We start from the raw sequence: 72,089 nt of genomic DNA, 5'->3' as shown, positions 1-72,089 counted from the left end.
GTCAGCCCTACTACTAGCTTTCAGCTATGCGGTGACTCCCATGCTTATTGAACCCCATCCGCCTACCAACCTAGTCTCCAAATGTTAGGAGATTGGTGAGCGTTATCATTCATAGTTCACATATGGGGAAACTGAAGCTTATCAAGATGGATAACTCACTTGGCCAAAGGGCTGCACTTCGTGGAGGCAGAACTTTAGATCTGTTAGACTAACTCACAGGGTACCTGCTCTGCCTTTAAGCTGCTGTGCTCATCACCACGGTAAGAGCTCAGTATCACCAAACTTTACAATTGTCAGAGAGCTTTTCTCTCACTGAGACGCTCTTCCAGTGAGGGTTCTGTTCTGGGTTGTAGCCCGTGAATTTCCAGATCTGCTCCTCTGTGGGAGAAAGAGAACAGGTTGCTTCCCTTACCCTTCTTATAAGGTACGGAACTGCAATTGTCCCAGAATTCTTAGCTACATCTCTGAATACCATCGCATTGGCAGTTAGATATCAACATGTGAGATCTGGAGGGAGTGACATTTGCTGCTCCGCAAAAAGCTGTCCTGCAGTCTCGGAGTTTGCTTCTTTAAAGCCAGGAGGACCTCTCACTTCAGTCTGCTCTGTGTAAGGTGGCATTGTCACTCCGGAATTGAAGGGGGCCCACACCAAGGCTGAACTCATCAGGGATCATAGTAAATCCCGCTTCCTTTGGGAGTCCAGTTTAGAGAGAATACATGCCTGTACAGGCATGGGCTCAGAGAGTATCCTTTATCTTGGGTCTTAAGCCTGGACCCACATTAGAACTGCCCAAGGGACATTAAACAAGTGGTTCCACCCTCACAGAGCCTAATTCCTTGAGTCGGGGTTTGACCTGAGTATCAGCTCTTACGAAATATCTTCCTGCTATAGCGAGGGAAGCTGGGCTGCTCTGGGGAAGGATTTTAATCCCAGCTACTCAAGAGGCTGAAGCAGGAGGATCACAAATGTTTTGCAAGCCTGGGCTATACACTGAGTTCAAAGAAAACCTGGGCAACTTAGTGACACCTCCTTTTAAAACAAAAGGCTAAACATTGCTGGGGATGTGGCCTTGTGAGGGGGTACTTGTTAATTTATGGCACCCTGGCTTTAATACTAGGGAGTACTGAAAACAGATATAAAATACAAACACAGGTGAATGTAGGTAGGCTGGGAAACACTGATCTCTTGCAAAGGCTTTATTTCACAGGCTTCAGAGGACTCAAGGCCTCTGAAATTGTGTAATTGTGTCTTTTTGACACCCACATTTAGGGGACACTGCCTTGGTTTCCTGGCTGTGCCATGCATTCCCAGAACTGAGAAGAATATATCTGTCAAAGTTGTCATGTGATCCCTGAAGAGTAAGGAGTCTTCAAAGTAAAGGCAGATTTAGCCAAAGGCAAGGGAAACCTTTCTGTTGTGCAGTTTGGTGCTGACATGATGTCCCGGAATGGGCTGTTCACTGTCTCTAGCTTTAAGAAAGGGAAAATAAAAGTAAATAAAACACGTTTGTGAAGTCGAAAGAAGAATAATCTCTGCTGCTTGGGAGAAAGTTTTTCCCACTGTGACTTTGGACATGGAGAATTCGATGTTCCGTGGGAGGCTACTCATCATGTGATGTGGGTAGAATAGCTACGTGGGCTGTCGCTAAGGAAGGTGGGTGGATGTGTGTTTGCAGCGAAATATCTTAAACCTGCAAGTCCTGACGATACTCCCTGAGAGCTAATGGATTCTGATCTGATGATTGGTGGGTAAGACACATCTCTGGTTTTGTCCATGCCTCCTTCCTCAGGCCCCAGACACCTGCTCGGCCTGTGCTGTCATTTAGCATGAATACTTCCTGTGTTCAGGAGAAAAGTGCGGGTCATCAAAGACAGATTCTTAGAGATGCCACACTCTACGGCTGTCACCAGAGTTAGGAAGCCTGGGTCCTGTATTCACCTATATCCTGGACACAAGCCTTTCCTGGCTTGAAACTTGGTCAGGAACAATCTGGAAAAGCTGTTCCTTCTTGAACACTGAGGTCTTCCTTTGCTGTCCCAAACAAAGATGACGGAATTCCCTAGTACAGGGCAAAGTTGACAGAGCCCAGCAACAGAGAAAGACTGGCCCCACGTGCTTGGTGCTCCTTTAGCAGGCTGCCAGCCGTGGTGGTCATGACCTAGAGAGTGGCTGTACAAGGCTTCCCAGATGGTACAGTGAAACTGGTTGTCCCCAAAATTTCCCACACATGAGCTCATGAACATGGTCACGTGTGCTTGAGATGAACACAACCACATGAGTTTAGCCCAGAGCAAGAGCGAATCCATGGCCTCTTTTGGACTGGGAACTCTTACAGCTCAGTTGAAATATGTTTGCAATTTCCAGAGAGTCCTAAGCATACAATTAAACAGCAGGTGACCATGACAATCACTGCGGAAAGTGGTGTGAGTTCCCAGGAGCCCAAAGGCCATAGTAATTCTGCTCCTGCTGTTTATTCAGGGATTTTTCTCAATATGGCAATTTTCTCTCCTCTTCATTAAAATAGTTACCAGTCACTGAGAAAAGAAATGCAGCCTAACTCTGGAGAGAGGCGTGAGTCAGAGAAAGCCGTTTATATAAGCGGCTCTCAGGCCTGCTGCAGGGCAGCGGAACCTGGTGGTTGAGAGCCGTCTCTCAGAAGACTGGGCAAGGTGCAACCGCTGCTGTATTTTCCCTCCCTTCAGAATTACAGAGTGAAAACATGGACCATCGAGAGAGATTTCTATCCTTTTTCATTCAGCTTGGGGCAGATGAATTTGTCTTAGCAGTGGCAAGTTTATTCAGACTCGTTGCTATGATAAGAAGGGTCATCCATAACCTTCTGTTGTAAATGGACGATTAATAAAATTAGCAAGGAAACCACAGGCAGGGGCTGGTAAGGTGGCTCAGCCGTTGAAGGCACATGCTGCCAAGCCTGATGACCTGAGTCCAAACCCTTGAACTCACATGGTGGGAAGAGACATCAGATTTCTGCAACTTGTCCTTTGACCTCTGTACTATGGCTGTTAATGTGCCCTCTGTGTGTGTGTGTGTGTGTGTGTGTGTGTGTGTGTGCATGCACATGCCATCTGTGTGTGTACGAGCACACATGCACCATGCCCTCTGTGTGTTTGTGTCTGTGTGTGTGCACCCTCCACGTGTGTCACACACACAGACACATGCACACACATACAGGCTCTCTTCTCTTTCCCATACACAAAATAAATAATTATAATAAAATTTGCATACAGTCCACTTAGTGCGGCATTTAGGTAATGAAGGCTTGATAAAACTGAGTCATTACGGATGTGACAATGGCAATGAGGACAGTGTTAATGACAATGATTTTTTTACATTTGGGGATCTGTGTCATAAGCATTTAAGATTTTTTTTTAACATTCTAAACCCCTACAGAACAAATTTCACTATTACCATTTGACAAGGAAGCATAAGGCAAAGGAAATGTAGTGGACCGAACCCCACAGGATCGGGGGGAGAGGTGAGCTGTTAGAAAATGGATTCACCATTTAGGCCAGAGTTGGAAGAAAACAAACTTATTGAAATGACTACAAGAGGCAGTGGATGACCAGCAACCTGTAGTTTTACCAATGTTGCACTGGCTGGCATCTTCGCCAGCCTAGAGGCTACATTGTTACCTAGATTTCATCTTCCCAGCTTCATGCAATGGCCTCTTGGGGCTATCTTGCAAGGATCGGACGCTGTCACACATTGGCTAAGCCACAGAAACTTTCTGGAACCTTGGCACGAATATCTATGACGCCAGTGCCTTTGAGTTTTCATCGTGCACCACCAGGACCATGTGGACATTGCTGACAGCCCTGATTCCAGCTCCAGATGAAGCCTTGCCCCTCTTGGACCACAGTAACAATGGCTGCTGTGTAGCTGCTAGGCTGAATCTGAGAAGATGCTTACCTGAATAACTATTGTGTAGCTGGAACCCTTCAGATCACTTCCTTCAAATGAATTTGCTTTTTCGCAAGGCAGCGCTGGTGATGGGTGGGATCCTGCCCTCAGAGTGTTTGCCAGCTGTCCCAGAAGAAAGGGTGAACTTTCTCTTTCTGTTGGTAACAAATGCTCTGTCTGCAGCTTCCTTGTCTGGAACTCTACACTTGCTTGTATTCCTTTCTTTGCCAAGTTTCTTTTCTTTTTTCTTCTTTTTTTTTTCTGGTCTATTTGTTGCTCTTTCTCGTTGTAGATCAGAGTAAGAGCAGTGAGCAGTAAATGTGCCATAGAATGAACCCTGTGCTGCCGGGTCCTCTTCCCCCAAATTAGTCTATTGTCTTTGAATTTAGCTTCACTGAAATTCTCAGTACAGAGACTTAACGTAGCTTCATTTTTTGCTACAGTGTGACACGAATGGTCTCTAGCTCAATTCCTAATATAATTTGTTACTCTCTGAAACCTCCTGAGTATGTACTCTCTGTGTTTGTCTTCCTCTGGTCTTTCAAGCTGCTACCAAAATAGTCCACTGAACATTTCTTACAATATTCTAGGGCTTCTCCAGGTCACAGCCCCAAAACATTTTTCATTCTTCCTATAAACCGGTTCCCAAGGCTTATCAGCCACATTGCCAGACTTGCTACAGCATTGGCTCCACTCCTTGGTATTATTTTTCTGTGCGGTTACTTTTCCCAGCGGGGCAACAAGATATCTGATTTGAGGGAGGATGGAAGAGTTTAGTTTGGGTCACAGGCTGAGAGCATACAGTCTGTCATTGTGGGGAAAATGAAGTGACAGAGTGGGAGATGGTTGGTCACATGGTCTCTGAGGTTAGGTAGCTCAGAGAATGAATGGATGCTGGCCCTTGGCTTGCTTTCTCATGTTTAATCAGATGAGCACTTGGGCCCATACAATGGTCTGCTCAGAGTCAGGCTGCGTCTTCCAGCTCCTTCAACCGCCCTGGCCTTGTCCTTCCAGACACACCAGAAAGTGTGCTGGTACTCAAGAATAACCATCAGGTGTGAGTGGTAGGCAGTTGAAGCCATCCAGTCAGTAAGTGGTAGGCACCAAATTTACAGTTATGTCTCCTTGATGGTATTTACATCTTTGGTCATTCCCTATAAGTTCATTTTCCAAAGCTATTTCAGTTACTGAAATTTTCCACTTTCAATTCAGCACTTTCTTTCTCTTCTCTCCAATATCAATAACAACTCCAGACTTATTTGTTTCTCCTGTTTCTTTACACTTCACCAATACTGATGCGACAACTTCCAGCCTCACACGCCGCTCCTCTGAAGGGGCTGGGTAGTCTATGGAGATGTCCTTAAGGTTTCCTGGCACTGAACTCTAAGAGAAACTATCTTTCTTTAGGACAGATTGTACCTCCTCAGAGATGGATCTGAATCACCGTCTCATGCAGCCTTGTGTCTTGCTGTGAATCTCTGCACTGTGTAACTCTACTGGGTGTCCCTGCTATACCTCATTTCCACTTGGAATGCAGCAGCAGAGAACCAGAGAAGGGAAGGAGATGAGGTTCTCTAGAGGTCTGCCAGCCTCAAGGCTTGAAAGTCTGTGATTGCCTCCTTCCCAGAGATCTAGAAGATCCTCAACAACACCAGTTATGTTCTTGAAAGAAGGAGCATCAGGATTGTCCTGTATTCTATGCTGAAGAAAAGTTGGGAATCCTTCCCAGATAACCTCAATCCCCCATCTTCTGCAGCAGCTTAGGTGGCTCCAAATCTCATCTCTCACTTTTTTTCATCTTTGTATTATTCTTCTTTTCCATGTGATTTTATCTGTTTTTCAACCTTACTTACATTTTCATGTTATGTATTTATTTCTTTATTTTTAAGATTATAATATAATTACATTACTCCCCTTTTCCCTTTACTTCTTCAAACCCTTTTATGGGTCTCTCTGAGCTCTTTCAAATTCATGTTCTCCCTTTTTCATTAATCACTATTACATGCATATATGTATATGCATATAAACACAAACACACAGACATATAAAAAACATATACCTATACATAATACACATATATGTTCCTAAATAGAATCAGCTCAGTTTTTATTATGTTACTTGCATGTTCGTTTTCAGGGCTGATCATTTGGTACTGGGTAGTCAACTGGTGTGCTCTTCCCAGGAGAAGAATATTTTTCTCACTTTTAGCATTCTTTAGTTGCCTGTAGTTCTTTGTGTAGGATGGAGGTCTTCTGGGCTTTCCCCTGCCCACTTTGACCTGTCTATTGATGCGGTGCTTGTACAGCTCATGCTTAGGTGGTCATGTCGGAGAGACTTTATAGGTGCAGCTTCCGATTACTAGGAGACAGAGGCTCACAGCAAATGCCCTGAACTTGGAATCTTTAAACTTCTCATCCATCCACAACTCTCCATGTTGACTGACTGAGGTTTTCTATAACGGTGTCTACCTGTTGCAAAGAGAAGTCCCCTTGATGAGAGGTGGGGGCTTGATGTATCTGAGAATTTAAGGTTAAATATTTAGAATATAGTTGGTGATGATGCTGGTTCAGTCGATTGGCGGTGATATTCTCTTCTCTACTACCCATGCTTTCACCCCCACCCCATGTAGTTAACTAGGTTTCCATTACCGGGTGTGATTCCTGCTTGATCATCAGTTAAGTCCTCTTAGAGTGCTGTTGGTTACTACCAAGGTATGCAGGCTCTTACTGCACCCTGAGGGTCATCATGCCATGCTGGTCATTGTAGTGGTTCCAAGACATCATAGCTGGGTACGATTGGTGGTTGCTTCCCTCCTTTGGAAGTCTGTATGGCACCCAATGGTACCACGAAAGCCAGTGCTCAGGGAGAAGGTATTTAGTTTAGTTCTAGCTTCGGGGCCACTAGGCCTTGGGTCTGAAGTACATGGTGTTTTCAGCAGTGGGAATTTAATTTCCACCTCAGCAAGGCAACCAAGGGCAATAGCAGTAGTCTATAATGTTTCTCTCAGCAAGCTCTGACCAGCTCAAAAGGGGATTTCTCACGCCCAGTGTTAGAGTTGTTTTGTGGTCTTTGGCTTTCAGAGGAAGTATTCTCAGACTGGATGAGAAAAATTTCATTTTATATATATTTGTATACAGACTTGTGTATATTAAGGTTTTTAATAAGGTAGATAGTTAATAGTATGATTCCTTATGACTTTCAGAAATCCTAGCTGCTATTTTACCCTCTTTCCTCCTCCTCCTTCTGTATTTATCTCCCTACCACTTCCTAACTAAATCTCCCCTCCTCATTTTCTTCATCTTCCTGGTCAGATCACTGGTACCCTGATATTCTCCTTGTTATGGTTTTCTCCAGCCCCAGAAATGGTCCCTCATTGCTTTCCTGGTTTCTGTAGCTACTCTAGGATTTGTACTATCTAAAGATTTGAAATTAGAACCTCTCATGAGAGAGAACATGCCACATTTGTCTTTCTGGGTCCAGGTTATCCCATTCAATATAGTCTTTCCCAGTTCAATCCATTTACCTGCAAAATTGGTGTTTTAATTTTTACAGCTGAACAATGTTCCATGGTGTATACACACCACGTGGAATTCCTCACACCCTTCATTCATCTGTCACTTAATAAATAATAATTGAATGGCTCTTACTTGCCACATACATACTGCTGAAGAAACTGAGATGAAGGACATGGCTCCGAATCAAGAGCCCATGCTCTAATAATTGTGGGACAAGTGTGGGAACAGGAAGAAAAGATTGCGGGCCCAGAGAGAAATGGACTCAGGAAGCTTTGGGGGAAGGAGTGTTTGAATGCTGTTGACCTGAGATCCGTCCTCACTTCATCTTTTCTTCCACAAGGTGGCATGGGAATGCAGGTTCAGTGAGGCAGAGGATAGCCTGCTTGGATACCCTCGCAGCTCTTAGAGGACAAAGGGACTGTTATCTGCTTTGAAAGTACAGAAGAAAAGGCCAAAGCTTGGCAAGGCATAAGGTCATTGGGAATTGGAACCTGTACATAAGGAAAGAACAAGGACCCCTCTTTGCCAGAGGTGTGAAGAAGTGACTGGATCGGAACCCAGAAAGCTGAGTCCTGTTTCTGCCATCTGTTGTCAAGTCTTTGGACAGTATCCTTAAATATACTCAAATACAAATACATCTTGGAATCTAAGGAAGGAATATAAACAGTGGAAGAGAATCTGTGTGACACATGAAATACAATCTCAGTGAAGAGGATACAAAGATAGGGGCTCTGATCTGAGTGTCTCTGGAAATGATGGATTCTGTAAAATGGAAGGCCAAATGCATCAAAGGTGAACACTACTCTAACGGGGAACACCTCCATCCTCCCCTCTCAGGGCCTTGTGGAGGTCAAACAAGTGCTCTACCACTGAGCTGCCCTCCACCAGCCACGTATGTATAATTTTTGGCATGTGTTTCTCATGAGGGAATGCTGTCATTCATTCAATCTACACAGAAATGAAAGTACCAACTGAACAGATAGCAGACATCAAGGTTCAGTGTTCTGGAGGATGCAGAAGGAGTTTGCAGATAACAGTGGCAAAGCTGTGATTGGTGTGGTATTAGAGATGATGGTCATCAGAGTAAGTTCTGCTTGACTTGGTATCCAGATGCTCACAAATGAACCATTGTTTGCAGGTATGTATATGACATGGACACACGAGCTGTTTGCAGGCATGTATATGATATGGACACATGGACTGTTTGTTTGTAGGCATGTATATGAGACAGACACAAGGACTGTTTGTATGTATGTATATGACATGGACACAGATTGTTTGCAGGCATGTATATGACATGTTTTGTTCTTTTTAAAAAATATGATGATGAAATGTCCCGGGCAGCTTGCAGAGCAGCTGCAAGTGGCAGCGCCATGCGGCGGGGGTGCCAGGGTCCCTGGGCGAGCGGCAGAGTCAATCGGCTGGATGCGGTGAACAGCAAAGTAAATGGACATAAGGCTATACATAAAGCTAGACATTTATTACTTAAAGAAAGGGAGATATAGACAAACATAAAACAAAGACATACACACGCACACGCGCGCGCGCGCGCGCGCGCTCGCGCACACACACACACACACACACACACACACATACGCGAGAGAGAGAGAGAGAGAGAGAGAGAGAAGATGGCGGCGAGGAGGGCCGAAGTGGCTGAGGTGGGAGTGGTTAGTTCTTAAAGTGATAACAAAGAATAACATTCCCGGATCCTTTTTATAATAAAAAGTAGAAGGTTAGACATTACAGGTTGAAGGAATTGGGGCGGTGAATTCTCAAGACTGCTTCCAGCTGATTTGTGGGCGTCGTCTTTGGGGGGGGTGTGGGGGTGAGAAAGATCCGAGAGAAGCTGGGTGCTGGTCACATCTTGGCATAGCTGGTCTCTGTTTCCGACAGGACAGGTGTCTGCGGCATGGAAATGTCTGGTGTCTCTTGTACCTGGTTAGGGTGTTGGCAGAACAGATAACAAAGTTAAATTGAGGAAAAATTTTTTAGGACCAGGGAATTGAGGGGTTTGTATCTGACCTGTTTACGGTGGGTTTTTTAATTTGGCTCCCTGGGACTTTTAAGAAAAACAGAAGTTTTAGACATATATATTGTATTAAGAACTCCTTGGGTTTGTAAAAGCAGAAATTATAATGAAAAGTATTTTTATTTGGTGAGACAACCTGGCAAAACCTCTTAGCTATCAGACTGTCAGAGATCTTTGAGAAGGATAAGATTTTACTTGAGTTACTGATTAAAAAATGACAGAGAACTTACTTGGTTGGCACCCAGAGCTACTCTTTGGTCCTCCCTGGTTGCTGAAGGTTGCATTTGACCTTTGTTGTTTAATGTAGAGCTGCCAGGCTCTTGAAGACCCTGTGGACTAAGAAACCTTTAGGAAGACAAGTCTACCTTACCTGCGCAGCTAGACTGTCGATTCCAGTGATCCTGTCCACGTTTGGAGGTCTCCAGTTTAGGTGATAGGCAGTTTTTGCCCAGTGGTCAGCGCTAGGCAGTCGAAGCAAACTGCAGATGGATGTTGGTCAGTGATGTGACCGTCTGTCTCTTGTCTTCTTGGAGGAAACAGAGTGCTTGCTAGGAGCCAACCTGTCTCTTTTGGTTATGAAAAGTTTTTTAAATAATTAAACATTCAAATATCGCATTCCCCAGATCTCTGAGCAGTTGAGGGCTGATTATTAGGTGTAGCTGCAGTATAGAATCTATCTGGAAGATTGGGTTTGAGTTTGACTATAATAGGTAAGATCCACATTTGTAAAAAGACAGACAGAAAGAAAAAAAACTGTTTGTAACATTAAGATTAAAAGTACATACCAGTTTATGATTTTGTAGTCTGAAACGAGATGAAATGAACAATCATTATATATAGAACAGGAATTAGGCAAAGTGTATGTTTCTGATGGGCCCTATCAGAAAGCACGTCACTATGCAAAACACCTGTAATTACAGCTAAGGAGAGATTTCAGTGAACACTGAGGAGGGGGAGGGGAAAGCGGGACATACATAACAGTGGGAGGGCCTTGTCGCGTGATCTGGCTCTCAGTGAATCTAGCGATAAAGTCACCTGACCCCAATGAACATGGCGGCGGCCACGTGTTGCAAGGGAAAAGTTACAGTTTGTTGTTGAGTTGCCATGCCAAACCATAAGCTGCAGAAGGGAGCAAAAGTCTGGAACCGAGAAAAAAAAAACTGCACCAGGTCACGGCTGGGATGGAAAAGCCCGCGACTGTCTGCCATGGACGATTGTTATCCAGAGTCTGAATCGTGAAAACCCGCGCAACGAACGCGCCCAAGAAAGACCACATGAATGAGCGTCCTCAAGTCACGGGTGGGGAGCTATGGGCCTAGCTGGATAAACCAGAGACCGGGGCCACTCCTGGAGCGGCGGTACGACGAGAGAAAAGAAAAGGAAAGAAAAGAAGTGAAAATGAAAAAAGATAGAGAAACTGAGGACCCGGTCCCCAGACGAATGTCGAATGCATAGCACGGGAATGCAGTGCTAACGCAGGCGGACCAACCCCCGGGGTCGTCCAAACACGATTCCAGCAAAGGAAAGCAACCTTCTGTAACAGAACGAGGAGCAACTCACCAAGTGAAGCCGGTGTTGTTTGTAACAGGTGGGTCAGTGTTGAGACCTCGGTTCCGATTCAGTCCTGGAAGTTGGAGCTCAGAATCCCGGAAGATATGTGAAGCCGGGACTGGCCCTTGGTGGGTGAATCTCTCGAGTCAGTGGCACCAAATTTTGTTCTTTTAAAAAGAATATGATATAATGGCCCGGGCGGCCTGCAAGCCAGGCAGAAGCTGCCGCTGGAGCAGTACAGGGTCCCTGGGCGAGCAGCAGAGTCAGGCGGCTGGATACGGTGAGCGGCAGAGTAAATGGACATAAGGCTATACATAAAGCTAGACATTTATTACTTAAAAAAGGGAGATATAGACAAACATAAAACAAAGACATACACACACACATACACACACGCGCATGCACCCCCCCACACACACACGAGAGAAGAGGGAAGATGGCGGCGGAGGGAGGTCCAAAGTGGCTGGGATGGACGTGGTTAGTTCTTAAAGTGTCCCAGTGGAAGACACACAGATTGTTTGCAGGCATGTATATGACATGGACATATGAACTGTTTGCAGGTATGTGTATGCACATGGGTTACTATACGCATAAATGATTTTGCTTTAATCACTGAAAGAACTCAAATCCTAGATAGCAACCAAATTTCTCTGTACCTAGCTCCAGTTTCTAGCGTCATTCTCCAAGGAAAAGAACCAGGGCAACCTGGAAAAAGGACTTAGATAGCTGGGGAGAAAATACGCAAGATGAGCCTGGGTTACTGTGCAGCACCAGACACCAATCAGGTGCTGTTCAAAAGCGGAAGGACGGAGGCCTCCGGGGGAGCCCCCAGTAGCTAACGCTAGACAGCCTGAGACAAAGGAAAATAACTTACAAAATAGATATTCTGTGTCTGTGCTTGACATAAACGTTTGAGCAAGTTAGTAAACTGAGAGGGTCGCAGTTTTACTCTTATGTGTCCCCAAAGTCTCACATGTTGAATGCTGCGTCACCCACTGGTGGCACTGCATGCAAGCAGTAGATATTCAGACATGGGGATGCAGGCAGTTCTTGGAAACTGGGATGCTGGAGTGTAAAATGGTACCCTAGTCATTTCCTGTCTCTCTGCTTCCTCACCACAATGCTGTCTCTCCCTCAGCATGGCTCAGAAACAGCAAAGCCGAGGGTCCAATGGCGCTGAGGAACCATGGGCCAAAATGTCTGTAACCACGGATTAAATAAGGACTTCCTCCCTTGAGTCTCAGGGTCTTCTCACAGCAATGGAAAGCTGAGCAAACGTGGGAGAAGGGATGGTCTCCTGGTGGAATTCTAGGTAACTGTGTAGATGTTCCACCCTGAAGGAGGTGGAGCAGAAACCCTGAGGCGATCCAGGTGCAGCTGTTCCCAGAGCCTCCATTAAGCCTTAGCTCAGTTAGAGAAATCTGGCACACACATCCCAGGCTTGTGCCTTGTCATTAAAAAATCACGTTCATCCTCCATTCGTCTGGAAAGAGGAAGACACAGGGGAGGGGTAGATTGTACTAAATCATTTCAGATCTTTAGAAATTGAGTTTCTGGTCAGCCCTCATCCGCTCCACCCCACATCACAACATCCCAACAGCAGCTCTAAGCACTACTGACTTATCTATTCTGTCCTTGCTGCTTTCAAGCAGGGTGCGAGTTTGGGTGGAGGGGGGGTGCAGTTGGGTAACCATGGAAACAAGCACAGACTGAGTATCCTGGTCCTGTATGAATTTGTATGAAGTAATGAGATCGATGACCATTCTGCAGGGAGTTTTGAACCAGTCCTTGTATCTCAACTTCCTGGGCGCATGCTGTGTTCCTATCTGATGAGATCTAGCCATGTGTTGCCAGAGGCAGCAAGAATACTGAGAACTGGGCATTGACTTGGCTTGGCTACTATAAGGCAACAGCTGCCCAGTATGGCTTAGACACTGCTGTCCAAGTGTTGCCTTGATAAGCACAGGCAATACTGCCTCCCCTGCCTGTTGGAAGACAATGGCTCCTAGTTCTTAACTGGATCCTTCTACATCAGAAACCTGGACCTTATCAAGCTGCTATTTGATATACATCACACACCACACACACACACACACACACACACACACACACACACACACTGGGTACAAAATGGGTACTTTCTGACCTAGGATGGTTTCTTTCAGGCCATTACAGTGTTTTGCCCAATTGAGGGATTCCCTACCTCCAAAACCACCCTGAAGTCTGCATTGTTATGCAAAAGCAAAGAGCCTTTAATCAAGTTTCAGCTTGGACCCCTACCCCTAGTCCATCTGACATAGCAGTGAGGCTGGAGAGCCAGGAGCCCTGTTGGGTTGGGAATTTCATCATAGCAGAGATGGGGTGAGGGGATTTCTAAGATTCAGGGCCCCTGATTGGCTGACCTTTGTCTAGGATGTCTTGGTGATAGGACATGGGTGTGTGCTGGGCTAAGGGGCGTCAGGTGATCCTGTCTGCTAAGGTTGGAATGTTAGGTATTCCCCTTGGATGGCCTGTTCTTGGGTGGTCTCTATTGATCTCGTCAGGCCTGGTACCCACAACAGTGGCTAGGATATGCTGGGCTTTTAAACAAAACAAACAAATCATAATAGTAAATAAATTAAGTTAAAATAACTACAGAAAGAAGTAGAAGTCTTAAAACCAGCGTAAGTAAGTAGGATTTTTATTGTTTGGTGTGGTAGAGTCTGGAGAAGGCGGCCCTGTAACCAACATCATCAATGACTACAGATACTGTAGGACCCAGGGCGCCTTGGTACACACCTGCCACATGGCTTCCCTACTGCTGCCAGGACAGACACAATAGAGACCAACCAGAAGTATGCCTACGTTTCAGTTTCCCCTCAGGCAACACCAGACTCTAGAAAAGATGACAAACTGGGACCACCCAGGCACCACCCAGGAATGGACCAATCAGCATCCAAGGTGGAAATTCTCTAACATTCCAAAGGAAATGCCTAACATCCCACCATTGTAGATAAATGTCCCTTAGCCCGGCACACAGTCGTCCCTTTTCACCAGGACACCCCAAGACAAACGTCAGCCAATCAGGGCTCCTGAACCTCAGAAATACCTTCACCCCAATCTCTGCTATGATAAAAACCCCACCCCAACTTAGCTCAAAGCTCTCTGATTGTGCCAATGCATTGGCCACACAGAGAGTCCAAGTTCAAACTTGAATAAAGGCTCTTTGTCTTTATTTGTACTTTGCATATGGGATTCGGTCTCTGTGGTCATCTTTTGGGAATCCCCATGGTCTGGGCATAACAATACCATATTTTAAGTGTGGTGATTATGTTACCTCACTGATTCAAAACAATTTCAGCAACGGGTGGTCGAGTCTGAAGACTGCAGTGCTGGAGAAAAGGAAGATCAAAGTGGGAGTTCATAAACTCTTCTGATGGACTTACAGGAAGTCTTTCTCAGACAATTCCACAGGCCATACTTTTCCTTGGTTCTTCTTGACCAAAGTTGATCTCATGCTTGTGCCTTACGTGGCATAGAAAATGTCACCAGATTTTGTACCCTGAGTAGATCTCTGACAATAAGGAGGACAAGGGGCGATGACTGGGGCAGATGGCCAAGTGTATCTACCTGCTGTGTGGTCTTCAGTGAATCCTGGATATAACCAGAATGCTGGAGATCTATCTGATGCTGTTCCCTGATAGGCAAGCTGGAGTGCTTGAGATCAGAGGGTCAGACAGGAACCAACTCGTCTAGTCCGTGCTCTGCTGCTGTCTCAGACAGTAAATATTGTGATTCAACGGCATTCACAGCCTTCATTCCTTCTAAAACTGGCTGGAGAGCTGCAATATTGCTTTAAAGTGTTGAAACCATGTTGAAGGTCATTGACTCAAACACACAGGGAGAAGTTATTCAAGATTTTCCTTTATTATACAAATAGAAGCTCATAGGGAAATGCTTTTGTTGCTTTTTCCTTATTCAGAGAACATGACAGAAGAAGGAACAGCAGCCATATTGCAACCACATGGGCAGAAGCCACAGGCTAAGGCTGGTGGGAGTAAAACCAAATCCTTAAGGAAGCTATGTAATCATTACGGTGATGTTGTCTGACAAGGTTGATGTCTTATTACAGAAGGACTAAAAAGTCAAATTGTTTTAAATACATTTCAATTGCAACATGTTTGCAGGATGTAACGCTGACTGGTGAAACTATCTCCCACACAGATTCCCTAACTTTGCCAGAGCATAACGTGGAGGAGAATGTCCGATTAGAACCATCTTCGATCTATAGACCTTCTTCAGAGGAGTTACCCCAATCACGTTCTCTTGATTTGTGAAACTGACAGACAGTGGCAACTGAGTGGAAGGGTCAGGCCCTGGGATTCTACGGGAGGGCTTGCTCTCGTGACTTTGATGTTGCTTTCTCCTTCTGAAGCATCCTAGTTAATGGCAATCTTCTCTTGCTGATGGCTGGGGTTCCTCCACTCTCCATGGCCCTCTCAGGACTGTGAGACATGCGACTGAAGGACCATTCGGTCCTCAGTTTATGAATCAAGTCCTGTTTGGGGATGCAAATTCTCGGTGGATGCTCTCTTCCTGTTAACATCATGTGGCTCCCTGGCATGGTGTCTCTGAGATAATTTCAAGCCAAGCCTGGCATCTGTCTCTTGCTTTCTCAAGTCATTTATGCATGCTCTCGGCTGACTCAAGCCTATGGAGGGGACAGTCAAATTTATGGTGGTGATAATCGCAACTAATGAAGTTTTCAACTGAAATTTCCCAGGAGGGTAATTGGGAATTGAAGCAACATTTGTTTTTCCTTGAAAACCATCAGGATTGGCATAGCTTGGAGTGTTTGCCTTGACAGCAGTGAGTTCTTGGGACTCTGTTCAAGTCCTTTGATTTGTTACCATTCTTATACTTCTGGCTCTTTATTCATGGCTATAATGTTTACAGATTGAGGGAAATGGACAGAGATCCATTTCAACACAGCCTCCTGCTTCTCATGAAGTATTTGTAGGGCCCAGGGTAGCTTAGTACACGCTGTTATACCCAGATCACGGAGTCTCTCAAAAGCTTACTAGGAGTCCAAGTCCTATATGTAAAAGCAAAGAACCTTTACTCTTATTCAAGTTCGAAGTTGTACTCTCCGTGTGTCCAACATATGGGCATGATTGTAGAGCCCTGTTGTCAGTTGGGGTGGAGTTTTTATAATATCAGAGGTTGTGGTGAGGAATTTTTAAGGTTCAATAACCCTGATTGGATGACATTTGTCTAGGGGTGTCCTGGTGAAAAGCAATGGCTGTGTTCTGGCAGAGGATCTTCTACAATGGTTGGAATGTTAGGAATTTCTTTTGGATGGTCTGTTTCTGGGTGGTGCCTGGGTGGTCTCAGTTTGTGGTCTTTCTCAGAATCAGGTATTGCCTCAGGGTAAAGTACTTAGCCTTGGGCCTCTATTGAGCTTGTTAAGGCTGAATCGAATCCTATAGTCCCCTCTTCACAAGTACAAATGACAGTACCCTATATGCTTGAAACTGGGTGAAGTTAAGATAGAAGAACTTTTTCCCGGAACCTATAAGAGAACTGGAACAGATTTCCGTCTTGGTGTCATAGCAAAAGGCTATTGCTTTAGGTTAAAAGGCACGAAAATTTTAACATTGGTGCCTGAGACTCGGGAGGCTCTCCCACCCTTCTCTCAGGTTTGGGATCCAGAACCGGGTATTTTTTCCACAACAACCACATGTTCCACCTGCCTAAAAACTGACCTCTATTCACACCATCAGCTTTGGTGGTGAATTTTCCTCTTCACGGCTATGGTTGAGCCCTTTACTGCTTTCCATAGAAAAAAACATGACCTGACGACCTGGGGTCAGTCCTCCCATGCTAGCACTGGATATGTTGTACAGTGAATTTGATGGAGGTGCAAGGTCCCTTGGAGTTTTCTTTCTCCTTTTTTTCTTTTCTTTTCCTTTGGACCACTTGCTTGTCAGTGGTTCTTGCTGTGAGAGACCGCTTGGAACAGCCTCTAAGGCTGCTGAGTTGCCCAGACTGGAGCGAGTCAGACTTTAACACTCCACCTATGGAGAGAGGACGCTCTTCTGTAGGCCCTGTGGTGGTTTTCATAGGTTTTCACATTTCCAGCTATGGTATAAACCCTTAAACTATGCTCTGCCAGAGTCCTGCCGGCTCTGCTCTTCCTCAAACCGTCCCTGCCACCACTACGGACAAGACCTGTTGGATCCACGAGGCAGCTGTTTTCAACTCTAGCCTTTGCTCCCCACTGTGGCTTGTGGCAAGGTGGCTGGGCAATGGGACAGATCACGCCTGTAGATAAAATTCCTTGGCTCAAAAAAAGTGGCTTCTCCATCCAACATGTGACTGCTGCCATTTTGACTGAGGTCAGGTGACTTCACTGCCATCTTAACTGAGAGCCAGGTCAGGTGATCAAGTCCTGCCATCTTTACTGAGATATTCCCTGCCTAGTTCCCAGTATTGATTCTGTTACATGTGTGTCTTGTGTAGTGGCATGCCTTTGGTAGGGCCCACCAAGAGCATCCACTTCACCCAACTCTTGTTCACTGTGTGTGTGCATACATGGAACTTAAATGCACCTAAATGTTATAATTGTCTGTTCATTGCATCTCATTTCAGACTACAAAACAATAAGTCTCATGTTTTAAACTGGTATGTACTTTTAAGTCTCTTACAAAAATATGTTATGTTTAATTCAACTCTGCTTTAAAATATATTAAGCTGTTCTCTACTATTGTCAGTTCTGCCATTAACCTTCTATTGCAAGCAGTTTTTTCTTCTTTCTGTCTTTTTATGAGTGTAAATCTTACCTGGTAAGTTGAAATCCAGTGCGGTCAAGCTCAGACCCAGCCCTCCAGGCAGATTCTATACTGTAGTTACACCTGATAAACAGCCCTCAACTGCTCAGAGATCTGGGGAATATGGCATTTAAATATTTAATTATTAAAATCTTTTCATGGCAAAAAGGGACAGGTTGTCTCCTAGCAGCAGCACTCTACTTCCTCCAAAGAAGACAGAAGACAAATGGGCACAGAACAATGTCCATCCACAATTTGGCAAAACTGCTTTTCATCTAAACTGAAGATCTCCAGATGTGGACAGAATCACTGGAATTGACAGCCTATCTGCTCAGGTAAAGGTAGGCTTGTCTTCCTACAGATTTCTAGCCCACAGGATCTTCTGGAGCCTGGCAGGCCCTGCACTAAACAGCAAAAGGCAAATGTGACCCTCAGCTACCATGGAGGACTGTAAGCAGTAGCTCTAGGTGCCAATCAAGTTAGTTTTCTGTTGTTTTTAATCAATAACTCAAGCAAAATTTTATCCTTCTCAAAGATCTCTGATGCAGTTTGACAGCTGAAAGGTTTTATCAGTTTAAAAGGACAACCTCACCAAACAAATTTCAGTAAAATACAAATACAAGTTATTAAGGTGTGTACCTGCAAGTTATAAAAGTGTGAGGACAAATACAAGTTAACAAAATTCTCTCTCATGCTGCCTTTCATAGTCTTAAACATACTTCTCATTATGCAAAAAATATCTGTCACAGTCATTCTCATATGCTGCTGTTTAAAGCTTGTTTTCACAAACCCGAAAAATTCTTGTGTGTTCCAGGAAGCTGAATTAAAGGATCCACCTTAAACAGGTCAGATACACACCTCTCAATTCTCTTGTCCTAAATTTTCCCCCCTAAACTTAACTTTGTCCTCTCTTCTGCAAATATCTTAAACAAGTGTAAGAGACACCAGACATTTCTATACCACAAACATCAGAGAGAAGCAAAGAGATCAGCTATGCCAGGATGTGACCAGCACCTGTCTCTCTCAGGTCCCCCCCACCAAGATGACACCCACAAATAATCAGGAAGCAGTCTTGAGAATCTGCCGCCCCAATTCCTTTAACCTGTTGTGTCTAAACTCCCACCTTTTTATTATAAAACAGAGATAGGAATATAATGGCTTGTCCTGTCCCTTTAAGAGACAAGGCCTCCCTACTCCCTGTCCCTCTACCTCTTTACCTCTTTCTCTTCCAGTCTGAGTCCTTCCTTTCCTTCTCTCTCCCAAAGAGGTAGCTGCTGCCGTGGCACCTCTCCTCTACCCTCCTCTTCTTCCTCTCTCTCTCTCTCTCTCTCTCTCTCTTTCTCTCTCTCTTTGTCCTCCTTCTCTTTTTCTCTCCCCTTCCCTTCCCTAACCCACTAAATAGATACCCAATCTCATTCTGGATGGCATGCCTATCCATCTGTCTCTTACCTGCCATACAGCTCCTTACCTGGGATCTGTTGCCCTTTGTGGGCTTCCTGTCTGGGACCAGGATGCTTTCATGGCCCACCATGGACTTGGGACTTGCTGCCCACTGCAGTCACTCAGGAGACAGTGCTGTGTTATTTAAACCATAACAGTACTTATCTGGAATCTTTTTGACCTGTGAGAAGTGGATCTAGGTTTTACAAAAGAACCACCTTTTTTTATTTTACAAAAGAACCACCAAAGTATCACCAATCTGTACTGAAATCCATATTGTAGAAAAAAATAGGTAATGGGTATCTATAAAACAGCAAGAATAAACTAATACCTTTGAGTTCTAGAAAAAAACTACAGATTTGGGTTAAAAGTATGTACATTTTTCTTCTGGCCAGGGAGCCAGGTATATTTTGGACAGAGACGACTTTGACCTGATGAGAAGCATCTTTAAGTTTATATTTAGATAACAACCAAAATAAATCTAAAACCTTGAGCTTGTAACCCAAACAGTAATTAGTCATTGCTTTACCAGCTTAGCAGAACTATACCACAGAAGGAAAAAAAATTGAAACCTTTTTTATATTTTAATTATCTATTTATACTGTTGCAATGTATATTTACATTTTAAATAATTTTCTGAGACCCTCAAAGTTTATGAACTTTTATATCCTCAGACTCTTATATAACTTAAAACAATTTTTTATTAGGAGACCCAGTAGCTTTAGGAAAAGCAAGGCTTTATTTTTATATATAGAATGAGATAACAAGCTGGCTACAGCCTTGTGGAAGGATCTAATTGTCTAATGCTGCCAAGCTAACAAAGTTACAGCTAGCCTAGCCATCAATACTATCAGATCCCAGAAGGATAAATAAATTACACCTGAGTATAGATCAAGCAGCTTCCAAATCTATTAAAAATGACAGGTACCAGTCCATACTCAGTTAGCCATGTATCTAGTACCTAGCATGGTTATAATTAATGAACTTGATCATTTATAAGGATAGTTATTAACTTGTATTTTTTAAACATTTCATAATAGGCTAGTAACTGTTATAAGACTAGGACTTTACATTACATTTTTGTCAGGTTTAGCTTTAAAAATAATGATTTTGAATTGAAGCTCTTTTTAGTGAAACATAAAGATTTATATGACTCAGTTTACCCAAGTAGTTCAAACTCAGCAAAATTAGCAAAGACAAGGAGGTCAAACAGGCATCCTTATATCTGAATAGATCTTCAATAAGGAGAGACATTTTTTAATTCATTGACTTTTAATTTTTTCCAATGTTTTAATATCGCTTTCGTGTTGTGATCAGCCCCCATTACATATTTTTCCCATTGCTCTTTCACACCTGTAGTTGGTCATTGTTATGAATCTTATTGCCAGGGTCTGGCACGCAGGTGGTCCTAGGCTACCCCTGCTTCACATCCTTTACCAGACTACTTAGGTCATTGTCTTGCTGCATTGCAAGAAATGATTATGCCAGTTTCTGGTTAGCATTTGGTGATTATGACTGTGACTCTAATTTTTAGCCTTTTAAGTCCAAATATCGACAATATAAAACATTTTACAAGCACAACTATTCCATAGCTTTATAAATTTAAATATTTTAAAAACTGTTCTTAAAAAATTAAAATCTCTTAAACGTCTTCCTGCAATATCAAAATAAAGTTCCTCTTTGGCCCCACCTTTGATGGCACATACATAGCCTGTCTTTCAGATCTCAGTCTGCTCCATTTCACTGTACCTGGCGCTTCTGGTGACTATCACCGGCAATGACATTTCTGAAACTGTTAAGGCACATCCTTGTAACTGGACCCTCACTGGGACTCTAATCTGATGTGAGATGTCCTTCTGTAGATGTGTTGCTTTTATTGGTTGATGAATAAAGCTGTTTTGACCAATGGCTTTGCAGAGTTAAACCAGGTAGGAAACCAGGCTAGAGACAATGAGTAGGTGGAGTTGAGGAGACGCCATGTAGTCACTAATGAGAAAGATGCCAGACCATTACCTGTAAGCCATAGATACACAGATTAATAAAATGGGTAAGATGTAAGTGCTAGCTAGGAATATGCCTGAGCCATTGACCAAACAGTATTGTAATTAGTATAGATCTGTGTGATTGTTTGGGTCTGGGCTGTCAGGAAATGAAAGTGCCATCTCCATTTCCACTAGTCCTTCCATACATTCGCACAACCCAGCTGGTTCCCATGATACCTTTGTGTCTTTGGAACCATTTTCACCTGAGTGACTTTTAAATTACAAGGTTTAGCTGGCAGAATAAAGTACATTTTTTGAGTATAAAAGCATCGAGGTGCAAGTTTAACATTTTAAATCTTATTTTTTTTAAATAAACCTTTTTTTTTAAGAACAGGACATGAATTATCATATAAAAATGTATCCCAACCCAAATTTTCTTAATCTGTTGTCTCCTAATCAGGCCTATTTTATATGGTCATTTCTAATCAAGATGGCTGTGAAATCCTGTGGCATCCATCTTTTTTGTTTGTTTGTTTTTTTGATTAACTTCAGCAAAACAGCAGCAAATCATGGGACTAACTAAAAAATGGTGGCAGTCCTAATTGGAATTATGCCATATGGTTTCTTTAAAATTACCACTAAAATTTAAATTGTCATTTTTTTAGTGTGACTAGTTTTAACTTTTAACCAGTTTTATTTTAATATTTGTTAAATAATAATATTTAACAAAATAAATGTATAATATTTAAAGTACAGACTGTTCACATAATTTTTTTCTCTTCTGCTTTGTTTCCTTTTCCTTGTCAAAGGCTCAAATTGACAGAGTAACCTAGAAGAAAATTTTAAATATGCCTGTGTCTATCAAAGGAAGATAACCCAACTCCAGGCCGGTTTTCCAATAAAGAATAGCATAAAACAATTTTAACATTATCTATATCAAAAAGACATCTGGACTTCTGCAAAGCCAAATACAGTGACCTGAGCTCAGAGATAAATTTTGAGCCCTGACCATAAATGCAACCACAACAGCAGTGGCTGGTGACTGGCTGCTGTCAGCAAAAATGTCCAAACCATTTCTGTTTCAGTTCTGGGCTTGCAATGAAACTTAGAACACACCAGAAAACACCAACAAAACTTTTCAACAAAATAAGCATACACCACTTTCTCAAGAAATAAACAAAACTTTGCAATAGGACAATATTTTCAAACGAGAATTGACCTAATATGGTCAATTAACTTTAAAAACCTGTACCAACATGACGCTTCTGACCCCTTTAAATGATATTTATAACCCAGGTATCTGAATGGCAAAGCAACTCTGGAAGAGCTGTAACAGGCCCTGGCTACAGCCACACAGCAGGACTGCCATAGTTTAGCAACCATGGAGCCAAACCTCAGCCAGGTTTGAACAGAAGTTGAGGTAGACAACCCCCAGGGGTGGCCGTATAAGCCCCACTCACCGGCATGGAAAGGGTACAGTGCACAGCATGGGGGCCAAAGATTGCTAACTTTTCCAGCCACAACAATTAACCTCAGATATCTGTTTAGCATTTGAAATTTTATTGGGCAGGCATGCCCCATGCAAGCTGTGGTTGGTAGCCTTGCTATATTGATGGAGGAGGGTTATCTGTCTATTGTGTTATTTTCATTGGTCAATAAAGAGACTGCCTTGGCCCATTGATAGGACAGAAAATTAGGCAGGCGGAGAAAATAGAACAGAATGCTGGGAAGAGGGCTATGAGGCAGAAGCCATGGAGCCAGCCACCAGGTCAGACATGCTGAATCTTTCCCGGTAAGCCACACCTCGTGGTGCTACAGATTATTAGAAATGGGTTAATATCAAGATATGAGAGTTAGTCAGTAACTAACTCTCTAGAGATAATGGGCCAGGCAGTGCTTAAATGAATACAATTTGTGTGTTGTTATTTCTGGGACTAAGCTAGCCATGCAGGAGCCGGGTGGGATGAAAAGCAGGCCTGCCCGCAGCCCCTCACTACACTATATTGTCACAGGCTGCATAGTCCGGCCTTCCCACCCACACAAGTATGCTGCCCCACAGTCCTGTGCTTGGGTGGCATACTTGGGTGCATTGGTCAAGGCCGCCTCCTTTCAATGAAATGTTTGAGGCAGGTAGAGGTTGTTTATCTCATCCCTTTTAGGAAAACATACCCCTACGCTTACAACACTATCTCTAAAATCCTGTAAGTGATCCAATATCAAAGTCAAAGAAGTCATGCTTTGAGTCTGTCACATATTACATCAGTCTCATAAGTAAGAAAGAGGACGGACAACAGGCAGAAACAAAACAGCACAGAGAACAACAGAGTCCTCCTGGCATCTGGAGGCAAAACTGAACTGAAGACACCAGCTTCACATCAGAATGAGGGTGCAGACCTCTCTATCTTTTTACAGAAACTAAAGGGATTCGATCCCTTACAGAAGGATCTGGTCCTGGTACCCAAATTAGCCAGAGGGATACATTCCCAAACAGATGGGCCCTGGAACATCTTCTTGGGTACCCTGCTTGTAGTTCTTTCATGTGCTTCCTCTCAGACCATCAATAGGCTCTCATAGATTCTGGTTCTATTTACAGAAAGATATCCAAAACAGAAAGACAATAAATGGACCATAAACACAGAAAGACAGAAAACTTACTGGTCAGCTAAAGTCTCTGCAGGGTGGTAATCCCAGTGGGCTTGCGGGAACCCAAATATTATGCCAAGATCACAGACTCCTCCAAAACCAACTAGAAGACCAAGTCCTGTATGTAGAAGCATAGAGACTTTATTCTTACTTAAGTTTGAACTTGGGTTCTTTGTGTGTCCAACATATTGGCGGGATCTGAGAGCCCAGAACTCAGTTGGGGTGGGTTTTTATAATAGCAGAGATTGGGGTGAGGAATTTCTAAGCTTCAGGACCTCTGATTGGCTGATATTTGTCTAGGGGTGTCCTGGTATGAGTTGGCAGGTTCCTTCCTTTGGGTGGTCACTTCCTGGGTGGTCCCTGGGTGGTCTCAGTTTGTGGTCTTTCACAGAATCAGGTATTGCTTTAGGGTAAACTACTGAGGCCTGGGCCTCTGTTGAGTTTGTTGGTTGGGTCCTATACACACCTGCCAAGAGAGGTTCAAAAGAGAACAACGAGAAATCAGGCCTGAGTCTCAGTTTACACTAAGATAATAACTGGTTCCAGGAAAGACCAAAAATTGAGAATACCAGCACCACTCAGATATGGACCATCCAAGAAGAAAATATCTAAGCTCTAAAGGAAATACCTAACATTTCAACCATTGTAGATAGAATCCCCCAGTGTCCCTTAGCCCAGCAATACCCACCCTCTTTCACTAAGACACCACTAGACAAATGTCAGCCAATCAGGGTTCCTGAACCTTAGAAACCCCTCACCCCAAACTCTGATTTTCTAAAACTCCACCTCAAATGAGCTTGAGGCTCTCTGATTGTGCCATTGCATTGAACACACAGAGAGTCCAAGTTCAAACTTAAATAAAGGCTCTTTGCTTTTACATATGGGATTTGTTCTTCGTGGTGGTCTTTTGGGTGTCCCTGAAATCTGGACATAACAATGACCATCTCATTTCCTTTATATAAATAAATGTTTTGAGGAGGCTAGAAGGAACATTTGGAAAGCAATTACGTATTGACTCTAGAAGGGGATTGATGGTGTGTGTCCTTACAGATAGAGAGAAGATAGGAGAGTCCCTATCCCCTGCCTCCCCTCACATTGTTTTATACTGATCTGGCCTGGGTTCTAGTCACAAGAAACATGTTCATTTTCAGGGTTCCAGTTATTTACCAGGAAACTGGAAGGACAGTTTGCATTCTGCATTCTGAGCATTAACTTACCCCCCAAACCAGTGGAGTGTTTCTGTTGCCTGTGTCTGTAACAGTCCCACATGTTGTTGAGTACTATCTGAGTGTACATTGATTTAGGACATAGGCAGATAGCTCAAAGTCATAAGAAGAAAGTTTTGATGGGGTGGAATGACTGGAAGGACCTGTGTATTTCAGTTCCTTGTTTCCTAAGTCAGGGTAGAGCTCATCTGGGGTTCCAGGAAATGCTATTTTCAGGCACAGGGGAGAGCTGTAGTTTGTGAGGGACAAGGCATTGAGTAGTAGTCTCTACTCAACTATTCCTTCTCTTACACTGTACCATGAATAAAAATGAGCTCAGTAAAGAAACCAAAATAGCCTCTCCATGGGTGAAAAGGGAAATGTTTACTTTGAACTGCCAAGGCTGTCTCCAGGGAAAGCTAGGAGAAAAGATGGAAAAGCTTTTGAGAGTTAAATGGGAACAGTGTGCTGGGGTGGGGTTTGGAAGCAGGGACTGAGGGAGTTTAGAGGCTAGCCTTCCTTGACTTTGGTGAGTCAAAGGCATCAGAGTCATATGTTAATGGAAGGGGTACAGGTTCCTTTAGCCAGAAAAAAGGAGAATGACTTATAAGTAGAAGTTTCTATCCTGCCCAGTCCCATAGCCCAGCCCTTCAGTCCCAAAGGAACACACAGAGACTTATGTTGATATATAAACTGTTTGACCTATTGGCTCAGGCTTATTATTAATGAGCTGTTACAACTTAAATTAACCCATAATTATTATCTATGTTTAGCCATGTGGCTTGATACCTTTTATTAATAAGGCTTTCTCATCCTGCTTCCTCTGTGCCTGGGTATTGTCTGCAGACTGAGCCTTTCCTCCTCCCATAATTCCCCTGTTCTGGTTGCCCTGCCCGTACTTCTGCCTGACTATTGGCCAATCAGTGTTTTATTAAACCAATAAAAGTGACAAATCCTTACAGTGTACAAAAGCATTATAACACAACACTTCCCCCTTTTTTCTTTTCAAAACAAAAACTCTGAATCTAATCTCCTTTGTTTAGCTTTTCTCCTGACTATTAACCATAACAACTACTAACCAAATTCTAAACAAAGACAAGCATCCATAACCCATTTTTTGTGGAAAATGTTGGTATAGTTTTCCAGGCTACTTCCTGCTTATTGGGACCACTGGCAGTCATCATATGGGGAGCCAAGGAAAATTTAGAATTAAGGTCAAGTCCTGGCTGTAGTATTCTTTGAGGCTGGATCATCTCAACCAGCAGTGTTGAAGCTGTTCTGAATGTAGAACTCAGAGGAAATTCCAGCAGAGATTCTGAAATGTTGGATCATCTGGGCCAGCTGCTCCTATTAGAGATTTTTCAGAGGGTCTTCCTCGATCCAACTTGATCCTTCTTAACCCAGAATGAATCCACAGGTTCTCATTTCCTTTGGAAACAAAAGCAAAATCTTTTCTCCAAAGTAACATCTTTTGACTTAAATTTTAAAGTCAAGGCATTTTAAAAACATATAGGTTGGATTAATCCAGCAGCATTTATAATCAAATGTCTTTTAGCAGCTGTTGCCCCTTCCTCAGCAAACAATTCAAAGACAACACAATAACATACAGCATCCAGATTCTCTGTGTATTTCCCATCTTTACATGACTTTATTTTTCTTTCTTTCTTATTTTAATTTTTTTGAGACAGGGTTTTTCCTGGGTTCTTTGCCTAATCTGGATTTCACTCTATATACCAAGCTGGCCTTGAACTCACAGAGATCCTCATGCATCTGCCTCCCAAATGCTGGGATTAAAGGTGTGTGCCACCGCACCCAACTACTCCATTTCTTTCTTTTAAGGACTTTCTCTGTCTTCTTTATTTTTCTCTCCCAAACCTACGTATATTTTTAAATATACTGTATAGTGTTTAGAGGTTTTGTTTTGATTTTCTTCCATCTGAATTTGTTTTTATTGTATATTTTTATCTTTTCTGACCACATGAATCTTTAATTTCCTAAGTGATATGACTAGATTTAAAGTCACTGCTTTGGAAACTGGATTGGTCCCACTTCTTGGCTTCCTGAGAATCTAGCCTCATGGCAGAGGTACTGGCAGGAGCCATGTTTTTTACCACAACTCGATGAAGTTTCTAGGTCCATGCCACCAACAAGAAGCAAGCCGCTGGCTATCATAAACACCATTTAAGTGTTTGATGGCAGGGCTTCTTAAGAGAGCTGCTAGGTTTTCCCTGCTAATGCTGTGTCAGAAAGCCTCTGTTTAAGGAATTGCACCTTTCCATGTCTCTAGCAAACAACTCAACCAAGCCAATGCTGCTACCAATAAGTCATGTATGACTCTGTTCTCTTGTATTTAGAAAGCCTTTTTCCCCCTAAAGCTTTCTCAGGCTTTATATGAAAATTCTTGCCAAATGTTTGGGTGCAATTTGTAAGCAGTAAGCAGAAGTTTCTGCCCTGCCTAGTCCCACAGCCCAGCCATTCAGTCCCAAAGAAACACACAGAGAGTTATATTAATATATAAACTCTTTTACTTACTGGTTGAGGCTTATTGTTAATGAGTTTTACAACTTAAATTAACCCATAATTCTTATTTATGTTTAGCCATGTGGCTTGGTATCTTACTCAGTGAGGCATTCTCATCTTGCCTTCTCTGCATCTGGCTTGTGACTCTGTCTCTGACTTTTCTCTTCCCAGAATTCTCCTAGTCTGATCTCCCTGCTTACCCTTCCTGCCAATCAGAGTTTTAATATATATATATATATATATATATATATATATATATATATACCAATACAAATGATAATTTTTTACAGGGTACAAGAGCATTATCCCACAGCACATGGAGGCTTTTGTCTAAATGCTTTACCTTGGGAAAAAGACTGTCTTGCGGGACCAGATACACCATATTTGAATATTGTAGGTTTTGTGTGTATGCGTGTGTGTGTCTCTCTCTCTCTTTGTGTGTGTGTGTCTTAGTTCATCCAAATAATAAAAGCAGAAAGTGAGCAAAGATGAAGGTAGACAAATATTACTGTGAACCTGAGTAGACTTTAGGAATTTATAAATCTTGATTACCAAATGTACCTTATTTATCAGACATGTGAGAGCTAAAGTTACCTCTTATGTTTTAATGACTATGCCTAAGAGATCCATAAAACAAAAATGCCTCTGTTCTGCAAGCCCCTTGCCCAAGAACAGATGGTTCCTAAAATACTGGAGGCTCTTGTTTATGGGAGATAACAAGTTGAATATTTTCAATTCTCTAAATAAGCTTGTTATTTTGACCCATCTGCACCAGTTGTGCTTGATCACATCTGGGTGGGAGGTTCATGGGCACGAAATACATTAGGATGCATGTTTGCCCTTGATTTGACCTGATGGGAACAGTGAACTGTGGCTTTGGTCTTTTAAGTGCCTGCAAACCATGACTCAGGGCCATTTTGGGGAAACCCAGAGATGAACCTGTCCAAAACTCATCACCTGGTCAGTATTTAATTAAAATGTGCTTTGAATTTGACTTTAAACTGTGGTAATGGATTTAGTCTTGACCAATAGAATTTTCAACTTATAATATGTATCTAAATTTTCTAGGAGCATGGTGTAAAACATTTAGAAAAGACATAAGTAGTTAGACATACATCTTTTTTTGTTTTTTTTTAAGTACATATTTTTTTGAAAGTAATTTTATTAAATTATAAAAGTTTCCATTTCCGCCCCTCCTCCCACCACCCTCCCACTCCCCCCACTCCCTCTCCTCCTCCCTCTCAGTCCCTAAGAGCAGTCAGGGTTTCCTGCCCTGTGGGAAGTTCAAGTTCCTCTCCCCTCCCTCCAGGTCCAGGAAGGTGAGTGTCCAGACAGACTGGATCCGCAAAATCCAGTATATGCAGAGGAAACAAGTCCCAGTGCCATTATCAATGGCTTCTCAGACAGTCCCCGTGCCAGCCACATTCAGAGAATCTGGCCACATTCAGAGAATCTGGTTGGATCGCGTCTGCGTTCAGTCCCAGTCCAACTGGCCTTGGTGAACTCTCATTAGATCAGTCCCTTGTATCAGTGGGTGATCGCATCCCTCACAGTCCTTATTTCCTTTTTCATTTTCTTCATCCTTCTGCTCCTCATTTGGACCTTGGGGGGCTCAGTCCGGTGCTCCAATGTGGGTCTCCGTCTGTATCGCCATCCATCGTTGGATGAAGGTTCTCTCTGGTCTTGCCTTCTTTGCTCACGTTCTCTTTCCTTCTGCTTCTCGTTTGGGCCTAGGGAGTTAAGTCCAGTGTTCCAATGTGGGTCTCTGTCTCTATCTCCATCCATCGGCAGATGAAGGTTCTATGGTGATAAGCAAAATATTCATCAGTATGGTTATGGGCCTAGGCCATTTCAGGCACCCTCTCTTCTGTCCAGAGAACAATCTGGGGATCTCTCCTTGGACCTGGGATCCCATTTATAATCAAGTCTCCTGTAAGCCCTAAAATGACTCCCTTAGTTGAACTATATTCTTCCCTGATCCCATATCCATCCTTCCTTCCTCCCCCCATCCCAGTCCACCGAGCTTTCCCCATTCCTCCCCTACTCCCTTCTCTCTAAACCTCTCCCCTTCCAACAACCCTCCCACCCCCCCTCCATGCACCCGAGGTTACCTGGGACTCTTGTCTATTTCCAATCTCCAGGGGGATAGCTACATGATTTTCATCAGGTTCACCTTCTTATTTAGCTTCTCTAGGATCACAAATAATAGGCTCAAAGACCTTTAATTATGGTTAGAATCCACATATGAGTGAATACATACCATATTCCTCTTTTTGGGTCTGGCTTACCTCACTCAGTAAAGCGTTTTCTATTTCCATCCGTTTGCATGCAAAATTCAAGATGTCATTGTTTTTTACCGCTGAGTAAAACTCTAATGTGTATATGTTCCACACCTTTTTTAACCATTCTTCTATTGAGGGGCACCTAGGTTGTTTCTAGGTTCTGGCTATTACAAATAGTGCTGCTATGAACATAGTTGAACAAATGCTTTTGTAGTATGTTAGGGCATCTCTTGGGTATATTCCCAAGAGTGGAATTGCTGGGTCCTGAGGGAGGTTGACTCCCAGTTTCCTGAGAAACCGCCACACTGATTTCCACAGTGGCTGCACAAGTTTGCATTCCCACCAACAATGGATGAGTGTTCCCCTCATTCCACATCCTCTCCAGCATAGGCTATCATTGGTGTTTTTGAGTTTGGCTATTCTGACAGGTATAAGATGGTATCTCAAAGTTGTTTTGATTTGCATTTCCCTGATCTCTAAGGAGGTTTAACTTCATCCTTTTCAATTCGAATCCCCTTGATCCCCTTATGTTGTCTTATTGCTATTGCTAGAACTTCAAGCACTATATTGAAGAGGTATGGAGAGAGTGGACAGCCTTGTCGTGTTCCTGATTTTAGTGGAATGGCTTTGAGTTTCTCTCCGTTCAATTTGGTGTTAGCTGTCAGCTTACTATATATTGCTTTTATTATATTTAGGTATGATCCTCGTATACCCAATCTCTCCAACACCTTTATCATAAAGGGGTGTTGAATTTTGTCAAATGCTTTTTCAGCATCCAATGAAATGATCATATGGTTTTTTTTCTTTCAGTTTATTTATATGATGGATTACATTGATAGATTTGCGTATGTTGAACCAGCCCTGCATCTCTGGGATGAAGCCCACTTGATTATAATGGATAATTTTTCTAATGTATTCTTGGATTCGGTTTGCCAGTATTTTATTGAGTATTTTAGCGTCAATGTTCATGAGTGAGATTGGTCTGTAATTCCCTTTCTTGGTTGTGTCTTTGTGTGGTTTTGGTATCAGGGTAACTGTAGCTTCATAAAAAGAGTTTGACAATGATTCTTCTGTTTCTATATTGTGAAATACATTAAGGAGTTTAGGTATTAGCTCTTCCTGGAAGTTCTGGTAGAATTCTGCATTGAAACCATCTAGTCCTGGGCTTTTTTTGGTCGGGAGGTTTTTGATAACAGTTTCTAATTCTTCGTGACTAACAGGTCTATTTAGATTGTTCACCTGCTCTTGATTTAACTTTGGTAAATGGTATTTATCTAAAAACCAATCCATTTCTTGTACATTTTCCATCCTTGTGGCATATAACTCTCGTAGTAAGATCTAATGATTCTCTGAATTTCCACTGTGTCTGTTGTTATGTCCCCCTTTTCTTTTCTCATATTATTAATTTGCATGTTCTCTCTCTGCCGTTTGATTAGTTTGGCTAGGGGTTTGTCAATCTTGTTGATTTTCTCCAAGAACCAACTTTTTGTTTCATTGATTTTTTGGATTGCTTTCTGTGTTTCTATTTTGTTGATTTCAGCCCTCAGTTTGATTATTTCCAATCTTCTACTCCTCCTGGGAGAGTCTGCTTCTTTTTTTTCCAGAGCTTTTAGGTGTGCTGTTAAGTCTCCAATATGTGCTTTCTCCGTTTTCTTTAATTGGGCACTTAGTGCTATGAACTTTCCTCTTAGCACTGCTTTCATTGTGTCCCATAGGTTTGAGTATGTTGTGTCTTTATTTTCATTAAATTCAAGGAAGACTTTAATTTCTTTCTTTATTTCCTCCTTGACCCAGGGATGATTCAGTAGTTGACTGTTCAACTTCCACGCGTTTATAGGCTTCCTGGTGTTCGAATTGTTATTGAATTCTAACTTTATTCCGTGGTGATCCAACAAGACACAGGTGATTACTAATATTTTTTTTGTTTCTGTGTAAGTTTGCTTTGTTACCGAGTATGTGGTCAATTTTTGAGAAGGTTCTATGAGCTGCAGAGAAGAAGGTATATTCTTTCCTTTTTGGGTGGAATGTTCTATAGATATCTGTTAAGTCCATTTGATTTATTACCTCTAGTAATTCTCTTATTTCTCTGTTGAGTTTCTGTTTGATTGACCTGTCCATTGGTTAGAGAGGTGTGTTGAAGTCTCCTACTATTAGTGTGTGTGGTTTGATGACTGCCTTGAGTTCTAAAAGTTTTTCTTTTACATAAGTGGGTGCTTTTATATTAGGGGCATAGATATTCAGGATTGAGACTTCCTCATGATTAATTGTTCCTGTTATGAGTATGAAATGTCCATCTCCATCTCTTCTGATTGATTTTAGTTTGAAGTCAATTTTGTTAGATATTAGAATGGCTACACCAGCTTGTTTCTTAGGTCCGTTTGCTTGGAAAACCTTTTCCCAACCCTTTACTCTGAGTAGATGTCTATCTTTGTTGTTGAGGTGTGTTTCTTGTAAACAGCAGAATGTTGGGTCCTGTTTTCTTATCCAGTCTCTTAGTCTATACCTTTTTATAGGTGAGTTGAGTCTATTAATATTAAGTGATATTAATGACCAGTGGTTGTTGATTCCAGTTATTATTTTGTGTGTGTGTGTGTGTGTGTGTGTGTGTGTGTGTGTAGTAGAGTTTGTGTGTTTCTCTTCTTTGAGTTGTGGTTGTGAAGGGTCGCTAGATGTCTGGGTTATTGTAGGCAGTGATGGCAATGTTGGATTCCTTGGGTTGTGATTTTCCTTCTATTACTTTCTGTAAGGCTGAATTTGTGGCTACGAATTGTTTAAATTTATTTTTATCCTGGAATATTTTGTTTTCTCCGTTGATAGTGAATGATAGCTTGGCTGGGTATAGTAGTCTGGGTTTGCATCCATGGTCTCTTAGTTTCTGCAGTACCTCTATCCAGGATCTTCTGGCTTTCATGGTTTCCATAGAGAAGTCTGGTGTAAGCCTGATAGGTTTACCTTTATAAGTCACTTGACCTTTTTCCTTTGCAGCTCTTAATATTCTTTCTTTAATCTGTATGTTTTGTGTTTTATTATTATATGGCGAGGGGACTTTTCTTTTGATCCAGTCTATTCGGTGTTCTGTATGCTTCTTGAACCTTCATAGGAATATCGTTCTTTAGATTGGGAAAGTGTTCTTCTATAATTTTGTTGAATATATTTTCTGGGCCTTTGATCTGCAGTTCTTCTCCTTCTTCAATCCCTATTATTCTTAGATTTGGTTTTTTTTTATTGTGTCCCAGATTTCCTGAATGTTTTGTGAAGAGAATTTGTTGGATTTGCTGTTTTCTTTGACCAGAGCATTTATTTTCTCTATGGTATCTTCAAAATCTGAGATTTGTTCTTCTATCTCTTGTATTCTATTGGTTATGCTTGATTCTGTAGTCTCCATTCGTTTACCTAGGTTTTCCATATCCAGCCGGTTCTCGGTTTGTGTTTTCTTCATTGCCTCCATTTCAGTTTTCAATTCTTGGACTGTTTCCTTTACTTGTTTGATTGTTTTTTCTTGGTTTCTCAGGGTATCATTCATGGATTTACTTATTTCTTCAAACTTTTTGTTATATTTCTCATCCATTTCTATACTCCTTTCTTCAAACTTTTTGTTATACTTCTCATCCAATTCTTTAAGGGAGTTATTCATATCCTGTTTAAGGGACTCTATTGCTTTCATAATGGCACTTTTTTCCACTTCTTCTGGGTTAGAGTTTTCAAGTCCTTCTGTTGTAGGTTCATTGGGATCTGGTGTTTTCATGTTGTTTTTCAGATTGTTGGAGGAGGTCTTGCCTTGGCGTCTGCCCATCTCTTCGTTCAAATGCTCTCTATTGGATCTTCTGGTAGCGGGTCAAGTTCCCTGTTGGGCAGGGAATTCACTGATAGAATGCCTACCTTTCCTCAGGCAGGCTATTGAAGCACAGGCACTCCCTCTTTCTGGGATGTGCCTACAGAGCAGGCCCAGCGTGCAAGGCAGCTGAGCTGGGGAAATTTTATGGCCCCAGTGGGAAGGGAGAAATATAGGAATTTGTACCTGGATGGAAGCTGGGATGGCAGGCGGGAGAGCTTAGCAGGGTGGAGCCAGCACTGCAGGGTGACCTGGGAGTCTATGGGGTCGGGGAAAGCCCGAGCTCCTCCTCGGGCCCCTGCTGCGGGCCCGAAGCAAACTTACCCCTCTGATGGCCCTCTGGATGGAAGCTGGGATGGATGGCGGGAGAGCTTAACAGGGTGGAGCCAGCACTGCAGGGTGACCTGGGAGTCTATGGGGTCAGGGAAAGTCCTAGCTCCTCCTTGCCGGGCCCCTGCCACGGGTCCAAAGCAAACTCACCCCTCCGATGTCCCTCTGGATGGTAGACATACATCTTAAATCATTTTTTGTTAATTGAAATAGACCTTTATTGCTGTGGGAAAATGGTCTTGTAACCTGTCACTTATATTGTATTGTTTTAATGAAACACTTATTGGCTAGTAGCCAGGCAGGAAGTATAGGTGGGGTGACCAGGCAGGAAGCAGAGGTAGGGTTATGAGAACAGTATAATTCTGGGAAGAGGACAGCTTAGTCTGCAGTCATCACCCAGACACAGAGGAAGCAAGATGAGAATGCCTCTCTGATAAAAGGTACCAAGCTACATGGCTAACACAGACAAGAATTATGTATTAATGTAGGATGTAAGAGTTAATAAGGATCCTGAGCTTATTATACATTAATTATAAACTGGACAAACTGGTTGTCCAGTTTATAATTAATGTAGACATCTGGGGGTTCCTTTGGGATTGAATGGCTGTGGGACTGGGGCAAGGAAGAAACCTCTGTCAACACTTTATAACTTTAATCTGTGTATCAATATGAGGCTATGGCTTCCTGGAAAGAGTTTGGCAGACATCTTTTTCCTTTGTTGGCTACATGGGTCTCCCTGACTCCACCTACCCCTCTCTGTATGTCTCTGTTCAGAATTACCACCTGGCTTTATTTTGCCCTGACATAGGCCAAAGCAGTTTCTTTATTAACCAATGGTAATAAAACATATTCACAGCATATAGAGGGGAATCCCATATCATAAGCCAAATTTTGTTACAGATTTTACAGGTTCTTTAATCACACCCAGTGAATTTACAAATCTCTTCTGAGATAAATTCTGTTTACACAATAGTTTTAGAAGATTTCTTGAGAACAAAGCCCAAAGAAAAACATTTAAGAGTAGAGAGTTGTAGAATCCTGGAGATAAGAGACCTTGAGATCACTTGTTTTTGTGGTTACAGAAATTGTTACAATCAATGAGAATCTGGGACTCATGTGAGCCATCTCTGGCCATTATGCTATACTAAAGCAAGCCATTTTCAGTAGGACAGCAAGGCTTTAAGAAAATCTGAGTCCAAAAGAGGAATTGAGTCCAAGGAGAAAAGAAGACAGGGTCACAAAAGAAAAAGATCTCTCTAGGGAGCGTTAGGAAGAGACAGAAAAGAGTGGAGCCATAGAGTATGAGGAGGAATAAGCAAGACATCTACCTGAGGGAGGATTCTAATATGGCAGAAGCCACAAGGGCATAGAGAAGCTGTGGGACTTAGTAGGCAGCTCCTATTGATGAGATAAGGAAGTTCACAACACATAGGCTCAGGAGGGCACTAGGAGATAGAAAGGTAGCTCCAAGGGGAAAGGGGCCAAGAAAGGTCATATGTAGGGACCTCTCCTAGGGAGAGGTGAAGAAGTTGTAGCTGGAGGGAGCCATGAGTCATAAGGGATCAAAGAGGGTAAGTATCATGGTAACAAGAATTCCAGTCTGGGGTGTTCCCAGGCAGACTGAAGGACTTGTCAGAAATAAATGTTACAAATCATAGGGGAGAGAAATCCCTTTCTACATTATGGGAGCACTGTAGGGTAAAGGAAGCTTCCTGGCACAAGGTGTGACTTTTGTAGTAAAAGTAGAGAAATCAGGAAACTCTATCGTGATACCCAGTAGAAGGGGAGAGACAAGTAGAGCAGTTAAAGGTAAAAACAGCTGGAAAGGTGCAGGTGTCTTAGAAAATAGAATTGTCCACATGGTGGAACCCTAAGGGCATATGCCTTCATGGTAGACAGCCCATAAAGGCCATAGCAAGGATGTGTCCATTTGGCAGGCAGCCTAAAAGGATGAAGAAGGGATATGTTCATGTTATTAAAGACAGTCCTGTACCATGAATTAGACATACTCATTGGAGAGGACTGTGTGTGTGGGGGGGTTCTTCTCTTAGTTAGGGTTTCTATTAGTCCTATTCTATAGGACAATGGCAACTCTTGTAAGGAAAACATTTAATTGAGGTTGCTCAGTTACAGTTTCAAATGTTAATTCAGCTATTATCTTGTTAGGGAGCATGGTGGTATGCAGGCAGACATGGTGCTGGAGGAGTAGCTGAGAGTACTACATCTTGTAGGCAGCAGGAAGCTGACTGAGTCAGTGTATAGTATCCTGAGCATAGAAAACCTGAAAGCCCACCCCTTCCTCCAATAAGGCCATACCCTCTCAAGTAAAGCCATTCCTCCTAATAGTACCACTCCACATGAGATTATGGGGGCCAATTACACTCAAACTGCCACATTTCACGGTCCCCACAATTTTGTAATAATATTATAATGCAAAATGCATTTAGTCCAACTTCAAATGTCCTCATAGTACATCGCAGTCTCTAAAAAGTACAAATTTCAAAATCTCTTCTTAGATTCATGCAGTCTTTCAAGTGAGATCTATAAAATCAAAATAAAAATAAGATTACATACATCCAACATATAATGATCCAGGATATACATTGCCATTCCAAAATGCAGGAAAGGGAGCATAGTGAGGAAATACTGGACCAATATAAGACCAAAATCTAGATGGTCAAACTCAAACACTGCATCTTTATGTCTGATTTCAAAACTCTCTTCAGATGTCTAACTTCTTTCATCTCTGTTGACTGCATCATACTTGCTTCTCTTGGGCTGGTTCCACTTCCTGTTATCAGCTTTCTTTGGCAGGTATCAATCAATTCCAGCATTTCTAAAATCTTGGAGTCTCTAAGTCAATACAGGCAGAGTTTTCTGTTCTAAATGCCTGTTCCCAAATAACTGGCAGTTGATTCTCAAGTAACTGACTCAGAGACTTAATATAAATTATAAATGCTTGGCCAATAGCTCAGTCTTATTACTAACTAGCTCTTATAATTTAACCCATTTCTATTAGTCTATGTGTTGTCCTAAGGCTTGTGGTTTTGGCCTGTCCCATTATATGTGTATGATTTATTCTTCGTCTGCCTGAAGACTTCTCTGACTTCACCCTTCCTCATACCATCATCCTGTTTCACTTTCCTGCCTAACTTTATCCTGTTCAGCTATTGGCCAGTCAGATTGTTTATTGAACCAATCATCTAGACATATATTCACACAATGTACAGAAGAATTATTCCACAGAAATTCTAGACTTCAACTTCATAGCTTCACTAAATGACCCTTCTACTAGACCTCTATTCAGGGACATCCCTGACACACATGTGGCCTCAGTGACTTTATTCCATAACTCCTTTCTTTTGTTCTTAACTCTAAACCCAGAACCACGTGGTCAAAGCTGACAAGTTCTCCGGGGGCTGGGACATGGCTCCCTCCTTCAATTCTGTCTTCACTAGGTTTCTGTTTTTCACTGGCTAAGCTTAGCTGTCCTGAAACTTGCTCTGTAGACCAGACTGACCTGAGGCTCAGAGATCTGCCAGCCTCTGCCTTTCCAGTGCTGGAATTGAAGGCTTGCCCCAACACACCTGGCTCTAAGCTGTCCTTTAGTTGCTTTTCTGAGCAGTCTAGGCCCAGACAATACCATGGCCTGAGGTGGCAGTGCAGGCAACTCAGATCTGTATGGCCCCAGCAGTGGCATGGCCCTTGGATGCTAACATGACCCTTGGGTCTGAGCTGCCGGGCAGCCGGGAAACAAACAAGCAACCTCTTACAACATTTTCTGTTGACTGTCTACTTGGGTCTGTAAGACTTCCCTGAAGGCACATAACTCTTCCTTTGCCAGTGTTTATCAGCTGGAGATGGAGTCCAGGTTAGGGATGGGGGCAGTGTTCACTATTCCTTATATCTCTAGGACTTCATCTTGTGCAGACTCCTGCAGGCCCTATGCACGCTGCTAATATATTGGGTTTCTGTACCACCACTCAAATGACCCTTAATTTTAGCTTTCTCTCCTCATACTTCCCCCTTATTTCTTCCCCCTAAATGATCTTCCCATTTCAGTAGCTTACCCCCACACTCACGGTCATCAATAGCCATTCATTTACTCAGTCGCTGATATCCATTTAAAAGAGACTACATTCCCCGTTTATCTCTCTGGGTCTGTCTTACCTCATTGAAGATGCCTGTTTTTCAGTTCCATTCATTTATCTTTGAATTTCAATTTTTTAACAGCTGAGTAATATTTCATTGTGTAAATGGACCACATTTTCTTTGTCCATTCATCTGCTGATAGACATTTAAGTTTTTTTTTTTTTTTTGCCATTTTCAGCTTTTATGAGTAGAAAAGTAACAAACATGGTTGAAAAAATATCTCTGTGGTAGAACAAAGTATCCATGGATATGGGCCCAAGACTGGTAGAGCTGAGTTTGCAGGTAGATTGATTTCAATTTTCCCTGAGAAACACCACACAGAATTTTACAGCAATTGTATAAGTTGGCTGTCTCACCAGCAATCAATGAGTGTTCCCTTTTCTCCACATCCTCACCAGTATGAGCTGTCATTTATTTTATAGGTCTTAGCCATTCTGACAGGTGAAAGATGAAATATCAAAATAGATTTGATTCCCATTTTCCTGATGATGACTAAGAATTTTGAACATTTTCTTAAGGCATTTGAGTTTTCTCGGTTTGGCTGTATACCCAGTTTACTAATTGGGTTATCTGTTTTCTTGATATCTCACTTTTTGAGTTCTGCATATTCTTTGAATATTTTTACTCTATTGAATGTGTAGTTTGTAAAATTATTTTCCCATTCTGCAGGCTGCCACTTTGTCTGAATGTCCATGTCCTTTGCCACGCAGAAACTTTTCAGTTTCATGAGGCCTTGTTTATTAGTTGTTGATCTTTTTTGCCTTTGCTAAGGTGTTCTGTTCAGAAATTCTTCCTGTGCTAATTAGTTCAAAGATCTACCTGGTTGAGACTCATTTTTTGTTGTGATCTTTTATTTATTTGGAGTTGTGTTTTGTGTCAGGTGATAAGTATGGATCTATTTGTATTCTTCTACATGCAAATATCCAATTCGCTGAAGACCCTGTCTTTTTTTATGGCTTCTTTATAAAAAATCAGGTGTCCATAGGTGTACAGTTTTATGTCTGGGTCTTCAATTTGCTTCCATTGATCGATGTGTCTGTTTTTGTGATGATAGCATACTGCTTTTATTACTATTGCTCTGTAGTATAATTTGAAATCAGAAACAGTGATGCCTCGAGCAGTTCTTTTATTATTTAGGATTTTTAAAAAATCTTTTCTGGTTTTTTTGTTTGTTTCCATATGAAGCTGTGAATTGTCCTAAGATCTGTGGAGAACTGTGTTGAAATTTTGGTGGGGACTGCATTAAATCTGTAGATTGCTTTTAGTAAGATGCTCATTTTTACTATGTTAATCCTTCTGATTCATGAGCATGGAAAATTTTTCCATTGTTTTAGTTATGCTCTTCAATTTCTTTCTTCAGTGAATGAAGGTTTTAGCATACAAGTCTTTCACTTGCTTAAAATTATCCAAGATATTTTGTAATACTTGAGACTATTGTGAAAGGTGTTACTTCCCTGATTTCAGTTTCACTATTGTTTATATATAAGAAGGCTACGAATTTTCATGTGTTAATTCTTTTTCTGCTACTTTGCTGTAAGTGTTGATTAGTTGTAGGGGTTTCCTGGTGGGATTTTTAGGGTCTCTTATGTATAATATTATATCATGTACAAATAAAAATACTTTGACTTCTTCTTTTGTAATTTGTATCCGTGTGATCTCCTTCAGTTGTCTTTCTCCTCTTGCTAAGACTTCAAGCACTGTACTGAATAGATATGGAGAGAGTAGACAACATTGTCTTGTTCCTGATTTTAGTGGAATTGCTCTGTGTTTCGCTCCACTTAAGTTGACGCTGGCTATGGACTTGTTGTAAACTACCTCCATTATGTTGAGGCATGTCTCTTGTATCCCTAATATCTCCAGGACTTTTTTCACAAAAGGTGTTGGATTTTGTCAAAGGCTTTTTCTGCATCTAATGAGATAATCATGTGGTTTTTGTCTTTCAGTTTCTTCATGTGGTGGATTATAGCTATCAATTTATATATATCAAATTATCTCTGGGATGAAGCCTACTTGATTTTGTCTGTTCCTTGTGGGTCAAATTCCAGCTTCAATTGTATTGACTGACAGGCTGGTGAGAAAGGATGAGTGTGAGAGGCGGAGTTGGATCCACCACAGGTTTCTGATTTAGTCAGCTTGGAACAAGGCCTCAGAGCTTTACTTTCTAACTCAGTTCCCAGGTACCCATTTCTGCTGTGTGGGATGATCACATTTCCTATAGATAAAAATGTTATTGCTGTTGGCATTTCCATGGAAAGAGGACATGCAAAGATACAGGCCCTCTTGAACTGTGTACAATACTCGTAGATTCGCAATTCATCTTGGAAAAGGAAATGTAATGATGCAACGATGCACTGGTTGGTCTGGATGACAGTTCTGAGCCTGGGGCTCTATCTTCTGATACAGGATTTCCCATGGTCCATCACTTTGCACTCTGCTGCCCTCAGGGATTCTCTGCTGCAATAAACCTAGTGTATGGAAGATACAGAAGCAGAACACGTGATGCCCAAGATCACAAATAAAAGTACTTTTTTGTTGTTTTGGGGTACCAAGATTGCACCCAGGGCCTTGCAGCAGTAATTCTGCCTCCAGCATCATCTCAGCCATTTCATATATTGTCTTACTGAGTTGTCCAGGATGGCCCTGAACTTTCATTCTTTAGGCTTTGGCCTCCTGTATACTTGAATGACAGGAGTGTGCCACCAGGCCTGGCTTTAAAGATAAATGAGGTTAAGAGCTCTGGCTGCTCTCCCAGAGGTCCTGAATTCGATTTCCAGCAACCACATGGTGCCTTACAACCATCCATAATGAGATCTGGTGCCCTCTTCTGATCTGCAGGCATACGTGCAGAACATTATATGCATAATAAATAAATAGACATTTATTAAAAAACATAATTTTATTTCCAATTTTCACCAGTTTTCAGAAGTTCAGTCAGGAGAAGAAGGTAATTTGATCTTCCAAACAAAAACTGTGCAACCTGTGTTTTTCTGTGACTTTAACTAGCAAACGAAAATGCAGTCAATTTCTTTAAAGCCTTTTAGTCACTAAAGGTTTCGTTGCTCTCCAGGGCCTGATTTAAGTGCCGTGGAAGCTCTCTTCCCTCTCCCAGGCTTTGGCCCGGCTCAGGGATCAGTTCTGCCTGGGAAGGTGAGGGTTGTGGTGGCAGCTTTGTCCCCTGTTGGGACCTTGCTTCCTTCCACTTCCTTGGATTCTCCTGATTGTGATGGGAGAGAGGCTGGGACAACTGGCTGTAGGTCACTAGGAGAAGCTGCTAAAATCCCTTAGTGTTAATGCTGGGTTCTTCACATTCTTCCTGGAAGTAAAGTTCACTGGTGTTTGCTTTTCTGTCAATAAGCAATGACCCTGGGGGCAGGGCAATTTGACCTCACTGTGGCAGGTGTGGGACTCTCCCTTGTTGCCCTGACAGCCTTGAGTGGAAGGACTGTCAATTAGGCAGGCTAGCCTTATGCCAGCAGCAGCTGTCTTGCACACTCTGAGGGTGCCTTGAGAAAATAAAATAACAACCATTATGGTTTCCTCCATCCCCCAAGGCGCTGCCTCAGTCAGTGCTGCTTGAAAAAGTTTGCTCCAGACATTTGCTGTCATGGGCCTCAGTGAAATCCAAATGACTCTACCATGGTCTCCGTATAGGTCAGAGGCTGGGCACTAGCAGAAGTGTTATATATATATAATTGGTTCTATGAGTGAAGGCTTTGATTGGAACAGACACACAACTTCACTTAATGCTTAGTCTTTATTTGTAGGTGAGGTGCCGTGTGACTGGTGCAAACACGAACCTTAATTTGCATGTGAGGCACATTGTGATTGGTTCAAACATGGCTCCTCTGACCATACACACAGGTTACTCAGGCTTCCTGGGGAAGGTCGCTGGGAGATATTCCCTCTTGTTGGCTCTTCTGTTGTTGCGACTGTAGGCCGCATGAAAGGCTTCTCTTCAATGGTCTCTTGCCTGCTCTCAGCACCGAGAACTGATGTGGAGGTATGAAAAGAAGGGGCAGAGACAATAGAGCAGTGGCCCTTAGTGGCAGCTCAGCCAAGCTCTGACGCGGTAAGGAAGCTGCCTTCTCGTCAGCTGAAGACATAGTTGAACTATTCTGAAGTGGCCAGGGCAGGAGAAGGAAGGGGCAATGGAGGTGGGGCTATAGCAAGAGAGAGCAGTGAGCTATAGCTGGAGAAAGGAAAGAAGGGTGGGAGGGACCAGCAAAGAGAGAGGTCTGGCTCTGACTGCTGGGAGAATTCCAGAGAGCTATCAAATCTTAGGTTCAAGGGTCTCAGATTTCTCAAGCCAGGACATGTAACGCTGTCTACTGTTAAGGAATCCTGTCTTCCGTGGTTAACACAGAGCTGGAAGACTGCTTGGTTTCCAGGACACTTAGTGTCAAAGGCCTTCCCGGAATACGTAATGCAAGAAGCAGGCAAGGGTTGAGGAGCCCATCTCCCAGGTGCGCAGAAGAGTGACAGCTCTGGCACCTGAGACCTGCGTGAGGACCAAAAGGTGCCACCTGCTGATGCCCCACCTGCTGGGTGCTCCAGCACTTGAAAAGCCTTTTCCTTGCCTACCCAGGATCTCTGTGAGTAGAGCAATCCAGAGGGTTGATGGGCGACAGGAAGAAAGAAAGATGGGGGCAGGAGAGTAAGCATGAGGATGCTGTACTTTTGGGCCAACCCAATGTCTCTCAGGGATACTTTGACAAACTCATGGGGAATGTGTTGGCTTCTCCTCTTCTGCGATCACTAAGACCCGGATGAACATAGTGCAGTCCAGGGAAACTAACAGGATTCCTTCTTTAACTCTCCCAGGAACTGGCCTGTTGGCATCCCTATTCTTGCTACTTGGAACCCTGATCCCTGTTGATTTCCATTGATTAGAATACTAATTAGTGTCAGTAACTGTGCTATTTCTGTCTTCTCCTTCCCTCCAGCACTCTCTGAGCACAAGAGAGTTCACATATTCCTTACTCGATTTGAATTCCGCGAGCCCACAGCATGTCCAAAACAGCAGCCTCCTGCCACCCCAAGGCAGTCAGCTCTCTTTGCAACTGACAGGAGAGCCTGTATGCTAGGTATATGAATGGAGAATATTGGATAGTGATTTTTTCTAAGCACAGCCTTCTGTGAATTCTTTTTGCCAGACAGTAGCACTATCCACCATTTCCCCTAAGAGGCAGGACACCTGCAGCAGATTGACAATTTTCTGTAAAGAAATTCTCCTGCAAATTGTCCTTTTCCATTCTCCAGCTCCTCCACCTGCCAAAAAAGTTATGGAATTGGTTCTTAGACGTCCTGTGTGAGTGCTTCAAGTGCCAATTTAGCAACTTGCCTTGCAATTTTACATTCATCAAAGTGTTGGTACCCATTGAACCTTCAGTTTTAGAATTATCTTCATTGAATTCAGCCCACCCACCAAAATGTCATTTTCCCACATGTAGCTGCATCATCTCATTAATAGTCAAATCATCTAAATGCAACAGGGTTCAGCTACATTCAGTGCCCGAGTTTATAGCAGACACTTATGTGGACTCTAGTTATAAGTTATATAAATATAGACACTGGTGAGCTCTACACTAAGGTGTTCTCCCTAATAATGAAATTATTATTATTGATGTAACTATGCCAGGAATTGGTAAAGCACTGATTCTCCAAGGTGAATTTTGAAGCCGGAAGGGAGTTTGTTTAGACACTGGAGAGGTACGGCCATCAGAAGCTGTGGAAGCGGTTCAGTGTCCCTGAGACTCACGCCAGAGGTTTTAAAAATGATAGTAGCTATCTCAGAAGACTTTGAAAAGTCACATAACTTGAGCAAAATACTTTATATAATGCTTTGCCTTGAAATTCAGGTTCTCTGAGATGCAGGTGTAAAGACAGAGTCATGAAATTCACAGGTAAATGGATGGAACTAGGAAAATATCCTAAGAGAGACGTCTCAGACCCAGAAAGACAAATCTGGCATGTCTTCACCTATATGTGGACATCAGCTTTTAAGACAACGCTAATAAACCTGTTAAGTCAATGATAAGCAAGCTACAGTGTGTAGGGCCAAAGAGGTTAGATATAGAATAAGAGACCAGGGGAATGGATCTATCTCCCTAGGAAGGGAAATAGAATAGATATTAACAGATGGGAAAATGGGTGGGAATGGAAAGGAAGGATCAAGTAGGAAAAGGGAAAGAAATATGCAGAGAGACAGCTAAATTTACAGGCCATTTGAGTGTTTGTATGGACACCTGACACAGTAAAAGTTTTCTAAAATATAAACATATATGAAGACAATTTAAATGAAGGCACCAATAATAGAGGCCATAGAGACCCATCAGGCCTTCTCTTGTCACCAAATACTTTTCAATACTGGGACTGGGTTATATCTTAATGTGTTGTTGGCCAAAGGGGTCCCATGGGAATCCCTAAACAACCCAGACTTGTTGCCAAGACTATAGGTTGCTCTCCACAAACTGACAGCAGGACCACATTGCTGAAGACAACACATACACAACTTACCGAACACAGAGAAGTCAGCTAGTGCCTTCACAGAACCTCCACCCCTATGTTCTAACTCCAAAGTGATAGCTTTTGTTTTTATCTTATTATATTTTATTTTGCTGTATTAAAAAGAGTAAGGATCTTGTGAATAAAAATTATCTGAGCTGAAAGGCTGGAGATATCCATTTAGTCTGCTGGTGATATGACAAGGTCATTAACATACTCTCGAGTTACAGTTGATAGCCTGAATTCTGTGCCTTTGGTGGACAGTCTCCTTGGATGTCATTGCAAGTGTTGAGACCGACTATGAGCCTTAAGAGTCAGTGCTGGCAGTGTGGTTCAGCAGGCGTTCTGCAAATGAAGGTCCTCACAGTTAAAGCTCTAGAGGGGACATTTTTGTAGCCACAATCTTTGGTGTGTAAGTAATACTAATTTATATTTCTAAAATAGAAACCATAAGAGTCAATATGCACTGGCAAGAAAAGTGGTCTTTGAAAAAGCACATCAAGTAGTTTCTTACCATTTAAGTATAAAGTGAAAATGCAAGAATGATGGATAACTGACAGGCAGTAGGAGCCAGGTCTTTTGGGCCAGCCACTGTAAGCCTGTCATCTTGAATCTACACAAGCTCAACAACCAATGTGCTTATTCCTTACATCCCTGAGGAGAAAGCAGCCTCCATTATGTGGTGACTGGGAGAACTCCGAACCTTTCAGTCTGGTGGCTCTACCATCACTGTGCCCCATGATATACATTTATGTGGTGGAGGGGGAGTTGTCAAGGAGGGGTGGAGGAGGAGCAACCACCTCCTCTCCATGCCAGACTTGCCGCCTTGCCACATCTACCCATATGGCAACCTGCACAATCCTGAGCGTCTGCTGCCCAGATATAACTTCATGCTACAGAGAACAAGAACTGATTATGATCATATAGTAAATTGCCTTCCCTACTGGGTGCTTAGATGAACTGCAGGTGATGGAGGGGCCCTGGGATGATGCTTCTTGCATGCTAGTTTGACTACATCTGGAAATAACTTACAACCCCAAATGGAGGGGCGCACCTGTGATGAATTTAAAGACACCGTTTTAACTCAGATCTTTTGAGGTGGGAAGACCCACCTACAATCTGGGCCACGCGTTTCGCTGGAAGTCTATGTGAGGACATGGAAGAAGGTAGGTTCACTCTTTGCCTGCTTTCTCTTGCCTTGATATCAAGTCCATTCCTCCCCCAGCATTAGAGTCTGCTTCTTCAAGATTCCAGCATAGACTGAAGAGCAGCTGAGACATCCAGACTCCTGGACAGAGCAGAGTTCTTAGACCTTCCATTTATAGGCAGTCATTGAGGGATGAGCTGAACCATGACCTGTAAGTTATTCTAATTAATTCCCTTCATATATATATATATATATATATATATATATATATATATATATATATATATATATTCTATGAGTTCTAACACTCTAGAGGATCCTGATTAATACAGACAGTCCCTAAAGCAATGATTCTCAACCTGTGGGTTGTGACCCCTTCGGAAGTGGTATATCAGATATCTTGCATATCAGATAATTATATTACAATTCATAACAGCAACAAAATTACAGTTATGAAGTAGCAGCAAATTATTTTATGGTTGCGATCACCACAACCCGAGGAACTGTTTGAAAGGGCTGCAACATTAGAAAAATTGAGGACCACTGTAAGGATTTTAAGTAGTAATAATCTGGCGATCTTGTCATCATAAAGTCACAAGGACACGGAGTACTGGACACTGTCCCATGTATGATACCTGTGTTTACAACTCTATGTGACTGCATGCAGAGTTTTGGTAGGTGGCCCATGGCAAAGGTAGATTCCGCTTTCCCAGGAATCTGACTCCTGAGTCTGTAGTCTTAATCATTTCACCAAACTATCTTGGGGGATGTGTGATGTATTTAAGAACTTGGCCTGATTTCCCAAGGCTATGAGAGGTGTGCTCTTTGGGGTGAACTTGAGTCAGAAAACTGTGGTCAAATCATGTCTGTAACTACCCAATGTCTGAGCTGCTTTTCTCTCTTACAAAGTAGATGCCTGCTAATTTGTGGGGTGAGTTGACACAGGGTGGAGAGTTACTATGTTGCCCTGTGAGTGGCACTGAGCCGATGGAAGAAGGAGCCAAGACCACCTAAGCAGTTCACTCTGCATGGTGGTGCTCAGGAGCCAGGGGTGGTGGGGAGTCTGTTTCCATGGGAGGACAGCACTTTTAAAGCTGCCGTCCAGTACCTGCTGCTTTCCCTCGGGATGTGGTCCTAAGAGGACAGAGCCAGCAGGTAGACCAGTTCTCAGCTGCTGCTCCTCCTCAGGGACAAGGGTGGCTTGGCACCAGTGAAGGGGTATGAAGAAGTAAAGGTCTTGTGTCCTACCTATTCGTGTTCTCCCACTTGGCACCTGCAGGAAGGCAGGGGAGATGGCCTTTGGTCAGCTTCTTTCCGTGATAGACACAGAACTCTAGCTTCAAAGTGTTGGCAAGAGTCAGGTGTGATTTTTTTTTTAACTTTGTAAATACAAAGTGATTTCTGTTGCAAAATTAGTTTCTTGCATTTGGCGCTCTATTCCGAGCATCCAAACAGTGTAACAGGCTGAAAAATAGTGCTGTTTGAAGATCTGGCGGCAAGTTTCTCTTCGGGGAGAACAAACGTGAATTTAGACAAGTGCTTTTGCTAAAACACTTAAGATGTAGAAGATGAAGCCCAGGGGAATGACTAAGAAGGCAAGGGTATTATAAAGGCAAAAGCTGCTATGCAAATATTTTGCATAAGAAATAAACAGAAATTTGAGAAAGAGCAGAAATGAGGAAAGGAAAAAAAATCAAGCAGTATGGCAATACGGTAGGAGGACCATCTGGGAGAAGGATGGATGCCAATGAAGCACAAGGCTGAGAGGCCAATTTAGTCTGTCTGTCCTTCCTTCTGTTCTTCCTTCTGTCCTTCTTTCCTTCCTTCCTTCCTTCCTTCCTTCCTTCCTTCCTCCCTCCCTCCCTCCCTCCCTCCCTCCCTCCCTCCCTCCCTCCCTCCCTTCCTTCCTTCCTTCCTTCCTTCCTTCCCTTCTTCCTTCTTCCCTCCCCTAATCCTTTCTCCCTCATTTCCTTCTATCCTTCCTCCATCCATCTCCTCCACCATCTCCTCCTCTCCTCTGCAGTGTAAACACCTGGCATTTCCCTTTGGCTTGAGTGAAACACACAAACTGCTACATGATAGATTTTTGAATAAAATTATAGAAATGGAAAAGTGTCCCCCCCCCCAATTTTTTTTAAAATAAATGGGCCAAAATGCTATGAGTAGCTCAGTTGCAGGAAGAGAAGGGAAAGCGAGGCCAAGAGTAGAGCAGGGGCTTCCAAGAGAGACTCTCATCTTCCCATGTGGGAGATGTCTGCTATGAAGACAAGGGAGAATACACGCAAGCTCGCTGTTCTCAGAAGAATACAAGGAAACATCCTGCCATGAATGACACGTGAGGCTGGAAGCCACATTCCTTCTTGCTTTTATTTCAGAGTATAGGTGGAAGCCACTTGGCCTAGTTTCTTAAGGACAGAACTCAGTTTCGCATCAGACACATGACCTGGAAAACTGCCTCTTCTACCTGTGAACTGAGCAGTTAGGTTATTTTACCTCCTGCTCTTGTTCTTCACCACACTTAAGATTTATATTTTCTTCTTGGTTTACCTGTTTATCTCTTTATCCAGCAGGAAGCTGACTTCAAGGTTCATGAGAGGTGACAGGGTATATTTCCTCTGGCATCCCTGTAGTCCAGCACCTCAGCACCCATGCCTTGAGTGAGTGCATAACCCTTTCACTTTCTGCTTAGACCTATGATGTACCAGAGTGGGCACAGCATCCCTCAAGCCATTCTGTAAGGAAAGGACACCCCAGGCAATGAGACCAATACAAGCCCTGTTGCACAGTGAGTGTCCAGCTCCATTGCCTATTAGGTTGTAGCTTTATTCCTCCTGCAACCATATTCCATTTTATGCTAACACAGTGTGTCTTCGGTTCTATAAACATGGCAGGAGAAGAGAACAAAGAAAGCTCTGTGCAGTCTACCAGGGATTTTGAGAAGCGTCCCATGTATGCTTATCAGTTGGGAAAAATCCATGACATGAATTATGATGACAGAAGTCTGGCTGACCTGTAGTCCTGCATAGGCCCCAGAGGCAGGGAAAGCACTTGTTTGGTTCCTGATGCCACTAGGCTCTTCTCTGACTGTTTTTGCATTAGAAGATCTTGAAGCAAATGCTAGGACTTTGTTACTTGGTAGTTACCAAAGGAAGCAGTTGGAATGCTTGCAGGAACAAGCTAATCAGAAGGTAAAAGAAGACTATGGTGGTTTTAAGATGCTCAAGAGTGAGGCTCCCTGGAGAAGTAGGAGAGGGTGACGCAGATAATGGGGAGGCACCACACACAGAGTGCTCTGAAAAGGGTGAGTTCCTGCCTGAGCCCAGGACTAGCCTCGAGATTGTGTCTGGTTTCAAACTCAAACCAGCAGGTCTCCAGAATTCATGGTCAGGAGGCAGCTGGGATGAGCAACAGTCCTGATCTGTTAGGATAACCTGGGACCGAGGACCTGAGTACTTAAGGAGCTTTGCTCCTTACTGTGGGGTATTGTTTAAAGATGTGTTACATTTGTTTATGCGGTGGACCATTTGTTTTAATGATGCAAAGATGTGTTGCATTCTTTTATGTTACATTTGTTTAACTCTGTGAAGTTGTGATAAAAGCTGCCTGAAGTTGTAATAGAGCTTGTCTGAAACACCCTAATGGTCTAATAAAGACCTGAATCACCAAGAGCAAGGAAAGAGAATGAGTAGGCAGGGCTGGCAGGCAGAGAGAATAAATAGGAGGCGAAATCTGGGAGGAGAGGAGAAGGAGAAAGAAAAGAAGGAGAGAAAAATGCCCAGGCACCCAGCTGTACAGCCAGACACAGAGTAAGAAGGAAAGAAATGGTATACATATGTAAGAAAAGGAAACCAGAGGCAAAAGATAGAAGGGATAATTTAAGATAAGAAAAGTTGGCTAGAAGCAAGCCAAGCTAAAGGCGGACATTCGTAAGAAACAGTAAGTCTCACCAGATGTGATTTATTTGTGAGCTGGGTGGCTCCCCCCCAACTCCAAAGCCAAAAGAATAAAAACAGAAAAGCAACCAACAACAGCTCTGGGTGGTGGAGTGAAGGTGGCCGTTTCTGTAAGACTTCCTGGGAAGTAGATGATTATGGAGCCGGTCTACCAATGAGAGTGCACATGATTACTTGTTTAGACTATTTTACGTGTAAAATGCTTGTAAATACTTTATGTTGGGCAACATAAAAGGCATCATTTTATTTGCATATTACCATGTGTTTTGTGTTTGAAGACAGAAATGTTGACCGTGAATGTAGGCAAGTCACACAGCAGGCTGGTACTCTCTTTCCTGAACTCTAGGGCCTATTAAATCCCCAAACGCTCTCTGAACTCACAGAATGTTTGATACGTAAAATGAAATATCACTGTGGAAACAGTAACCATACTTGAGATTCAGCTTCTTCAAACAATGATTCTCCTTGTTTTGGGTTCCTTCTGTGTTTCGAGGGTGACTACAGTGATACATACTTTCAACTTGAAGCCCAAAGAAGAATGAAGTACCACAAATTATATTCAGGAAACCTTCCCCGTTTTCAGACTCCAAGCTATAGAAAAGTGTGGGTGTATTATGTAACCTCCATTTTTTTGATCATTGCTATTGGCTTTATATTACCATCTGTCAGGTTCAAAGGAGACTCCAGTTCCCCCAAACTCCAAAAGGCAGTGCACATATTCAGCTGTGAGCTCAGGCTGAACTGTAGGAGGATTTCTGGTGGTTAGATAAAAGCCAGTATTCCTTGGGAACTTGTGAAGTTGGTTCCCACTTATCAAAAGCAATTATTTCCCTTACCTCTAGGAAAGGAGCATATGGCTCCCCAATTAACATATACCTGTGGCGTCTATCAGCATAATCAAGGTCCATGTGAATCTCCAGGATCCCTCAGTTTCTACTCACAAGCACTTGTTATATATTTCAGTGCCCACACTCCAGTCGCCTGGTCCTTTCCTCCTGGCAGTTACCCACTTTTATTAACCCAGATAGTCTCAAGATTCTTGGCTTTTGCTCCTGCTGTTTCCACTATGATTTCTCTTGTCTCCATACCCTGTTATGTTCCCCTCTCTTTAAGATAGCCCTATGTCCTGCTCACTGGTCATGTCTACGTCTTTCTCTCTCTGCTCTGGACTCTTCCAGATGCCTCTGGATATTTTCTCACTCTGGTTTACAATAAAAATCACCATGTATACCAACATTTAGAAAAATGTGTGTGGTCCCAGAATCCAGATTCTAATCGCCTTGCTTATGAATTTGATAGTTGTCTAAATTAATTAACAAGCTGATTCTTTATCAGTGTTGTTCTAGGGACCTGTCGGAAGAAATTTTTACATGAAAGCGAGGTAAGATAAATAGGGCAGAGGAAGCACAATCAATCATGTCACAGTTTGAGAGTTGAGCAAAACACCCGAGACCTTCGCTCTGCGCAGACTGACATTTTCCTTCCCAGCTCTGTCTGTTTAATCAGTTTTCTTGCTGTTACCTGAATTATGACAGGTATTGCCACTCCGGGTTTGTTCAGTCAACTGAAATATTCTAGAACCATATGTGAGTGTGCATGAGACTTCAAAGCTAGAAATGAGGACAAATGTTAGCCAAAATGCTCTCTGTAGGACTTTATGAAGAAGAGAGCTTTTCATTCATTAATTCATTCATTCACTCATTCACTAGGTAATTCATTCATCTTTACATTAATTCTTAATCTACCCATCTGTCCAATGTTCCATTATTAAGGTTAATTTTGCAGCAGGAGGGGTGATTGGCAATGAGTCAGATTCTTTAATTTGGAAGTAAAGGTCATGAAGCAAAGAGGAGATGACATTTTCATTTTCCTGTCAGGTGGTGCTAAGCGATGGGGGCTGTGTGGATTTCAGACGCTTCTCTTTGAGGGGAAGTGGCTGCTGGGAGCGACAGTCTGGTCTAGTTTGTTCTTCCTACCACTGGGGACATGAAGGAGTTGGAAAGCTGCTTCGAAGAAGAGCAGCCACCAGGGAGATCTTCCCCATATTCTGGGCTCTCAGGAGGCTGCTTTGGGGACTTTCCATTGGACACACAGCTCCCCAGGATCCCTTTGATAGTGTCTCCTACTGCATATATTGCACACTGCTGGTGTGGTGTGAAGCAAGCTAAACACACACTTCCCTGAAGGGGGCACCTACATGAATCTCTAAACGTGCCTGCCTAAAATCAAAGCAGTTGCCTATAGTGTCACACACCTGGAACTTCAGTCTTTGTTCTAGTTTCTCAGGCATAGGGATTTATGAAATGTATTTTTTTATTTAGGGTATTTTAGATTTCTATTATCTTCCTCAAAGGCCAGCCCTGCACTGGCCTGTTGCCAGTACACTTGATAGCTACAGGCATGGCCTTCTTGAATTGATACATTGTAATTCACCCTAGCAACACTTCAGATGAAAAGGAAACTTTTGCAGATTTCTAGAGAGGTTGTCTTATCCATGTAAAATGGCTTTACTAGTGTGGAAATGTCCAAGTCGTCAGACATGAGTTCAGTTCTCCTTGCAGTGGGGCTCTGCTCTAGCATCCCTGGTGGGCACAGCACCCCCTCTGGTACCTAGATCCCGAAGCAGGTGGAAACCCAAGTCCTGTTGGTCCATGAGATCTTCCACATAACTTCTGAACTCTGCATTGTAATTCGGAAGTAGCCATGGGCATTGAAGGAGCACAGCTATCACCACAGTAAAGAATTATCTAAAAATCAGTCTGGAGATGATCTGGAGTTGGTGTTTTACATGTGCTATACATACGTACATACATACATACATGCATACATGCATATGACTTATCCATTTATAATTTTTAATGACATTCTTCATGACTTAGTAAAGGTTATTTCTCTGAATAATCAGAGCGTTTTTATCTGTGTGATGGTGTATAAATAAATATTCACACAGAAAGATAAGTGTAGTGGTGTCAAAGAGTTCCACAATATCCCGGAATGGAATATAACAAATGGAATATAACAAAGGTTCATTTATAAACCTACAGTAAGGGTAGTGATCCACAGTCTTCTGCACACTCAGGGAACTGGAACCAAACCCAGCAGAAAAAAACAGCCATGCGTGCTTTCTGTCTGCATTTATAGTAGATGAGGCCACACCCAAAGTGGGCTGGTATCTTAAAGGCTATTAACTGAAGGAGTTCCCACAACACCAAGTAGTAAAAATAGTTAAAGTGAGACTTTCTATAGCTCAGCTTGTCTGAATACTTTATTGAATTTTGTATCTCTCTGTTCCTTCTATTAAGTATGAGCTTGTGCAAAGTCATTCAGCACACGTTTGAATTTGCTCATTTCTCTTTGTGTCCTTGGTAGCATTTTGCTTCGTGTGTTCTGAAGGAGACAACATTAAGTGAATGGAATGTTAAATTTATATCAAACTAGTGGATCAAATTTTTTTATTATATTAAAGTTCCCTATCATGTGAGATAATGCTTGCATTGAAGTCTTTATTTCTGGATATTAAGCAAGTTACATCAAGTTTGTGTGTGTGTGTGTGTGTGTGTGTGTGTGTGTGTGTGTGTGTTTATACATTTGGTTAGTTTATAGTACCATATATTGAATTTCTTTTTCTGCTACCTGCAGTGCCCCATTCTATCATTTAGTATTTCATATATGAGCAACATACAACTGAAACTTTAAAATTCAGCACAAAATTGTAAAACTCTCTAGAATGTGTGTTTCATGCTACTATTAATGTACCTGGGTTTAAACATATTATCCTATTTTGTGCTTTTAAAAATAGCTTTAAGTATATACATATTGTATAAAACTTAAATCTTCCATCTATTTATACATAATGTATATTATATATATACATATATACATATATATATATATACACATACATGTGGCAGGTGTGTGTCTGCACGTGTGTATGTGGGAACATTGTGAAAATCCATGTATGTGCGTACAGTGGCCAGAAGATAACCTTGGGTGTTAGTCTTCAGAAACCTTCTGCTTTGGATTTTTTTAAAAATTGAAAGTGTCTCTCACTGAGTTGGAGCTTCCAAAGCAGGGAGTTAGGCCAGCAATCCCCAGGGACATGTCTGTCTCTGCCTGGCCAGTGCTAAGAGTGTATAACCATACTAACTTCTCTTATGCTGATTCTAGTTCAGCTCATCGTGTTGATGATAGCCAAACTTCCATCTTCTGAGACGCCTTCATGCCAAATAGACTCAGCTTGTCTGGAAATCAAAAGTCTCAACTTGTAGAAGAGCACTTCAGCCCTTAGGGAAGCAAAGACAGATTTGGATAGCAATTACCAATTTCAAATTTTAGAAGAGTAATTTCAATTTTGTAACACCTCCCACAGCTATTGACAGCCCTGTTTCTGCAGATGGAGAGTCCCAGAGCTAACCTGTTTAGGTTATGGTGGATAGCAGCACAAATGATCACACCACAGTCCCAGAAGCTCTGTGCATGTGTCTGCTGGAGGCATGCTGTGTCCACCACTAGCCCATGGAAGGACAGCCCTGTTTTGGTCAGCCTGCCTCTCTCCTCGGTTTTGAGTTCCTTTAGAGTACAAAATAAACTCTGAGAATTCAGCATTCATATTCAAATGTGCTTAATCATGAGGGCATCATCATATTTGTATATCACATTCTGTAAAACAGATTTTAAAAGGTTTGTTTTAGTTTATGTATCTGAATGTTTTGTCTACAAGTATGTATTCATACCATGTGTGTGTCTAGAGAAGTTAGAAGAGGGTGTTATGTTGCCTGAGATTTCTGTTCTACCTGGTCCTGCAGCCATTCAGTCACAAAGAAACACACAGAGGCTTATATTAATTATAAACTGGTTGGCCTATTAGCTCAAGCTTCTTATTAACTCATATCTTACATTAACCCATAATTCTTGTCTGTGTTAGCCATGTGGTTTGGTATCTTTTATCAGTGAGGCCTCCTCATTTTTCTTCCTCTGTGTCTGGGTGATGACTATGGACTGAGTCTTTCTTCATCCCAGAATCCTCCTGTTCTCATTGCCCTGCCAGTATTTCCTGCCTGGCTACTGGCCAATCAGAGTTTATTAAAGGAATACAACTGACAAATCTTTACAGGGTACAAGATCATTGTCCCAAAGCACTTCCCACTTTTTTTTCAAAACAAGAATTTTGAATTGAATCTCCTTTGTTTAGCTTTTCTCCGGACCATTATCCATAACAACTTGTAACCAACACTCTAAACAACAACAACAAAAAAGATCCATAATCCATTTTTCGGGAATGTGGGTGTAGTTTTTCAGGCTACTTCTTGCTGATTGGGGGCACTGATAATCTCACGGGGACCTAAAGAAAATTTAGAATTATGATCAAGTCCTGATCGAAGTATTCTGTGAGGCTTGGTCATCTCAATCAGCAATCTTGAAACTGTTCTGGATGTAGAAATCAGACATCTGGACCAGTGTCTAGCTTCTTAAACTGAAGCTAGAAATGGTTTTGAGTTACCATGTGGGTGCTGAGAACAGAACCCAAGTCCTCTCCAACTGTGAAAAGTGCTATTAACCACAGAGTCATCTCTCCAGCTCCACATCCTTAAAGAGGCTGCTGGCTCAAAGGAAGAACATACACATTGCTGCTACAGAGTGTCTTACAGTCTAAGGACATCTCCAAGGACAGGTGCTGCTGCTTTGCCTTTTTTTTTCTAATTTTACCATCATCACCATGATTTTTGGACTTTTGAAAAATCTAAGATTTCTTGCTGAATGTAACTACCCTTTCTTTTCTATTCCTGTCCCTCCTTCCTTTTTTCCCCTCCCTTTATCCCTTCTTTAATTCATTCTTTCCTTCTCCTCTTTCCTTTTGAGTCAAGGCACATCACTCTGGCTCCCTAAATGTGTATGAACACATTTGCCTGGGTGTTTGAAGCAACTCAGGACTCTTCAGTGTTGGACGACAGTCAGCCTTTCCTACGGCGCTGCACAAATCTGTCTACCTTTGGAACCATGCAGCAAAAGAGCATCAGTCTCATTTATCAAACCTTTCCTTCCCTCTAACTTTTTAGACACTGTGAATCCCATTTGAAATGGGGTCTTTAAGACTTCTTCCAGCTGATAGCCCACCATTCCTTCAAGGCACAGCTGCATGCTGAGCCATTTTGTCCTAACATACTTATAGGTACTTGTAATGTTCTGGGCATGATGTTAAAACTTTGGCAAATATTTATTTTTTTTTTGCATTCATGTGAGTGTGTGTTCATATATTTGTGCCAAGGAAGGTATGGATGTGCATCAGAGGAATTGAAATTGACATTGGGGTCTTCTTTTGTTATTCTTCACTTTGATTATTGAGGTGGGGTCTATTGCAGAATCAGGAGTTCACCATTCCTAGGTAGTATAACTAGCCAGCTTGCTTCAAGGATCCACTGTCTGTGTCTCCTAGATACTGGGATTACTGCAGGCACCATACCTGCCCAGCATTTTTTTAAACATGGATTCTGGAGACCCAAACTTCAGTCTTCATGTTCACACAGCACACAATCTGATGAGCCACCTCCCTCAAATGTGGCAAATAGTATAAACTCAAACTTTTTGAGATTTAGAAAGATCGGGTTTAATATTAGCCTTAGAAATAACAACAACAACAACAAAAACCCAATCTCCTTGACTTCATAGAACCAAATCTTATTTGTCAGGTCCATAAAGTCTAAATAACTGTTGCTGACAAGCAGACACACATTGTAGAAAGTTAAGGTCTATCAGGCTGAAAGAACTAACCAGGAGCCTGTCTGGTGCTGTCAGAGGTCCTGATCATGCCTAGCCAATGAGGGATGACCAAGAGATGTCGCCTGAGGGCCTAGCAACAGGAACTCTCAGAGGTGCATGCCTGGCTAGTGAGGGGTGACTGTGTGATATCAATTGCCAATGAATCAGAACGCCTAGGTCTTGGGAGAGTATACAAAAATTTCCCCTTTGTTAAATAAACGAGTCTGCTGTACGCCTTCTACCTGACTCCCAGTGTCTGAAACATTGACACTGTGCCTTCTCACCCTTCCCCCAAGGAAGACATTCGAGCCCAGAAACATGGGCACCTAGAGTAAGGACTTCTAACACAGGTTTTGAGCTTGCCTGTCTAGTCAGAGTTCTTTATGTTGTTGCGACTGCAAATTTTGGGATTTGCTTGGAACAGGTTCTTGTCAACTCCCTTTCTTCACTCGTGGTGTTGGACAGCACCGCAAGGTGGAGCGTTTTCAGTGAAAGGCCCCTTAGTCCCTTTGGCAGAGAAATATTGGGACCCCCATCCTTTCTTTCACGTTGTCTGACATGTTTGTCTGCCCATTCAGTTAGGAAGGCACAGGTTTTTCTTTTTTGGGAGGAGGGGGAGTGTTCATGGGGTATCTTCTTATAAGGGCTGAACCCCCAGGAGACAGAACCAAGGCTTGGCTCCCAAATGTTGTCCCATGTCTGGAGACACAGTGTGTGCATAAGACTGTTGTCTAAAGAATCACAGAAGTTCCTCACTAATCACAAGACATAAAGGTCCAATACCATTTCCTACCCCTGTTAGCCATTGATATCCCGCTGTCCCCTCAGAGGGGTGCTGACACATGGGGTAGAGTGACCTCTGATCTCTGGGAGTGCTGTGTTCACCTCAGCAGGGAGAAGTGAGCTGCATGGTGGCCTGGGGGGTGAGGGCCTGGAGGCCAGTGCTGGCCAAGCCTGAGGTTTGTGATCTGTGACTGGCGAGAGCTTCCTGCTTGACTGAGGTCCCAGGGGTGCTGTCTGAGCCTTGAGTGTTGGTGTCACTCCCAAGGTGTGGGCTCAGAGATCATAGGCTTCCCTAACCTGATGTGCAACTTGAAGCTCTTCTGATGCCTGGCTCCCCTCATGTGAGCAGCATAGTCATCGGCCCCAGTGTAGGACACTGCACCAGGCTACAATGAAGGCTCCGGGTCCCTCTCAAACCTCTGCTGGGCTATATGCCTGTCATCTGAGCCACCTGCTTTTTCCAGTGCTTCTGTACTTCCAGGTGGCCCTATAGCTCTGTGGCCCTGCACAGCTGACCCTGCGGACCTCGCTGTAGTGCCTACAGGGCAGCCTGGGTCCTGCCTTGAGCTTTGGCAGCCTGTCCAGGAACGGCAGCACTTTGTTGGAAAAGCGAGGGTCCCGGGGCTGAGCCTACCCGAGTCATCTGGGCCACCTGCTGCTTCTGCAGGGTCCACTGGGTCTTCAGTGGGTGGTCCGAACCCTGGGAGCTTGGACCTGGCTGGCAGAGAGAGGCTGTAACTCTCTGCTCTAGTGTTTCCTCACAGCTCCTGGTCCCCTTTGACTCTCCACAGCTGGTGTGTGGATACAGTAGTGCCCACAGTTTTGAACTGCTGCCGCGGTGGGTGTATGCCCTCAGTTACCTGGGGCTGATCTTCAGTTGGATGCTTCTGGTGCTTGGGCTTCTTGTCTGGTACCCCTGGAACTTCCATTTCAAGGTCAGACACCTGTGCCGTGTGCCGGCACTGTTGGAGGACAAGAAGCAAGCTGTGTACCTGGAGGTGCGCACCTACATTCACTCTGTCCGCCTGGGTTCATTTTCCAGACACCAAAAGAGTAGACTGGCTGAATAAGATGGCAAAGCACATGTGGCCCTTCATTTGTCAATTTATAGAGGAACTCTTTTGAGAAACCATAGAACCAGCTGTTCAGGGAGCACCTTCAGCTTTACAAACGTGAACATGGATCAGCAGTCCCGTATACTCAATGATGTTATGGTTTATACTGCAAAGGTAGACAAAAGACACATTATTCTGGACCTTCAGAACAGTTTTGTAGGAAACTATGAGATTGATTTGGAGATCAAGCAGTATTTTTGTGGAGCTGGTGTGGAAAGTATTCAAATTCATGGGATAATGTAGGTGGTGTGGAAAGTATTCAAATTCATGGGATAATGTAGGTGATCCTGGAGCCCTTGTTTGGAGACATGTCTTTGGCTGGAGAATTGTTGATCTTTTTTAGGAAACCACTTTTAGAGACTAACCAGACAGGATTGACTAATCTCTTGGACCTCCATGGACTGAATGGTTTATCAAACACTATCATTTTGGATGTAATATCAAACTGACAATCAGTTGCCAAAAAACAAGATCTTATCAGGGCTCCCTATACTTCCAGTAAAGATACAGCCCATGCAGTTCCCTCCTCCACAACCATCCCTCACAATACCCTGGCCTTTTCAGATCCCAATAAAAACTCAGAGAACTGAGCCCTGGTACATATTAGATCTCACTACCTAAATATCTTTATTTCTTTACTTCACAGAAAAGTTGTAGTCCCAACTCAATTAAAAATTAAAGCTGACTTTGAATTTGGAGCATGGCTCTCTCCTTCTCTAAACCTAAGCATGTTGTTAGAAGAAAAATTCAGAATTTCTGTCTTATATCAGAAGAGCCACCTGTGTGGAACAGAAGAAAATCAAAAATCTAGGCACTACTGTTGTCACAACTCTGTTATCACCCCAAAATTCTACTTCTCCCCTTATGTGTTTTTGACTCTTTAGTACCTTTCTTTGGTTAAGCAACTCAAGTATATATTGTCAGACTGATAGGTAAGATAGATAGATAGATAGATAGATAGATAGATAGATAGATAGATAGATAGATAGATGTGACATACATTCAGTAGAATATTATTACATGTTTAACATTTATCTTATTTTTAATTATTTGTAAGTGTATGTGTGAATTCTATGTGTCTGCATGTATGGTCCTGCCGGTACCTCTCAACAGTTCAGTGACTTCTGGGGTCCTGGCAGATTTCCCATACCTCTAGCATCTCCTGCAATTCACAAGAAAAAGCCATTGTGGAGAGGACCAACGGAGCTCTTAAGGAGATGTTGGCCAGGACTGTCTCACCAGAGTCTGGGAGAGATCCTCATCTGGCCTTGACAGAAATCCTTTTCCATATGAATTTCACCAGTTTTGATGACAAGAGGCTCAGCTTAGCTGACAAGCACTGAGCATCTCTGCCAAGGGACACACCCCTGCTCCTGGTGAGATGGGGAGATCCTATCTTCCTCCAATGGCAGCTCGCAGCCCTCTTGCTAACCTGTGGGAGAGGGTACGCTTGTGTTTTTCCTCAGAGTGCCACAACACTAATATGGGTCCTGGTAAGAGATGTACATCCAGCCATGGAGCAGCATACATCCACCAAGGAGGGATTATCACAGGAAGGATAACATATATGACTCCCCTTTTTTCTCTCATTCTTCCCTCTAAACAAATTGATTTATCGAGGGAAGAAGTTATAGCCTTTGATTCCTCATTTTTTTTGGAAAAAATGAGCATAATATAAAAAGGCTATTGGATATCTCCTGGATGCTCACATATGCATTCATTGGTGGGGTGGTATTGTTAATCCTCATTCTCTTTAAATGTCTCCTGCAACAGATCCGACATCAGTGGACAGCAACTAAGGCGACTCTTCAGATGTTAATTGCTCTTAGACATCCTTTTTGCAGTCCTTCCCAAGAGGCTATGCAAGTCTGGTTATTTGTAATTCAAAAGGCTACTGCCTCTTCTTCCCACCATGGCAGCTTTCTAGAAATGAATGCTCCTCAAGGGCTGTAGTCAATGGCGGGTAAGAGCTTGTTTGGCAGGCCAATCTAAGACAAGACAGTCCAGTCGCTGAGCCCTCCTGAGGTGGGATCAAGAAGGCCTGAGCAAAGAACTCTGACTCCCACTGAGTGCCCACGTAATAAATAAAAAAGGGTGGATATTAGGAAGATAGGGCCTACCATGCCTAAAGAAGCCAACCTGGAGTCTTCCTGGTGCTGTCTGAGGTCCTTATTGTGCCTCGCCAATGAGGAACTCCCAAGCGATGCTTCTTGAGTGCCTAGCAACAGGCGCTGTCAGAGGTCCTGAATGAGCCTAGCCAATGAGGTACAACCATGCAATGTCAACTGTCAAGAAATCAAAATGCCTGGGTGCTGGGAGGTTTTCTAAGTTACCCTTGAAAGTAGTATGCTGAACTTAAGCCCAACATTGACAGAATTTTCAGGAAGGACCATGTTGGAGGTGACCAGGCCATGAGGTGTGGAACCCCCATGAATAGGATTAATGCCCTTATTGAAGGGCCTTAGAATGCCCCCTCACCCATGTTTCCACGTGAGGTGCAAGAAACGGTGACTTATGAAGTTGAAGTGGGCACTCACTAGACAGTGACCTGCAGAACCCTGAGAAATCAATCCCTTTTTTATAAGGCACTAACCCATATATTTTTTTATAACCATCTGAACAGATCTAACTCTACCCAAGCCTCGGCTCCTAGAACACAGCAACGGGTAAGAAGCCCCACGATCTGCTGTGTTCTGGGAAAGCATGCATGCTCAAGGTTTCCAAACTTTGGCAGGCACCAGGGGTAAGGAGTATACAATCCTGCTTAGTCTCTTCTCCTGAGAAGAGGCTGGCCTTCGAGTGGATGAACGCATTCTCTACTATCAGCACATAGATCCTCTGCACCCCTTACATCCTCCCACTTGTGAAGTTCTTCCCTTGCTGTTTGACTTTGAGACACCAGCAGATCTGAAACATCTTCTTCCTATGGCCATAGTCTGTCCCTCCCTCCTCAATGACATTTTAGAATGAACTATCTCCTACGGACATCTGATGTTGGATTCCCCTCTGTATGCTGTGAATACCATTGGTTAATAAAGAAACTGCATTCAGGGCAGAAGAGAGTAAGATGGAGAAAACTATACTGAATGCTGGGAGAAGGAAGGCGGAGTCGGTGAGAAGCCATGTAGCCCCACCAGAGACAGACATGGGCCCTTTACCTAGTAAGTCACAGCCTCATAGCAATACACAGATTAATGGAGGTGGTTTAGCCAGAAACATGCTTAAGTTATTAACCAAAACAATGTGGTTTCTGTGTGATTATTTCAGGACTGAGCAGCTGGGAACTAAGAAGCGGCTCTCCTACAACAGACATAGGCACTTGTTCCTTATTTGATGACAGAGATATGGACCCAGAAGGTTGATAGCACACTTACCTCCATATTACCTGTGTGTGTCCTTTAGGCCTTTCCAGGGGAAGCAGCTGTGCTGAGGCCTGGCTGCCTAGCCAGGCAATGTAGCTTTCAACCCCTTGCCTTTAAGATTTCTATCACCCCAGGATGTAGTGTGTCCTTCCAGGCAAAATTGAACAAGTGCCTAGTGTGCCTTTCCCCAGTGGTTGCTCTCTCAAGAGACCTTGAAAGATGCCAGCATAATAGATGGAAAGCCCTTGATGTCATTGCTTTGAGAAGAGGCTCCCTAAAGAGCCACTAGAGCAGACAGATGCACACACTTAGCAGTGGTAGAACACTGATAGCAACCACATCTGCTCTAACTGAGGCCTGGACAATGTACTCCCTACACAAATCCCTTTGTGCTTTGAGCCTCCTGCTCAGCACCTGGCGAGTCCTCCAGTGAGGTGCAGCCAGGTTTTTCACCCGTCTTTTCACAGCACGTACATCGTCAGGATAAATTCAAGCTATCAGGATACAAGATTGAGCAGTTTCTTACATGTGGCATGGATTGACTGTTCAGACTGAATAAATAATCAGTCATATTTTCAAAATATCTTTTTCACACAGGGAGGACAGATTTGTTTTTATTATCCACGCTCATGAGTATAAACCAGTTTGGAAAATTAGGCTTCACATTACTTTTAATCTTAGCATTTTTCTAACCTCATTTGTACATTTTAGTCTAAAATTTCTATCCATACTTACAGCCTTAGTATGCATGCATTTTGTTACTTTGCAATTTAATCTTATAACATGCATTTTTTCTTGTTGTCATCTTGTCTCCATGACCACTGCCCTTAATCCCCTTTACTCAAGTAGAAATGACATGATCGATCTGTTTGTTTTTGATGCTTACTGTCAGGTTTAATTTGAACAAAACCCCCATGCATAGATTATTTCCCTATCCACATTCATATCATTTCCCTGGGATAAATTTTCAAATGTAATAGGACTACATCAAAGAGTGTGAGGATTTTTATTGCTACTGATATCTATCAGTAGCAATTTTTAAATTCCTTCTAGAGGACTTGTACCTGCTGATAGAATTCCTTGTGTTCTTGCTCAGATGTTGAAGAATAGAACCTCTCTACTGTGACTTGCATAAAAATATCTCCTTGCTTTGCATCACACCTTTGGTTACTCATGGGAGTGACACCTTCACATTTCTATCCATTTTAATCATTGCTTTACTCGGGGAAATTTACAGTTTCAAGTAATGTGGTAGAGGACACAGTGGGAAATGAGAAAAAGATAAAACCACCGAGCAAACAAATAAAGGACAGTGAGACTCATGCTTGGCCAGACCTTTATTCAAGGTGGCTGAAGAATGCTCCCCGAAAAGAAGATTTAGCTGTGACCCCAAAGTTATCATTGGTAAAGAACCCCACTGTGTTAGATGAAGATTCTGAATGGAAATGAAGATGTATAAGGATGCTGGGTTGTGGTTAGTCTTGGCATGTCTTGGAGAAAGGGAGCCGTAGCTGGGATGCTGTAAGAGCTGGATACAACTGAGATGTGAAGGGGAAACTGTAGTGTTGTGCTTTGGAGCATTACTTTTGTACACTGTGAAAATGTTTTGTTCTTACTGTTTTAATGGAGATACAACTGGCCAACATCTAGGCAGAATGAGGTTAGGCAGGAGAGCCAGGCTAAGAGAACTCTGGGAAGAAGGATGGTGGAGTCATCACTCAGACACAGAAGAAACAGATGATTATGCTGTGCTGAAAAAGGTACTGCCACAGGGTAGAGTGTAGATAGGAAACATGGCTTAATTTAAGTTGTAAGAACTAGTTAATAATGACCCTAAGCTGTTGGTTGAACATTTATAATTGATAATAAGTCTCTGTGTGATTATTTGGGAGCTGGCTGATGGGACCAAAAACCCCACCTACAGTGTTGGGCTGAGCCTGGGGCAGCAAAGAATACTTAGGCCATGATGAGAAATGTGGGTTTATTTTAGCACAGGAAACTTTTAAATTCAGTGGTACTTTGAACATTGTGTGGAGAACAAAATTTGAAGGAAATGCATTAAGAATTCATTGCAGTATCCTTAACAAGAAACGTGGATTGGGTTATGAGAAGAAAGAGAGGAAGGAGGGCATATATTATTTTAGGTTGTGTCTTGACCACAGACAGACAAGATTGAGAGATAGATTATTCCCAGAGAAAATGGGCAATATAAGGAGAGAGATGGGAGGAGGGTGAGTCCAGAAGGATGCTTTGGACCACAGCTGCTGGAAGCAGGACTGGGATGCAGTCCCATGTCTTCTGGTTATAGAATACCTTCCATGACTGCTTATCCTAACACTGTTAGTGAGGCTTCAGATGTCCTGCTTTGTGCCAAAGATGGTTCCTGCAACAGTCCATGAGTGTCTGACAAGCCACACTGAGTAGAATTCTAAAGCCTTACAGAAAAGCCTGGGGTGAAGAAAGTGGATAGAGGCAACCGGCTAGTGAGATGGCATGCAGCCAGGATGCAGAGAGCTGTCAATCACACAGGCCTACTAAACTAGGGATGGCCTATAGATATAGATATGTCACTAGAGATTAAGTGACAATGCTACTGAAAAGATCTCTGCATATATAAGAATATGAGATAGATTTTCACAGCAAAAATCTTTCCTTTTATCAATAGAAGCAGAAACTGTTAAGAGAGTCACATTCAAAACAGGCATCATAAACTATGCTGTCATCTATCTGGTTGATGTCTAGATAATGAATTACTTAAAATTAAGATGCTCAAAAATAAATAGAGATTGGTTAATGCACATCTATATGAAAAAGCAAAAAAGTAAAACTTTGGTACAGTGTTTATGCTTAGTATTAAAATATTTAGTGTGTGATTCAACTTTTGTCCATTTTTGAGATTTGTCATAAAGATAATATTGGAAAAATATTCTCAAACTTGGAGGTTCTGTAGTTCCACTGAAGACACCCTGGAGAAGGTAAATTTATATAACACTTTGGTCTTTGTTATTATTCTAAATATTTTTCCTTATACAAAGGCATTGATCACCCACATGAAGGCATTTGAAGGAGCAAGTCATGAGGCAGGGACATTGCTTGATTTCTTTGGCACTTGGACAATGGTCTTTTAAACATGTCTGTGTTTTGAGCCTCAGTGTTTGCAAGTGTGCTACCTTACACAGAAGAAAATCATTGTGGACTTCATTGTATTAAGGACTGTAGAGCAAGGGTTCAGTCTACATCAGTATGAAATCATAGGGGTCATTGTAACTGAGAAGAGGAAACATATCAGTGAGAGATGATGTCATGAGGCCTGCCATTTGGAGAGGAAACAAGGAGTCAAGTGTATCTCTCAGGTCCATGGGAGGGGTAAGGCCATGGGATAAATCCATGTCATTTAAAGTCACTCAGTTGCGGTAACCCACAATTCCATCATCAGGATTCCAAAGCATTATGGGGGACAGTGAAGTAGGGTGGTACAGATATTTCTTGTTGATCGGTAAGCGGAGGCTGCTATTTTGTTTCCTGGCCACCCAGTACTGAATAATCACACAGAAATTATTTTCTAATTTCTAATTACAACTCTGTCTGGCCATCAGCTCAGGCATACTCTTTGCTAGCTCTTATATATTAAATTAACCCATTTCTAGTAATCTATGTATTGTCACGAGGTTGTGGCTTATGAGTAAGTTTCTGTCATCTTTCTCCTTCAGTAGCTATATGGCATCTCTTTGACTCTACCTATTCTTTCTATACATATCTATGTTTGGGTTTTCTGCCTGGCTTTACCCTGCTAAGCCATAGGCTGCAACAGCTTTAATCATCAACCAATAAAAGCTTTAATCATCAACCATATACAGAAGGACACCCCATATCATTGATGTTCATTTTAGAGAGGCTCTGGATTGAATCAATGGGAAAACTCACAATATAAGTTTTGGTAATTTAATTTTAATGGATAGACGAAAAAGAAAAAAGCAGGAGTTTTAGCTACACTTCATAGAAACCCACTACAAGCTTGATGCCCAGGAATTGTGGGAGCAGCCCTGTGCTGGATAGTTTTAGATCAACTTGGCATAAGCTAAAGTCACCTGGAAGGGGGGAAAATGAAAGAAAATGTTCCTAGAAGAGTTGGCTATACACAAGCTTATAAGGAACTTTCTTAATTAATTAATAGGTGAGGGCCAGTCGATTGTGGGTGGTGCCATCCCTGGACAGGTAGTCCTGGCTTCTGTAAGAAAGCAGGTTGAGCAAATCATGAGGGTGAGCTGGTAAACAGTACCCTCCATGACCTCTACATCAGCTCCTGCCTCCAGCTTCCTGCCTTCTTTTAGTTCCTATTCTGGCTTCCTTCAGAGATAGACTATGATGTGGAAATGTAAACCAAATAAACCCTTTATTTCCCTACTTCCTGACTGGTCATGGTGTTTCATCACAGCAATAGAAATTCCAACTAAGACAACCCTCAGCAAGGAAGGCCCATTTCTATGGAAGTGTGGAGCTAGAGGTAACACAGCACTCAGGGAAACATAATGACCTCATCTGACATCATGTACAAAACCTAACTTGGTGTTGGAGAATTGCCTGTATTCTGTCAATCATGTTTTAAATAAATGCTGCTTGACCAGGCAGGAAGTATAAGTGGATCAACCAGACAGGAAGTAGAGGTGAGGCGATGAGAAGAGGAGTATTCTGGGAACCAGGACACTCCCTCCGCAGTTCTGTCCAGACCACTGAAGAAACAAAATGTAAGCTGCCCCGCTGAGAAAGGTACCAAGCCATGTGGCTAACATAGATAAGAATAATGGGTTAATATAAGCTACAAGAGCTAGTAAGTAGCCTGAGCTAATGGGCCAATCAGTTTTATAACTTATGGAGATCTCTGGGGCTTGCCGGCTGTGGGGAACTGGGCAGGACATAAACCCCAACAAGCAGGCCCTTTAATGTTACACTAACTTATACCTTTCCTGTACTCTACATTAGGCTCCATATACCTTTGTTTTCTGGGCATGTCTGTTCCCTGTGCACACTGAGTCTCCATCGAGTGACCTCAACAGATGTTGTAGACACACTAATTTCCCATCCACTGGTTCTTTAGTCTCTATCTTCTATCCCTATAATTCTTGCCTCTCCAGACTTCTGACATCTGGCACACTTGTTTCTTTATAACCTTAGCCCACATGCTTCCTTGAGTTCAGGCTTTCAGTGTGAATTTAAAAAAAAAATTCTTTTACGGCAGACTACTTGATTTTCAACTTGTTCCTGTTTGATTTATAGACACAGGATTCTGATTGATTACATTGATTTCTGTTTGGGAAAAAGCCTTCTGTCCCAAAGGACCTTATCAACCCAGAGGCTCAGCAGTCTGGGAGATCAGAATCTCATCTCTGGTTTGATACAAAGAATAAATTATTTGGGGGGAAGGAAGAGGACCTTGGGGAGGCAGGGCAGCAGCTGCCACACTTGGCTTAGGCTTTAACTCCAATGGGAGTATTGTATTCATATTTTGCTCCTCTTTAATGAGTATTTGGGAAAGTAAAAACAGAATTGGAGTCAGTGTATGCGCTGTTGAAATCTAGACAAAAATATGAATAGGACAATCAAAGAACATCTCAAGGGACCAGTTAAAGAAAGCACAAGTGATTAGACTAAAATCATCAATGTAGCTGCTTGGCTAGGAAGGGGTTTGTTTGTCTGCTTCCTGGTAACCGAGAGAGAGAGAAAATTTACACTTGCTATAGGAAAGGAAATGATTGCATTTTTCACTTTTTTTGGGGATGGCAGCAGCATTTAGTAACCTTTACCCAAGCCCCTGCCAGCAGATGGTCAAGTTAAACTGTGTGGAAAGATCTGCCAGGGTCAGAAAGTTGGAATGCTTATGGCTCAGCCATCATATCAGCCAGGTTTCTCTAAAGGAACAGAACTGATTATACCTCTATATCTACATCTATATCTATATATGTATGCATATAAGATACGGGATTTATTAGACTGGTTGAAAGACTATGGTTCTAGGTGTCCAACAATGGCTGTGTCACAACGGAAAGACTGAGAAACAGGTAGTTGTTCAGTTTATGAGGCTGGATGTCTCAATAGTCCCATAGCACTGGAGTCCTGCATGATCCCTGGAGAGTTACTGGTCTGTGCTGGAATTCCAAACACATGGGTTTTAATACTGGCAAAGGAGTACCTCAACAACAGGGTGGACAAACTTTCCGGCGAGAGCAAGGGCATGCAGGCAAAGATGGAATTTTCTTCTTCTACATCCTCTTACGTGGGATGCCACTAGAAGGGGTGGCTCAGATTAAGGGGATGTCTTCTTGCCTCAAATAATATGAATAAGAAAAGCCTCTCACAAGCTTGCCCAATGGCTTGGATTTCAACTGTTTTCAGATGTAGTGCATTTATAATAAGCTAGATGTTGAATTCACTTCCTAATAATTCAGAACAGGTTCCTCAGGTAAGCATGTTCTTAATAATAAGATAGAAAGTGTCTTCTGTAGATGAACATACAAATGACTAAGCACGTAGCAGGTCCTACCAAGCTGAAGAGTCCCTGTGTGGAGTGACTCACTGACTGGAGAGACAGGGCTGGCCAACCCATCCTTCTTTACACAGACCCACTTTCAAGCTCACAGGCAATTTCAGATCATCCTAACTTTCATGAGCAACTAGTTTTGATGTAAGAAAACTCAAAGGCCTCTTCGGTTTATTAGCTGCTCCAAGTCCAGGGCTTGGTGATGGGGAGAGTGTTGACGTCAGAACCAGGAGGTTGGGACTCAGCTCCTGCATCGCCTGAGGGCTCCACTTGCTCTCTTTATGGTTTGAGGGACATGAAGACTGTGTCGGCATTTCACAGGGCTTGGTCCAGGTCATTACTCGTAAAGACAGATTCCAAGCTGGCCCTCCAGACCTACACAGTGAGGTTCACTGGGAGTGAGACCTGGCTCTGGTTTGAACAGACATTGAGGTACTGATGATCGCTATTCAATTCTGAAGTCATAATCTCAGCTGTATGAGTTAAGGGGTACGTTTTAATCTTCAGATGTTGCTCTTTGATACACATGAAAATTTGAAAACCTTTTTATTTGGCAATCTGCTATATCCTTTCAAGCTCAATATTACTGGATCCATATTTATGGTTGTGTCTTCTTCATGGTATAATTTTCCAACTGAATAGTATAAGAAAGGATTAGAGGGTTAAAGAGATACAAGGCATTTTCTTCCTATTTAGATGCATAGCCAATTCATTTTTCACAACACCATCCCTCTCAAGCCTCCAGGTAGTTTTTGTCTTGTTCTATTGGAGAGCTACCATAATTAAAAGTCTCCTGTTTGAAATATTAACCCAGGTTGTAGCTAGAGGCTTGTTACAAGGGAGCTGTGAGGTGATTTAAAAGGAAGGGGCTGCAGGAATAGTCAAAGATGAGCTTCGGATGTAAGCTTAAAGATCCATGAGAGCCAATGTGGTGGCCTTTGATGGGTGTTTGTGAGAGTTTTTCTGACTACTCACAAATGGGCAACCCTAACACAACGCTTCCAAGGTCACGCTCCCTTCTGCAAGCTGGGACTCACTCCCCATAGGAAGAGTGACTTGTTTCCACAGACTGCTTTTACTTTCAAAAGAAAATATGTGCGTGATCAAATCAGCCAAGAGCACAGCAAAACCAAGAAGACGCACGATCTATATCTGCTTGCCCAATTTGTTGGGTACCCTGTGGCAAGCAAGACTTGCTATTCGGGTCTAGTTGGTCTTAAATTCATTTGAGTACATAGTTTTCCCTTTATTTCTCTTTCAAAAACAAATAGATCTATGCAAAAATGCTTTGAAAATGCCACATTACATAATTTTAATATTTCAAACTCTATAATATTTTTCTACACCTACTGATGGTTGGACAGTCCTTACTGTGGTGTGTAGAATAGACAGGGAAGCCATTACAGGAGACAGAGGAAGGAAAGAGCACAGGGGGTGTCTCATCAAAGACAGCCCTTCTGGGACTGTTCAGCAGAAACCCAGTTTGTGGTTGGAACTGGGAATTTGCAGAGTTTCCTTTTCTCTAGTTGCCAGCAGACAGTTAACACCCCCAGCTCAGGACTAAGAAAAGAGGCCACCCTCCTAGTGTGGACCAAATCTCTGTAGAGATGTATTGTCACCACAACCCTGTGTCACGCCCCGCATCCCTCTGCCCGCAAGAGGGAACTACAAACATACCCGGTCTGATTTTAGCTTTTTGTTTTGGTAACAAACAAATTTATTGTTAAAGCTTTAAAAACCGACTCCCACTCCCATCTCTCATAAAAGGGGTAGGAAATGGATGGCAGTTTGTTCACATAACAGATGGGACTCCAGGCGTTCATATGACATGTGGAGGGTTGCTTAGGACCAAAAGAGTTTTCTGGCTTTCCTCAGCAAGCGTCTCCTCAGGTTTAAATATAAACTGGGTAGAATTCTTAGGAATGGATGCAGACACACCTATCCAACCCCAGAGAGGGAACTGAATGAACACAGACACACCGTAACCAAACCTAGGGATGAAACTTAGCTGCTTTGCTGAGTTTTAGCCTTAGTTACAATAGCTACTGATGCTGTGAGGGTCAAGACAAAGTAAGGCAGTGTGCCTGGGGAAGGGGACCACCATCCCACTACTATGCTATATAGAGTCATTAGGGATGGATCACCCATCCAATGTCCTAACACACCACCAAGCTCTTCCGTGAAAAACACTAGGTCTCTTCATGCTTTCCTATTTAGAGAGGGTGATCACCATAAAATGGGAAATGGTGAATTAGATTTGCTGATGTCTAAATTGTCCCCATAAAGGAAATAAAAAAGGGGAGATAAGCTATAATTTGAGAGAAAATACTTTCAAAATATGTATCTGACAAATGAGTCACATTTTTTTTTCATCAAGTTAACTCCCCTGAGGTAACACCCAAATATTTACCAAAATAGTAAAATCTCCAATTTAGAAAAATGAGCAAAGTATTTGAATAGGCAAGTCTCAGAGGAAAACACAGCATTCTCAGGCATAAAAAAAAAAATTCAAAGTTTAATGAGATTCTGCTACACCTCTCAGCCAGGAAAAATAGAAAAGATGCGTAAAATCTGATGGCTACCTGGAGTGAAACATGCCTGCCCTTACAGGTGTTCACTGATGAGACTATAAAATGGAGCGCCTGCCATTAGACAAGGTCTAGAAGATTATTATAGATTATTATAGAACTAAGCACGCACCCTGATGACCCAGCAATTCCGTGCCTATGCATTTTCCAGAATAACCACAAACATATTCCACAGAATACTTGCATGGCTATACTCATATTAGATTCATGGCAGGCGAGCACAACACTCCCTTTCAAGAGGAAGAGATAGATGGCTTCACTCGTTGACAGTCCTGTGGCAACACCTGTTTCTATTGAAACACGGCCCAGGCACAGGAGACAGGGGTCCGAGTTGACCTGACTTGGTTTTGGGTGCAGGTGCAGTAAAGAAAAATATGTTCTCAGGGTGAACTTTCAGGCAACAGGTCTCTATTCACCATCTTATGTCTCTGCAGAATTAGGCATACATATATTAAAACTGGACTCATTGTAAGAAGAGAAATTCACTGTGTGTAAAATTTACATATCCCTAGGCTGTCGATCCAAACAGAACTATTCACACTATATAGCCCGTGTCAGCCTCCTTTGCTCAGAGCCGGTAAAGAAAGGCCCTCAGCTATACCAATGCTCTTGAGGACGCAGGCTCCAGGAGACCGCTGCTAGCCGCCATGCATCTGACCTGTAATGTTGCTCTGCTGTTTAAGAACGCTCCTCGCTGTTCTGCAAACCAGGGTGCTTCCACAATGCGTTGAATAAGATGTCACGATCCCGGGAACACCCAGTCAGCCCAGACAGTGACCCTGAATAGCAGATTCATTTACAGTAATTTAAACCAGGAAACTATCTAAAAATCCATCAACAAGAATGTGTATGTTTAGCTTTGCCGTGAGATACTTCGTAGCAACGAACAGAGACAAACTATTAATACCTGTGACAACATGGCTGTATCCCCGGTATATTCTGTTGAGTGGAAGACATCCTGCACACATGAATACGTACCATAAGATCTAATTCACGTGAAACGCTAGAAAAGCAAATGAAAAAACGTGATGGAAAGGTTCAGAACAGTGGCTGCAGCCTGCCTGTGTGCCTGCGTGCCTGCGTTCCCGCATGCCTGCGAATGTGCGTGCATGCAGGCATGCTTGCTTTGTGTAT

The sequence above is a fragment of the Myodes glareolus genome, chromosome 5 (assembly GCF_982192425.1).
Source record: "Myodes glareolus chromosome 5, mMyoGla1.1, whole genome shotgun sequence".
NCBI classification, from domain to species: Eukaryota; Metazoa; Chordata; class Mammalia; order Rodentia; family Cricetidae; genus Myodes; species Myodes glareolus.
The sequence above is the reverse complement of the archived record's forward strand: the minus strand, read 5'-3'. Positions refer to the sequence as shown.